Source organism: Bufo gargarizans, chromosome 6 (assembly GCF_014858855.1).
Source record: "Bufo gargarizans isolate SCDJY-AF-19 chromosome 6, ASM1485885v1, whole genome shotgun sequence".
NCBI classification, from domain to species: Eukaryota; Metazoa; Chordata; class Amphibia; order Anura; family Bufonidae; genus Bufo; species Bufo gargarizans.
The window spans coordinates 235,116,377-235,188,465 of record NC_058085.1 but is presented as its reverse complement, the minus strand read 5'-3'; the positions used below and the strand labels follow the sequence as shown (position 1 = coordinate 235,188,465).

The 72,089-nt window shown below is 42.8% G+C and overlaps 1 protein-coding gene across 4 annotated transcripts; it reads left to right on the top strand.

Moving 5' to 3' along the window:
* Positions 1-13,346: 13,346 nt before the first annotated feature.
* LOC122939795 (gastrula zinc finger protein XlCGF26.1-like) lies at positions 13,347-43,530 on the top strand. 4 transcript variants are annotated; one of them, XM_044295935.1, is made up of 10 exons: positions 13,347-13,629; positions 13,714-13,828; positions 15,588-15,764; positions 24,765-24,893; positions 25,353-25,520; positions 25,947-26,070; positions 26,190-26,317; positions 32,312-32,405; positions 34,553-34,942; positions 41,207-41,262. In XM_044295935.1, exons 3-10 carry the CDS (start codon positions 15,726-15,728, stop codon positions 41,251-41,253), a joined length of 1,119 nt encoding a protein of 372 aa, XP_044151870.1. In that variant the 5' UTR covers positions 13,347-13,629; positions 13,714-13,828; positions 15,588-15,725; the 3' UTR covers positions 41,254-41,262. The 4 variants fall into 4 exon arrangements, with proteins under 4 accessions (XP_044151870.1, XP_044151867.1, XP_044151868.1 ...); XM_044295932.1 differs by lacking the exon at positions 41,207-41,262 and adding an exon at positions 42,395-43,530 and having other exon boundaries at positions 13,357-13,629; XM_044295933.1 differs by lacking the exons at positions 15,588-15,764; positions 41,207-41,262 and adding an exon at positions 42,395-43,528 and having other exon boundaries at positions 13,359-13,629.
* Positions 43,531-72,089: the final 28,559 nt, after the last annotated feature.

Sequence of the window (72,089 nt, the reverse complement as noted above, 5' to 3'; positions counted from 1 at the left end):
GACCTACCTGAGTCCTCTGGTGGTCGATCCTAACAAAAGGGACCACCAGAGGACCAGGTAGGAGGTATATTAGACGCTGTTATGAAAACAGCGTCTAATATACCTGTTAGGGGTTAAAAAATTCGGATCTCCAGCCTGCCAGCGAGCGATCGCCGCTGGCAGGCTGGAGATCCACTCGCTTACCTTCTGTTCCTGTGAGCGCGCGCGCCTGTGCGCGCGCGTTCACAGGAAATCTCGCGTCTCGCGAGAAGACGCGTATATGCGTCCAGGAGGAATAAAGCAACCACCTCCCGGACGCATATACGCGTACGGCGGTCGGGAGGTGGTTAAAAAGCGATACAGCCTTCCATTGGACAACTGACCATATCACTTTTCTAGGAATTAAGTTGACTCCTAATTTCTCCCGGTTATTTCACGAGAACTTCCATAGTCTTTCGAAACGTATAGAGGATCTTATAAGTTCCTGGGATATTCCATTTGTGTCATGGTTTGGCCGTAGAACTTTGATTAAAACCATTCTTATGCCAACGGTTTTATACTATATTCAGGCGTTGCCTATTCCAATTCCCAGAGCCTTCTTTAAGAAAATCCAATGCATCCTTATGAAATTTTTATGGAGTGGGAAAAAAGCTAGGATTCCTTTTAAACAAGTCAAGCAACGGGCAGCTAAAGGGGGCATGGGAGTACCAGATGTATTTCTTTACCACAGAGCAGTGTTATGCATGCGCTGTTTGGAATGGCTGAGAAAGTATACAAACCGCTTAGATCTTTCGATTGAAGCCAATATGGCTAACGTCCCTTTGCATAAGAAGTTTTTTTCCTACATATTAGGCCTCATGCACACGATCGTTGTGTTTTTTGCAGTCCGCAAATTGCGGATCTGCAAAACACGGAGGGCGTCCGTATGTGTTCCGCAATTTGCGGAAGAGCACGGACAGCCATTGATATAATTGCCTATTCTTGTCCGCAAAACTCGGACAAAAATAGGACAGGTTATATTTTATTTGCGGACCATGGAACGGAGCAATGGATGCGGACAGCACACGGAGTGCTGTACGCATCTTTTGCGGCCCCATTGAAGTGAATGGGTCCTCATCCAAGCTGCAAAAGCTGCGGCTCGGAATGCGGACCAAAACAACGGCCATGTGCATGAGGCCTTAGTCCAATAATTTCATAGTTATAACAAGTGTTATCTTAGGCCTAGGGGAAAAAAACTATTTGCCACAAAACATTGTGTTGTTTCATCTGTGTTAGTGGATGCATCAGAGCTCCGACTGTGTGCTTCAAAGAAATGTTACTACAAAAATGTAATTGTTGACCCAATAATATTAAATTAATAGTTGAAAGACATTTCACTACAAAAATTGCATAATCCCATTGTAACACTGTCTATAAGGCTAAAAAAAAAGACGTTCAGCAAAGTTGATCCAGAGGAAGGCAAAAATTTCTCATGAGGTATAAGACAAATTTCCTCATTTTGGGGGAATAAAAAATTCCTTCCCAACTCAAATCAGACATTTAGAATAACTCCCTGTATCAACAACCAATCTCCAGAAATCTAATAACTACAGCCCGTAATATTATTACAATCCAGAAATACATCCAGGCCTCTCTTGAACTCTTTTAGTGAATTCACCATCACCACCTCCTCAGGCAGAGAGTTCCATAGTCTCACTACTCTTACCGTAAAGAATCCTCTTCTATGTTGATTTAGAAACCTTCTTCCCTCTAGACGTAGAGGATGTCCTATTGTTACAGTCATAATCCTGGGGATAAATAGATCATTGCAGAGACCTTTGACATATTTATACAGTTATTAGATCTTCCCTAAGTCATCTTTTATTCTAAACGAAATAGCCTATTCTATTATTAACTCTATTATTTTTTTTATCAGATTTTTTTTATTGGTTGCATTTATACAGAAACAAAAAATAACACAGATTCATGTGCATAAGCATACATAAACCCAAATTGGGTACATCCTCAATAGATTACAATAAACAAGCACATGTAACAGAGTAGGTTTCCTAATCCATACCCCCCTCCCACCCGTAATCCGCACCATACTGCACCTAGACCACAGGTCACACCCCTCCTGACCCACAGGCGAACATCACAGTCCCACATAAATACTATAGCTCCAATAGGACTAAACCATCCCATTTTGTCCATACAGACAAGTGCCACCCCCAACTGAAGAAATAGTAGTCGCCTGGAGGGCAGTCCTCACGTCATCATCCACAGTCCCCCAATAGATTCAAACTTTTTATCCGTACTTCTTTTATGATACACTCCCTTCTCTAACCTGATTACCACATTCATATGAGCAATAAACTCATCCTTGGTTGGTACATTGGGGCTATTAATTTCCTAGCCTTGTATAATAATCGTCATGTGCCTATGTTGGGGCCCTCTGTGGTAACACTGCAGTAAACAAAGTATACAGATCAGTGATTCAACAAGGAGTCTCACTCTATATATGTGCTGTAACAGCATTTATTTCTTCCATTTAGATATATGGGTGTTTGTGTTATTATATCATTACCATGTTATGTAATGCTGCCTCCCTGTGGTCACTCTTGTTATAGGTTTCCTGAAATGTATTATGTAAATTCCATTGCCTTTGCTCTCTGTTCTACTCCTCCCTTTCTGTGACATCACATCCTGTGCTCTGTTCCTGTGTCTTCCTTTCCTGCAGCAGACTCAGAGCTGGTGAGAGCATTTCGTTTTGACCTCTAATGTCCTCTAGTATCCTCTAATGTCTTCTATGTGCTTTGCTCAAGGTAAACTCCATAAATTACCAAAGCATCTCCATTGTATTCTCGTCACTGGATTTTCACATACAAATGGTACCATGACCTAGGGATATTAGTGAGATCAGCTATCTACCATTGCTTGTACAGAGATTACCACTCACAACCAGTCATCGACTTCTTTAACGTACATATGTGGCAGAATAGTGAAATTGAAGCTAAATCTACAGTCTTTGCATGTCTACATGCAGTCTGCAAGCAAGCAAGCTTAAAGCTGTCTGCCATCATACATGCACGTGGCTTCATAAGCACAGTGAGTAAGCTGAAATTCTTTCCTAAAGAGACAGTGCCACTTAAACAGGAATAACATGTCCACAAGATGACCAGAGACTGTGGATTTCTCAGTCACTGAACATACGGAAACTCACCCTGCTCCCAAAAACTTCAAAGAAAGCAACCAAAGAAGAGTTCAGTGACAATTTAAATAATTTATGGCAAAGAACTGAACACTATATAGCAGCTCTTTCACGCTATAACAATGATGCACCAAGGTTAACCACAGCGTTGAATCGTTTAACAAATGCCCATGTCCGCTATCGGCGACTGTCTGCAAAGTACCTCACTTTCCTGAGCGACTCAGATTTTGATGATGCCTCAGAAGAGTTAATAGAGAGAAAGAATCTCTTCCAAGAGAAGGATGCCTTAGTACAAGACACTAAGAGTAAGGCAGAACTCCGCATAGCACACTCGCAAGAAGTGAGATCCCATCGATCAATTTCAACCAAATATACGCTTTCATCTTCCAAAGCGTCTGCGTTGCATGACAAGCTTATAGAGATCCGAGGAAGCTATTGTAAGAAATTCCTTTGCTAAGAAGGAGGCTGAGATCATAAAGAAGAAAGTAGAAATGGAGGTGAGATCGCAAAGAAGGAGGCAGAAATGGCAATGAAGAAAGCAAAGAAGAAAGCAGAAAGGCGCAGTTGGAGGCAAAGAAAGAAGCCCAACAAAAAATGATCTAAACAGAAAGGGAAGAAGCAGCTACCTTAGCTAAACTGAAGGTCTTCAAGCAAGCATTATGGCAAGGTACCGACCTAGACTGTTTCATCCCAGGAGAAGTAGAAGACCCAGCCGACCGCACTGACAGATATGTGTTAAGGCAATCTTATTTTTATAAATAACAGGTTAGTAATAGCGTATTTTTAGCAAAATTAGCCTACAGATTACATTTATAAGACCACATTAGGAATGGTTAAAGCTCCCTGAACATAACCATATTATCTGGAGGGGGTGAAACCTGGTGACAGAATCCCTTTAAGTTTATGGGCTGGATTTTATTGGACTGGGAGAAGGTAGGATTGGTAGAGGGACCTCCCAGTCCACGGGACAGGTTTTCCCCTAGCCTGAGGGATCCCCAGCTGAAGCCAGCTGGGATCATCAAGGGGAAATAAAGCACAGTCCAGGCTGTCAGTCTGGGGGAGTGATGCCTGGAGAAAGTCTGGGAAGCTGGCTGCCCTGCTGGCTGAATTCTCTGTGTGAACTGTGTTCAAGAGGTGAGTTAGGAACTTCACTGTATTAGCCAGGGCCCAGACGGGCAGGTGTTTATTTTAGTTTGGTTTATGTTTTGTGGTGCTGGACCTTCACCTTACCCAGCGATTTATAACTGGGGTTGCCTGTATTGCCGGAGTGTGATAAATAAAGCAGCATTTGGACTTTAACCCTGTGGTCTGCAAGAGAATCTGTCATCGCCGCCCAACCTGAGAGTGTAACCCCTTACAGTATGCTTTCAAAATCTTGTCTGAGGTTACATAAAATTGCCTCTAACAGTGCTGCTGTAATGAAAGCCTTTTAGCCCAGTGATCGTGCCACAGAATTCAGAGACTTTAATCTAGGGATAGACAATCCATCAGTACAGAGAAGTCTGGGTTTTAGGTGGGACTTATCAAATGACCCCCTTGGTTTTCAAGTTAGCTGTGCAGATACAAAAAATAGTGGGGAATCACCCCACCCTCTCTTATAAGGCAAATGTAGTAATAGAGTAATGAGCGAGCACTCATACACATGGCAACCAGATTGACATGTGCAGAAAATATTTATTAAATCCCCATAAAATACAAGTAATAAAATTTATAAGAACAATGTAGCAATAATATACAACATTACAGTCACATATATTATGGTAGATATGATCGACACTATATTCATATGACTCAATAGTGTCAATAAATTCAATAATATATATCGCACCAAAAAACTTCAAGTATATGCTGTTATTTGGGAAGAGGGGGTGTTATCTTTTAGCACTCTATCCCAATTTGGAAAACTGAATGTCACTGAAAATGTTGTAGGTGTATTCACTGGGAGCGCAACATGTTCATAAAGTGTCCACAGGAATCCTGATAATGTGAAAAGTCTCTTATAGCATATCCTATTTGGCTTACCGTCTAGCATCTGTTGTCTCCCTATTGCTTCAATGGAGCTTTAAATATTTGCCGGCTTATTCAGTCGCTCCATACAGCAAGCTGGTTTAAATTTCGCGGGAGTTCCAAAGATCGCAGGAGTTGCCACTCTGTTCCGCAATTTCCTTTGGTGCAGCTTTCGACGATAAGAATAGTTAATCCTTTACTGTAGAAATTTTCTTCTGTATGGCCATACAGTATTATCGGAGGCTTTTCAATGCAGGTACATCACTTGTTTCACCATACGCGTTACGGGTAGATTCACTCTCCCTTCCTCAGTGGTCAAGTGTCTGCCTGCTCTGCCTCCATTTTTATCCATTCCTTTAATTGCTTCCCAAATCTCGAACACCTGTTGTTCATGCTACTCCCAGTTGGCGAGGGAATCCTCCCACATAATCGGGGAATAATTCCATACAGCCTTAAAAAAATAAAAATAATCCCTCCCCCCCTTTTTTTCCTTCTTGCAGTTTCCATGCGTTTTTTCTGCGTTTTTTTGGGGAACACATGCGTTTTTTGGCCCAGATGTCCCAATTGGTGTGATATATTATTGTGTGAAATATAAACTTGATATCTGATTGCTAACACTTATAAAATGACTTTTTATAATAAAATATTATTAAACAGATTTTCAAGATTAAAATATCAATACAAAAATGTAAAACAATAAATAATAAATGTGAGGAATCGTGAAAGTTTCATAGGAATCCTAGAGTTTGATACAATTATTCGGATTTGATAGAGAAAGAAGGGTGGGTATCTCTGAACCAAGGACACGTCGCAGCGCCGATAGACGGCCTAGCATGCGACGTGCCGTCGACCACGAGACACCCAACCTACATAAATCCAAAAATTTCCAACTCCGAATTAAGGCCTTTCGGTTGTAGAGATCCAAATTCAGAAATGCGTCTGGATTCTATCCTAGACATTTGTCTGATAAAATCACCTCCTCTCCAGTGTTTCTCCACCTTCTCCAGTGCCGTAAACACCAGGCTCGATGGATCCTGATTATGCATCTCTTTAGAATGTTTAGCTAGGGAATGTTTATCATAACCCTTCCTGATGTTGGCAATATGTTCGGCCACTCTTTTTTTGAATGGCCTCTTAGTGCGTCCTATATATTGTCTGTTACAGGGGCACTGGAGAAGGTAGATAACTCCACTGGAGTCACATGTAAGACAATCTTCTAACTCCCAATTAAAATTGTTCTGAGTCGAGGGGACATTAGTCGTCAGGCAGGGTTTTTTATTCATTCTACAACCCTCACACCTTCCACATTTATAAAAACCCTTCAAACTCAGCCAAGTTCCTGAAAAACTCAACTTATTCTGTTTCCACGGTTTTACGGTAGGGGCCACCTTGATACCTAGATTGGGTGCCCTAGTGAAGGTAATCGTTGGAACAGTCGGGAGTAAGTGTCCCACAATTTTGTCATTCAACACATGGTGCCAATGGGTTCTAATAATTTTCTGAATCTTCCTATAATTCTCATTAAATGGAAGAACAACTCTCATGGCTTCTTTATTTTGTGTTTTATCTTTCTCATTATCCATCTCATTTTTATCTTTATTGTCCTCCTTATTAAAGAACTCTCTTCTATCTAATTTCCTAATTTGGTTGAGTGACTCCTCCACTAAGTTTTCAGGATATTCCTTCTCAATAAATTGTCTTTTCATCTCAATGGCTTCCATCTCAAAAGTATGTCCCTCTGTGCAGTTCCGCTTAATCCTACGGAACTGACCAGAGGGAACATTTGTCAGCCATTTTGGCAGGTGACAGCTAGAAAAATCAATATAACTATTTCTAGCTGTGGATTTACAAAATGTCTCACATATATATTTATTACCAGATTGTGTGATTAATAAATCCAATAATTCGGTGCTCTTCTGTATGTTTGAGGTAAAGACCAGATTTAAATTATTAATATTAATTGTTTCTAGATGAAGATCACATCATCTATGTAACGGCGCCACAGGGCCAGATCCGTCCCCAGCTTTGGCTTGATGAGGTTGTACTCCCACTCAGCCAAGAACAAATTAGCATAGCTGGGGGCGAATCTGGTCCCCATGGCGGTACCCCGCTTCTGCAGGAAGAATTCCCCCTCAAAAAAGAAGTAGTTGTGGCTCAGGATATACTCTATTCCTTTCGTTATAAATTAATTTTTTTTATTGCTCCATACAAGCCGTCTCTTATTAATTGCATTTTTACAGCATCAATTCCTTGCTGATGTTCAATCACAGTATAAAGTGACTGAACATCAAGTGTGCCCATAATCCATCCAGACTGGACATCTAAGTTTTCCAGAATCTGTATGATTTGGGTGGTATCTTTAATATAAGAATTGGTTTTCTTGACTATTGGCTGTAACTGTACGTCTATATATTTGGACAGATTGGATGTGATAGATCCAATCCCTGAGACGATAGGGCGTCCTGGAGGATCATTCAGATTTTTATGCACCTTGGGCAGGCAGTAGAAGAATGGTAGCCTCCTCTGCATGCCCAAAATGAAATCCAGTTCCTGCTGTGATATTGTACCATTATCCAATCCGTCCATACTGTATCTCCTGAGCTCCAACTCAAATCTCTCAAGGGGGTCTCCCCCCAATTTTTGATAGGTCTCCCCATCTGAGAGTTGTCGGAGACATTCCCTATTATAATTAATTGTGTCCATCACCACTACCGCACCTCCCTTATCCGCGGGGCGTATAGTGATGAAGTGTTTTTTTTTGTAGTTGTTTCAATGCCTCAAACTCTCCTCTGGTAAGATTGTTTGTGGCTCTTGGTCTAGCCTTTAGTTTGCAGATATCTTCCTCTACACACTTCTGAAAGGCTCCTATTTCTTTGCTGATTTCACTCCTTGGAAACATATTTGATTTATTTTTTAGGAGGTTTTTGTTAGGGTTTTTTATCTTTTTTACGTTTTTTTCAACTATCACTTTCTCATTCCTCACAATTGGATTTTTGATAAAATATTTTTTAAGGCAGATATTCCTTATTAGTTTTTGTACTCCTATATATGTAGAGAATTTATCCATCTTATTGGTGGGGGCAAACTTCAGACCTTTCTCTAACAGTTTATTTTGGGTTTTAGTCAGGGTGGTTGAACTTTTAATTATTGCGCTGAGATCCGTTGTTAGTGATGTCTTTTGTGATATGTGTCTCTTCCTCTTACTTCGTCTTGTCTTTCTGACCCTCCTCTGTGTCTTGAGTGTTGGTATCTTACTTGTTCTATGTGGTTCATCTTTTGGGGTGCATGGTGATACTGTCTCTGTGATATGTGATGTTGTCCCTTCCCTGTGTTCTGATATTGATAAGTGCTGTTGGGTCTTAAATTGTAGTGATGTGTCGGTGATTCTAAACTGTGATTGGGAGGTGCCCTTTCTCTGTGCCGTATTCGTGCTCTGTAATGTGCTGGGGTATGATCTAAAAAATGCAGATCAGACAGCTCCTCATATCTGTTTGTCACAGAGATTGAGTAGCTGTCTGATAAGCCCTGCCGATCCCTATCCCCTTCCTTTTTCTTCCCTTTTGAAATCGTATTCTGTAATAAGGGAATTTGATCCCCAAATCTTTCACCCTGGTGATTTCTCTGTGTATTCTGGTGTTTTTTAGTTTTTTTTATTAATGATCTCACTCTCAATTTTATCTAATCCACTACAGAGTCTTTGTTGCCACATTTCAAATTAGGGTTTTTATGCACAGTCAAAAAGCAATCAGCATCATGAATGCAATTTTGATGGTATTGGTTTGCTGAATGTTTTTCAAAATATTCAACTGCTTTTTTCCAATTGTCAATTTTTTCTTACACAGAGAGGCAAGAGGTTGTGAGTTTATTCCAGCTCCTGACTTGGAAAATGCTACACAGTATTTACAGAAAGCACCATCCTCTGCAGCAGAATAAGCTAACCACTTCCATCTAGTCAGCCACTGGTACTGGAATCTTAGATTTCGGCCCTTTTCCTGATAGTGTTTTGACACTGGAAATGAATAGGTTTCATCTGGGACCCACAGATTCCTTAGAATGTCAAATCTTTCAGCATCCCTTATGTTGCCCTTTTTTTTACAAATCTATATACGTCATTCTTCAATGGAAGTGGTAAACATAAAGCAGTACTAGTTGACGCATTACATTCCTCTGTGCTTACTAAATCCGACTCAGTGGCAGACATAGAACTAGAGCTAGTTTGCTGGGAAGGTAAGATATTTTGATTTTCATGTAGTGATTCCTGTCTTGGAACTTTTTGGCGAAAAAATGAATTAATCTGAGCCTGCTTTGATCTTTTTCCTGCTGCTGGCTTCATTCTGGTTCCTAACAGAACAAAAAAATGGTCTACTTGTATTTTTAAACACAATTTGGGCGCAATAAATTGGCAATCCTAACAAAGTGCTAGCAACATAGGTGATGGATGCATGTGTGGTGACAGTCTATGGCATGATGACATCACATGTTTGCTCTCTTGCATATTGGTTTCTGAAGCGCTGCGTTCATAAAGAGGAATCAGGCCTCATGGACTTAGTGAGCGGTGTGCAAATGCCTCATTGCCCATGACCTGCCCCATCACAGCAGCTTACTAATGGGTTAAAGTGAATGCACACCTCACTGAGTAGTCATGAGGCCTGATGATAAACCGGCGCTTTATGAATGTATGCTTAAAAAACCGATATGCAAAAATTCCAAGAGCAGGCAGGCATGTGATGTGTCATGCCATAGACTGTCACTCCACGGTCATACATGCATCCACGACATCACTTATTGTGTAGCATGGTGGCCAGTTCCCTCATAGAAGTTAATTCATAAGGGTCTGGGGCCTGGAGCTGGACTAAAAATATGAATTTACACTGTAGCCTTTGGGAGGGGGTGGAGGGGGTTTGATTTAATTTCTCTAGTCTCTTACACTCTCTCCTCAACAATAAAGAAACAAACACAATTTCTTATGGAAATTAATTACAAGTTAGAGTAAGCTACATGATGTGGAATGGATGCTGCAGCATGTGTGACTGTGGACTCAGTCTGGAGTGTAAGTGACTAAGTGAGCTACTTGTGCAAACAAAGTATATGTACTGTACTACTACTATCTAATAATCTATCACTAACTTAGGGCTCTTTCACACCTGCGTTGTTCTTTTCCGGCATAGAGTTCCGTCGTCGGGGCTCTATGCCGTAAGAATCCTGATCAGGATTATCCCCATGCATTCTGAATGGAGAGAAATCCGTTAAGGATGCATCAGGATGTCTTCAGTTCAGGACTGGAAAGTTTTTTGGCCGGAGAAAATACCGCAGCATGCTGCGCTTTTTGCTCTGGCCAAAAATCCTGAACACTTGCCGCAAGGCCGGATCCGGAATGAGAGCCCATTGAAAGGCATTAATCCGGAAAGGATTAAGCTAAACGTCGTTTCGGCGCATTACCGGATCCGACGTTTAGCTTTTTCTGAATGGTTACCATGGCTGCCAGGACGCTAAAGTCCTGTTTGCCATGGTAAAGTGTAGTGGGGAGCAGTATACTTACCGTCCGTGCGGCTCCCGGGGCGCTTCAGAGTGACGTCAGGGCGCCCCACGCACATGGATGACGTGATCGCATGGATCATGTCATCCATGCGCATGGGTGCTCTGACGTCATTCTGGAGCGCCCTGGGAGCCGCACGGGCGGTAAGTATACTGCTCCCCCGCTCCCTACTACTACTATGGCAACCAGGACTTTAATAGGGTCCTGGCTGCCATAGTAACACTGAACGCATTTTGAAGACGGATCAGTCTTCAAATGCTTTCAATTCACTTGCGGTGTTACGGATCCGGCGGGCACTTCCGGCAAATGGAGTACACGACGGATCCGGACAACGCAAGTGTGAAATAGCCCTTACTGGGACTGTCAGGACTCCTGAGTCCTGACAGTGCCAGTTAAAGGGAACCTGTCACCTAAAAAACGCATATAGAACCGCCAGCAGTACCTCATAGTAGCCCCCAGTCTGTTAATAATCATATGTTTGATCGGTTAGTTTGATGCTCCGTAGGTTCAAAAAAATATGTTTTAAGCGCCATCAGCGCTATCTTGCCGGTCAGCTTGAAGTCAAGGGGGCAGCGGCTTCCTTGCTTCAAGTCAAGATAAGCACACCCCCTAACAGTCCCCTCTCTTGTTGGATTGACACTCAGCCTGCAGCACGGCCGGGATCGCATAAGTGCTCCGCTGGAACCCGGCTAACAGCGACAGCCGTAGACTAGATCGCACCTCACCAAGGAGCACATTGTGCGGTGCGCTCCTTGGTAAGGTGCGATCTAGTCTACGGCTGTCGCTGTTAGCCGTAGACTAGATTGCAGGGTGGAGCACAGACAGGTCGGAGCACTGCAGTGGGGGTGGACTCGACTGAATACAGTCACTGTCAGTCTATTATGTGGAGTGGCACTGTCGTCGTCTCTTAATTGTATCATATAGTTCTAAGTTATTAGTGCGGGGCTGGCAGGCGGCTCTGGGGGGGTTTGAACCCCCCTATCCCCCCCCCCCTTATCTACGCCCCTGGGTACAAACGAGGCGTGAAGGAGGTCATCTACGTAAAAATGGAGAAGCCAAGCTTGAATAGAGGTGGTGGTGGGGGGGGGGGGTTAGACATCTATTGTCTGCCACGTATAATGCTGTCTTGACACCTTTATCTGGGAAGTCTTTATCACCTACTGACTCCAATTAGGATAATGGAATCAACACCTTTGACCCAATGCTGGGTATAATTACCAGATGTGGATTCAGTTACATATTTATTCCCAGAATTTTTGTACAATCACTCAGAATTGAGAAAGCTCGTTGGAAGAACGAGTGAAAAGTTTTCAAGAAATCTACAGTACGTCCAGTTGCCTTGATTTATTCTTTACAGATATACCTTATAACATGGTTATAAGGGAAAATAATAGCATTCTGAATACAGAATACTTAGTAAAATGTTCATTGAGGGGTTAAAAATAATAAACAAATTTAACTCACCCCATCCACTTGATCGCATAGCGAATCTCCTTTCTGCTTTCTTCAGGACCTGGCTAAAGGACCTTTGATGACGTCACTGCACTCATCACATGGTCCATCCATCAATTTGTTTATTATTTTTAACGCCTCAATGGACATTTTACTATGCATTCTGTATTAAGAATGCTATTATTTTCCCTTATAACCATCCCGATAGTCTCCTAGCAACGAAGCGTGAAAATCGCACTTGCTTGCGATTTTTAGGCAGCCCCATTTTTGTGAAAAACGCACAATATAGAGCTTGCTGCGATTTTCACGCACCACACAAGTGATGCGTGAAAATCACTGCTCATTTGCACAGCCCCATTGAAGTGAATGGATCCAGATTCAGTGCGGGTGCAATGCGTTCACCTCACGCATTGCACCCGCACGGTATTCTCGCCCGTGTGAAAGGGGTCTTATACCATATGGTACCTCCGAAATTTTTGTAAGCTTCCAATTTGCTATCTAAATGCTGAATCAATCCACAACAAAGGTCTGGGTGTTTCTCACCCAGAACCGCTGAGTATATGCAGAAGGCTTGTAACCAAAGAAAGCTTTTGGTCACATTTTTTTTTCTCCCATCCTCATCTTTATTGACTGATTTTAACGTTTCTTTTGCCGATGGGAGGAGAGAAAAAAATATCAATGAATTCTTTATTCAAAATGTATTCTTTTATCTGGCTTGAAAGATGAAAGCCCAAAGGAGATATTTGGCAGGGTATAATTTATTTTACTGAACTTTCTTTTATGCCGCTGCTCGTTTCTAATGATGGGACAAAACATCTGTCTTTATTTGTGATTTGGGCTGTTTTAGCTGAAGGATATGTCATAGAAGTGAAATATTCATTCTCTTTATGGCTATCAATATCCGATTATCTGCCTGCGGAAGACCAGACAGGAATAGGACTTTTGATAGTATCTTTGTTGGACATGAATGAAATGAATTCTTTAAATAAATGTACTTTTTCAGCAGATAAGGTATCTGTATTAAAAGAAGTGTCATTAATAAAAGTGTCAGTGCAGTCACTATGATCTGTGGGTGTAGTGTATGTAATCTCGCCCTCCTGTGGATTAACTGCGGCCCCGTCATGGTTGGAAGCACGTGCTTTCCTGGCAGTTGAAGCTGGGGTCCTTTGATGAAAAGAAGATCAATTCCTGAAACTGTTCCTCATGAGGCAAGATCATTTTTTATTCAGCGTTTTGCTGAATCTAGAGGAGGTGAGTAGCTCCTTTTTTCTTTCCTAGCTCTTTTTGCTGGCAGGGGAGAGAGAGGTGCGTCGCTGTGCTAAAGCACAGCAATGATGTCATCCTCTGTGTCTAGCTCTGTGCTCCTGCATAAGGCTGGTGCACAGACCAGATTAGTTGACTGAAGAGCAGGCTCAGCAATGGATCGTTCCTGCTGAAGACAGCTGCGGAGCCACTGTTCCCCACCGTAAGTTTCTGCCTTTGTAATTACGTAATTGTTTCAGTTAATCTTCCATATTCTTTGAAGTGCAGGTTATGTTTCTTCCTCCAGGTTTCTTCACTGCCTATTACCTGAGTGCGCAGTGGTCTTTATTATCCGTTGCTGTCTCCTCCAATCAAGCTACTTCAGTGGTGTCTTCTGCCAGTACCACCCCATCTGAATCCAGGTGAGTAAAAAAAATTAACTGTAATACTTGCGCATGTAAATAGTGGGTTCGCCCACATGGAAGAAAAATATATTTTAAATATATGTCACATATATAAATTAGTTTGCTAAATATATTTGAAATATATTTCTCTTCCATATGGGTTATGACACTATGTTCCCCTATTTGCATCCCCAAATATGGATTAGTCAGACTGTCATTAGGGTTTAGATGCCATCTGTCCACATCTTCTCCTTGGTGCAATGTAATGCAATATATGCAAGCGCATTGGATTGTATGGGCACATAATCACAGCACAAATACTATAATACACTATTATACTAGTACGGGGTATTCAGCTACTTTATACTGGGGTCCATATACTGTAACTGGATCTGCTGATGCCCAGGCAGAACGCCAACAGATGACCAGATTACCAGTAATTGGGGACCACTAAATGAATAATCTTATCTTCTCCACTGATTCAGAGTTGGACCGAGGCCCGCCAGTTGAGTACCCCTGTTGATAATATATGTCTTATTAAGGCTTGATAGGGGTTTTGCTACCATCATGGCAATTGATCCTTACATCTCGTGTTTAGGCAGGGATCATAAGTCTTTCATGTCCCTATTATTGGACCAGTAGATTTGCACCAGCCAATTTACCAGATCAGCACCCAGCCTTTATATCATTTGATATTTCAATGTTTATGGATAAGTTTAAATCTCCATGAAATTAAAAATAGGTGCTATGTTTATTGAACCGTAAACAATCATGAATAATTATTGGTCATATATTGGTCATCATCCTTATAATGTTTAATTTTGACATTAGGCCAGTTTTCTTTGGTCTCAGGATATGCCCTTGTGGTTTCTCTGGAATTAGGACCTCTAGCACTTTGGCTAACAGAAGTTTCAGAAGCTTGGCTACTACAAGCAAAGACTCTGTTGTGAAGTGGGTCATTTTGATATCTGGGTCTGTGGATCCTTCAGTGGAGTTTATTATGAACCCTCCTTATCCATTTGGATACCATAACACATAGGGCAGGACCTCTTTCATATATATTTTTGTTTAGTACATTAGTTAAGGTAATGTGTCTAGAAATTTGTTTCTGGCTTTTAATTTGAGGGCTTTCAATTGTCTTTGATACTGTCTATTGTCAATAAACTCACAAAGTCAATTTTGCTTGTAGATTATCACTGCGCAACAATGATTTTTGCTACTGAGAGAAAAACATGTGATTTATACTAAAATGCGCGCGCTGATTCCAAATATGAACTCGGAATTTGCCTGACACGTCTAGATTTTAAGTTATACATGCAAAGCCTATTCAGTTATAATATTAATGCATTATACTGGATATATTCCAATGGACATGTCCAGACCTGTGCGGACGCACTCAGGCTCATGTCAGCAGTAAGTATATAAGGCAAGCTGGACAGATTTTGATAAAGTGATCTGTTATAGTGCTATCAGTTTTGAAACTTAAGATGGATAAACGCAAATGTATTAACGATCCAGACAAGTTCTGCTACATATGTGGCAAATACACTACTTATGATCAGTGCAAGAATCTGACAAAGCGAGTGTGTCTTGGAGCTTGGGATGCATTTGTGCTAGTAGTGCAGAACTTCCTTGGGAACAGACGAGCTACAAACTATGCTGAATTAGTAGACAACATGCTTACAGCATATGAACAACTTGGCTGCCGAGTGTTATTGAAAGTGCATTTCTTATATTCCCATCTTGACTTTTTCTCACCAAATTTGGGACATTTAAGTGATGAACATGGAGAGCAGTTCAATAAAGATATTTCTACAATGGAGAACAGGTATCAAGGCCACTTGAATCCCAACACTGGGGACTACTGCTGGTTTTTGCAACGGGAAAATATGACCGCTCACAAACGCAAAAGCAGATGCCTGAAGCACTTTTGGCAGTACTGGGCCTTGCTCAAGTAAGACTTTTAAACTGAAAAACTTGACTTTTTGAAATTTTGTTATTCCATTACATCTTCATACACTGTTTACTACGCAAACTTTGATGTAGATCAGGTAATTGTTGGAGTAAAACTCATTCAGTTCAAAATTATTCAATGCTTTCCAAATTCATTTAGGCATACTTATGCATAGCAAACTGTCGTGACGTGTTACAACAACTCTGACTTCGGATTAGTAATCCGCACACTCGATTTAGTATAGGACAAATGGTTTTTGCCCAGTAGTAGACGAAAAGTTTTTTTTTTGTTGCGTGGTGTTATAGATAGTTCTAACTACTGTACTTTGTCCTAAAGTCTACAATTATTTCATTCAGCATAGATTTTTTTTCTAGTCCACTCTGGATTTAGAAACCACATTTTGAATGATAGATCTCCTCATATTAGCAGATCATATTTAGTAGGGACAGAAGTAACCAGTCACCTGACAAAACCACAAGACATCTACACAGTACATTCAAAGTCTGCCAATGATGACAGCTTCTTGGCTTAACCCTTAGGATACTGGAGGTTCTTTCGTTTTTGCATTTTCATTTTTCTTCCCTATCTTCCTTGAGCCATAACTTTCTTATATTTCCGTTCCCATAGCTGTATGAGGGCTTATTTTTTTGTGGGACAAATTGTACTTTCTATTGCCACCATTTATTATGGCATGCAATGTAGTGAGAAGCGGTACAAAAAAATCCAAATGGGGTGGAATTGGGAAAAAACGCAATTTCTCCAACGTATTACGCATTCCGTTTGTGGCAAAACTGAACTGTGCCTTTCATTCTCTGGGTCAGTACTATGAGATGAGTGAATCGAAGCTGATGAAGTGGAATGTGATCCGATTTCAGGAAAAATTCAATTCACACTGAAGCCGAATTCCCTCACGCTTCGTGGTAACGAATCGTATTTTTCCCTAAAATGGCTGCTACACATGTGAGGACATGGAGCAAAGAACACTAAGAAGGCGGGATCACCCATAATGCCATTCATGCAGCCAATCAGCAGCCAGCCAGCTCTGTGATGTCACAGACCTATAAATAGCATCAGCCATCTTAGATTCTGCCATTCACCAGCGTACTTAGTGCAGGTAGAGACGTCAGCAGGCGCTAGGGACAGTGATAGGAAAGACTTGATTGTGGTGAAAAAAATATTTATAAGTGCAGGGAAAGGAGGAATCATTCCACAGCATTTATGTAGAACAGGTTTCAGTAGGAGAAGTTAAAGACTGGGTAATAGGAACAATTCTATTACCACTTGCTGCACTGACTGGGGATCCAAATTGCCATTATACAGCTCTGTCATTCTAGCAAACCTTTCTTGTTATTGGGGTGCAAGTGCTGTTTGATACAGCCATTAACAGGGTTTATTACAAGGGAATATTTCTACGATACGTCTTATTTGCCCTTGTGCGGTGCAGTTATACCGTATGTTGTAAAGCCCTTTTTGCCGTGTATTAGTGGCAAAAGATAAATATATTTGCCCTTGTGCCCTTCTAAAGCCCAGTTTGCCGTGTATTAGTGGCAAAATAAAAATATATTCGCCATTCAGCGTTGCACTTATCTTTTGGAAAGCCTTTTGTGTTGTGTAAAAGTAGAAAAAAATTAGGTCCTAATTGCCATTCAGCGGTGCAGTGATATATTCTAAAGCTCAGTTTGCCGTGTATTAGTGGCACAATAAAAATATATTCACCGTTCAGCGTTGCACTTATCTGTTGAAAAGCCTTTTGTGTTGTCTAAAAGTTGAAAAAAAATTAGGGCCTAATTGCCGTTCAGCGGTGCAGTGATATATTCTAAAGCCCTGTTTGCCATGTATTAGTGGCAAAAGAAAAAATATTTGATCTAACATTTGATTAATTGATCTAACAGCCATTGTGTGGTGAAGTGAAAAAATTACAGCCCTTTTTGGTATGTATTAGTGAAAAAAAATAAAGGGCTTATTAGCCGCTGTGTGGTGAAGTAAGAAAATTATAGACTTTTTTGGAGTGTTTTAATTTCCTTTTTATTTATTTATCTGATCTAACAGTATGTCAGACAGAGAAGTGCCAGGCCCCGCACGGGGGAGTGGCAGAGGCCTAAATGTTTCTGGCACAGACAGAGGTCACAGCCAAGATCTGGAAGAGAAATCCGCCTCTTCCTCCACTACGCGGGAAGTAGTGATGAGGAGAGTGGCATGGGAGCTGGTGTTATGAGTGGTCAGGCTCCTGACCCAGAGACCGTTGAAGAGGACATCAGTGAGGTGCAGACAGTACTCTATGATGATGATGTAGCTGATTGCACTTAGGAGCCGGGTGACGAAGGGGCTTCATCATCATTGGGAGAATAGGGTGGCAGCTTGCCCGCGAGCCAGCAAGTCGCTAGCATGGCCGGGAGTCAGCAGGGTGGGTGAGGTCGGGAGTCAAATGTGCCCGGGTAGACCACCTGCTTCGCAGGAGCCTATCTTTCCGGAAAATAGTGGTGCAGGGGTTCTCAGAAGCAGCGTTGGTGGCAGTTAGTCAGCTCGGAGTGTTGGGGGTAAAATCACGTACTCGGCTGTGTGGCAGTTTTTTGTTAAGCCGTCCGAGCAGATGAACATGGCCATATGTAGAATCTGTGGGCAGATGGTGAAGAGTGGCCAGGGTGCCAATGTTGGCACTACGGCCCTGCGTCAACATATGCAGCGTCACCATAAAGTGGCATGGGAGAACATTGGCTCCGATCTGGTGGTCCAGCCTGCTGCAGCAACTGCTGCATCACCCAGTGGCACGCCCCACCTGGTTTCAGGCAGTCAAGGCTTCACCACCTCAGCTGAAGGGAGCTGTCTGTCTTTCCCTTCATCTGCTGGTCCTGATGCTCCTGCTCCTCACCCTCCTACTCCTTGTCAGTCATTCTGTCAGCAATTGATCACTGAAGCGAGAGACAACAGTATGCGTGCACGCATCCAATGGTGCAGAAGCTGAACGTGCTCCTGTCCAAGTTGCTGGTACTGCAGTCCCTCCCTTTCCAAGTGGTGGACTCTGCACCTTTCAGAGAACTTATGGCTTGTTCTGAACCGAGGTGGAAAGTCCCAAGCAGTCATTACTTTGCCAAAAAGGCAGTACCAGCCCTGCACACACATGTAGAACAGAAGCTGGGCCAGTCTTTGAGCCTGTCAGTTTCTGCCAGAGTGCATGGCAGCGCCGGTGTGTGGAGCTGTAACTACAGTCAGGGACAATATATGTCCTTTACGGGCCACTGGATGAATGTGGTTCCTGCACAGCCACACCAGCAACTTGAACAGGTGACGCTGCTTCCGCCTCCACGTTGCCACGCTGTTGATCCTGCGACAACGTCCGCCTCTGCCTCCTCATTCTCCACAGTGTTCTCAGCCTGCACTGCAGGGACAATTCACAGGGGCCCTCCAGCTTACCACATGTGCAGGGCACGTCAGTGTTACGCTGTTCTGCACCTTGTTTGCCTGGGCGAACGGAGTCATACAGGGAAGGAACTGCTCCGTGTCCTTCACCAAGAAATGGAATCCTGGCTTTCTCCACAACTCAAAATCGTAACCATGGTGACCGACAATGGTCAGAACATGGTGTCGGCGCTGCGTCAAGGAGGGCCGAGCCATGCGCCCTGCATGGCACACGTGTCCAATCTGGTTGTCAAGCGGTTCCTGAAGTCTTCCACCAATCTGCAATACATCCTAAAAATGTCCAGGAAACTTTGCATGCACTTCAGCCACTCATACACAGCAAAGCACACTCTCCTTGAGCTGCAGCGGCAGAACGGCACCCCCCAACATAGGCTGATATGCGACGTTTCCACCCATTGGAATTCCACCCTCCATATGTTGGAGCAGAGAAACAGAGAAAGGCCATAAACAATTTCTTAATGATCCAAGCAGACAGGAGTACTCCCCTGTGTAACTTCGATGTCAGCCAGTGGCAGTTCATGCATGACACCTGCTAAGGGGCCACATTATTTGTGAGTCGCCAGGACCATGGGCTGAACAATGTAATTCCACTGCTTCATGTCCTGGAACAGATGCTGGTAAATATGGCTGGTCAGGGGACCGGAGACGTGGCGCCTAGATCTCACGGCCACATTAGAACTGTGGGGGCTGAACTGCAGGAGTAGGACATTGGAGCACAAGCAATGTGTAGCGAAATGGTTGGCTTTTCTATACAGGTGACAGGAGAGAAGGAGCAGGAGCAGCCATAGGAACTACAGGGCGATGAGGAAGATTAAGCAGAGGACCCAGACACACCGTGGCAGTATGCAGTGGAGTCACTTGCGCAAATGGCCCGCTGCATGCTCACTTGCTTGGGTAGTGACAGACAAATTGTCATCATTCGGTGACTTCTGGCTCTCCACCTTGTTGGAACCTCACTACTGGTCCAAAATAGGGGCCTTTTTCCACCCGCTAAGAGGGAGGACAAACTGAACTACTATAGAGATATCCTATGTAGCCAGTTGTCCGCTGCCTATCTGCGCCATCGTCTATCCTCTCGCAGCTCTGACCGGGGGGGGCCCTCTGCACTCACGTTCCACTGCCATGGCTGCTGGGATGGGGTGGGGTGGCAGGAGCAGTACCAGCTCCATCAGCAGCAGCCTGAGTCTAGAATCGCTGATGAGTAGCTTTCTTTACCCACCTAGTGAAGAAACTACTGACCAGCAGCTAGACATAGAGCAGAACCTGAACCAGCAGGTGGTGGCATACTTGGAGTGCACCCTGCCAGCCGTCATTGAAGATCCGCCGGATTTGTGGCCGCAACTGGTCAAGTTTGCCCTGGAAAAGCTGTCCTGCCCAGCCAGTAATGTGGCATCAGAACTGGTGTTTAGTGCGGCGGGGGGCCATAGTTACTCCAACGAGAACTCACATGTCCACCCAAAGTGTGGAGAAACTGACCTTTGTTAAGATGAATCAGGCATGGATCAGCCAGGATTTCCACCCACCAATGCCTGATGCATCAGATTAGATCATCCACGCTGCCTCACCCAAACCTTGACAAAAGACACCGGTTTCTTCTGGCTACCTGCCTCAGCTTCTATTCTGATGCTGTAACCCGCCTGATGCCACACATCTGATCACCAAGCGCTGCTTCTTACACCCACCATTGTCAGCGGGTACTGTTATTGCCACCCACCTCCACACTCTGTCACTGGGTCACTCTGTGGTCTCCTGATTCTGCTGCTACCTCCACAATATGTCACCTTGCCACTCTGTGACCTCCTCATACTGCTGCTGCCACCTCAACACTGTCACCTTGCCACTCTGTGGTCTCCTGATGCTGCTGCTACCTCCACAATATGTCACCTTGCTACTCTGTGGCCTCCTCATTCTGCTGCAAACTCCACACTGTTATTGTGTCACTTTGTGGCCTCCTCCTGATGCTGCTGCCACCTCCACACTCTGTAATTGTGCAGCTCTGTGGCCTCCTGATGCTGCCGCCTCCTCCACACTGGCATTGTGCAACTCTGTGGCCTCCTCCTGTGCCGCCTCCTCCACACTGGCATTGTGCAACTCTGTGGCCTCCTCCTGATTCTGCCGCCACCTCCAGACTCTGTCATTGGGCCACTCTGTGGTCTTCTCATGCTGCTTCCACCTCACCACTATGTCATTGTGCCACTCTGTGGCCTCCTGATGCTGCCGCCACCTTCACACTCTGTCATTGTGCCACTATGTGTCCTCCTCATGCTATTGCCACCTCCATACTGTCATCTTGCCACTCTGTGGTCTCCTGATGCTGCTGCTGCCACCTCCACACTGTCATTGTGCAGCTCTGTGGCCTCCTGATGCTGCCTCCACCTCCAGACTCCGTCATTTGGCCACTCTGTGGTCTCCTCATGCTGCTTCCACCTCAACTCTATGTCATAGGGACACTCTGTGGACTTCTCATGCTGTTCCCACCCTCCTCACTTCATGACTGGGCCACTATTTTGCCTTTTGGCCTGGCTGACATCACCATTTATTTGACCCTTCTTCTCATCAGTCAGAAGGAAATAAAAATGAGACACAACGGATCCTGTCTGTGTAGCAGCTGTAAGGCCTGTATGGTCCCATCAGAATTGGCTTGTGATTTGGTAGCCAAAAGCAGTAGTCGGTACAAAACACAGAAGACATGCAAATATTCCATTCACGTGTCATCTCTGTTTTGGATCCACTCCAGTTTTTTGGGGGGCATTATCAATACTGATGGATTACTGACCAAATGCTGAGCGAGTGAATGTGGATGCTCCACAGACAGGATCAGTTTTTTTGTGGGTTATTGTTCTGACCGATCAAAGGAAGGGCAAAATAATCAGTGACGTCAACACAAACTTACTGCTGAGTGCTGACACCCTCTCCACATTAATTTTGAATGGCCCCCATTTCTCAGTTCTATTGTTTGCATGTGAAATGTTGTGCAGCCATGCTTTTATTAGTACCCTCTCCACTCTGTCGGGAGGCTGTACTTGTATAAGCGTTTAATAGAACAGGTTCTGTAGACATCTATGTGGAATCAGCTGACAACGGTGTAAAAGGAGTACGGTTTTTCTTGGCGCTAACATCGACCTGTAAGGCTCAGTTCATACTTTGGCCCCGTGACTACCCAAATAAGTGAAGTGTGCAGTGATTCTAAGAGCGACGCCTGTCATCTGCATGTCATACGGACTCACAGTATTATTTCACTACCAAATCAGACTCCCTATGCGTGTTACTGCAAGGCACAGTGTTTTATACCACTATAAAGGCTCTCTGCAGCTAGAAATAGCCTTTTATAACTAAATTTGCCACTAATATATTCGGATCAAACCAAATTCTTCCCCCAAAATTTGGTGAACCGGCGAATCGATTTATTTATTTTTAAATTCGCTCATCTCTACGATTACAATATCCCACATATATAGGTTTTTTACCTATGACCCCCATAACTTTTTTATGGTTATATCTACTGAGCTGTGTGAGGGCTTATTTTTTGCAGGACAATCTGTAGTTTTTATTGATACCATTTTGGAGTGTGTGTGACTTTTTGATCACATTTACTTACATTTTTTTGGGGTAAGAGAAGCAATAACAAAATGGCAAATTGGCTATTTTGACCCTTTTTTCCGTTACGCCATTCGCTGTTTTGGAAAATATTTTTATATTTAATAGTACGGGCGTTTTTGGTCTCAGTGATACCCATGGTATTTTTTATTATATTGAATAGGGGGATGAGTTAAACTTTTTTATTTTATATATTTTTAACAGTCTTCTTTACTTTTTTTAATGATTTTGAATAGGGAGACGAGTTAAACTTTATATATTTTTAACAGTCTTTTTTTTAATGATTTTGAAGCTCGTATTTGATCCAAATTATTTTTTTATTCTGAACAATCATAGATTTTTTTAAATCAAGTTATTGCTCAAGATTGCCCATTTCTTATGTTGGCCTGCCACCTGGTGGCCAAAATAAGAATTGCAGCTTCAATTCCCTCAGCCTCTTTCGCAAGGCTGGGTGTATTGAAATCAATTACCGGCATCCTCACTGGACGCAGGGGATGCCGATAAGAAGCGTGAGCTTCTGGGGTTTTCACCCTTTAAATGACGTGATCTCACTTGATTACGGCATCTAAAGGCTTTAATTACTGTGATTGGCATTATTGCCAGTCGCAGTAATTAGCCACAGATCTCTGCTGTTTGTAACAGTGGAGACCTGCAGGCCATGCCGCCTACTGCACGTGCGAGCGGGCGCTATGTTTGCCTATCACCCCAGCGCCGTAGATGTACGGTGCGGGTAGTACATGAATGCCAGCAACCTGTCTTAGAATGTGAGCAGGACTAGTTGTCTAGATTTGCAGAGCTGCCTAGGGACGTGAGGGAGCGGAGCTTCATTGCGTTTTTTTTTTTGTTTTTTTTTTATTATAGATGGTAATGAAGTGATTCTACCTATAACAAAGTTAATACAATAGTGCCATACTCACTATAGACAATATACTGGTGCTACTGCTACGCTCATTGTAAATGTGAAATTCTTGGCAAATGTGCCTGTTCACCAATGACAAGGTAATTTCTTTAGGACAGGAGCCTACACTAAATGCTACCTTATCTGGTGCCATACTGGTCTCCATTAAATTCAGGGAATGCAGGTCCAACATGTATGCTGAGCCCACACAGTGTTATACCCCTTTCGGTATAATACGGTGTGGCCTCAGCATACAATCGTGCCACTACATCATATGCAATATTAAATGGTGTCATTAGAAAATACAACTAGTCCTGCAAAAAAAAATAATTTTTTTTTAAAAAAGCCCTATGGCTATGTGAATGGAAAAACTAAAAACTTATGGCTCCGGGAAGGCAAAAAAATGGAAAATCATAGGGTCTTGAAGGGGTTATTGTTCTCTTAGTTGGCACTTTTATTAGACTTACTTTTTTGCAAACATATTAGTTTGGATTCATAACAAAACGTTTTTTTACTTGGTTTGGGACTTTGGGTCCTTGCAGGACTATTTATTGCCCAAATCAAGGGGCTTTTCTGAGAACAGTCATTTTCTTCATTGTTTGTGAGATTATAATTAGGGATGAGCAAATGGACTTCGGATGAAACATCTGAAGTTGAATTGCATAAAACTTTGTTTCAATACTGTACAGAGCGAATGTATTGGCTCAGATGAGCCGAAATTATTACTTTGCAAAATGTCGCGAGACTTCGCATAATAACGTCAGAAATTGATTTATACTGTAAAAACACAGTTCCCAAACTCTGGTTCGGTTCCAAGGTACCACAACCTTAGTTCAGAAAATGTTTTTTTACAGTATAAATCAATTTCTGAAGTTATTATGCAAAGTCTTGCGAGAATTAGCCAAGTAATAACTTCAGCTCATAGGAGCCAATAGATTCTAATACTGTACGGAGCGCTCACTCAGTACAGTATCGAAACAAAGTTTTATGCAAATCGACTTTGGATGTTTCATCCGAAATCGATTTGCTCATCCCTAATTATAATTGTAAAATCAGGACTGTTTTTGGTATTTTATATTTATCTGCAGAAGCCACCTCGTTTAATTTTTCCATCAAGATTAGACCCCTCAGTCTTCAGGATGGACAAGGACAGGAGTCATGTGACTGACACAATATTAAATCTCACTCTTGAAATCGTCTACCTATTGACTGGAGAGGTGAGGTTTTAGGGGAATTACTATGTGTCACATTATGTCCTCTCTCTTATCTCTATCACTTGGGGGAATGATGGGGTTGTGGAACGCCTTACTGATTAGACATTGATGGCAAATGTGATTGGTATAGTGTCATTTTATGTGAAGGGTTCTGTTAATTATATTACATGACTCCATAAAAATGCGATTCTCTAAAGTTTTAAACAAACAATTATGGGAAGGTCACCATGCTGACATTAATCTAATCAGTAATGTTTAGATAAGGTGAGCTCTTTGTAGAGTTTCTCACGACTCCTTTTGTATGATGTCCATATTTTCTCTTGTTTATGTTGCCCATCATTTCAAAGTGAGATTAATAACGTACAGTAGCATAGTTAAGTCCGATAGGTTCCAAAGAAGACACATTCATAACTACTTACAAACTAGCAATAATTTAAGTTTTGTGTTGTTAACAATCTATAGGATTATACATTTGTAAAGGAATTATCCACTAGCCTTATTAAAAGGAATTGTGGTGGCTCCCATGTATTGGGAGGAATGGAACAGAAACAGAACCCCACCACACGAAGAAAAAATGAGCAGAAGATCCTGGACCTCACTAAAAAGATCATTGAGCTGCTGACTGGAGAGGTGAGCGCTGCTGGGACATTATATAGTAACACAAGGGATAATGAGGCACATTTATTAAGACTGGAGATCGACTGAAATTATGAAGAGGCGCCGGCCTCTACATAACTTTGACGCATCCAGCGCCACTTCTAGATGTAAGACGGCTTCATTGCTGTCTTACATTTAGACCATTTTGTACGCCTAAGCCAGGCGTAGAAAATGATGTATGAAACGGGCCTGCTGGCCCGTCCCTGTCCACGCCACACACCCTTTTTTAGAACTGGTGTGAGCGAGGAAGAAGTCGCAGACTCTGACGCACCATGGCGTGCGACAGAATCTTCGCCAGATATACACCACAAAAGTGCCAAATATCTGGTATATGTCCATAGTATATGTCATAAATGACGCCTAACATGTCTGGATGATGACTATTATTGTGTGCGTCAGGTTTCCATAAGGTGTCAAGATGTCACTGTCTATTTCTCCTTGGAGGAGTGGGAGTACATAGAAGAACACAAGGATCTGTACAAGGACATCATGATGGAGAATTACCAGTCTCTTACATTATCAGGTAAGAGTGAACTTTCATTTATTGCAAAGAAAGTCATTCTGAGGGTCTCCCAAGGTACTCCCATCATCTAATCATCACATGCAGACAATATATTCACTCGCTATGTGTGGTTCCTACAGATGGAGCCAATAAGAAAAAAATACCAGAGAGATGTCCTAGTCCTCTTCATTCAGAAGAGTCTAGAAATGAAGATCACGACATGCCCCAAATTGGAGTTACAGAAATTGCTGAAAACCAGTATGACAAAGTAAGTCTTCATCTTGTGATCTGGAATGATGTTGTTCTGTCTAGTGTCAGAGAAGATAAACAGTTCTAGCACATTCTTTTTATAGTTACTTTTTTTGGAGTCGTGTTCTTATTGAACATAGTTACATAATTACTTAGGCTGAGAAAATTTTCTTCAAGAAAGATGAAACGGTTACTAATTTTAAAGGTCATCTATGAAACTGGGTGATGTGTTGCATGTGCACTTTGTGTTTATCCCATGTTCATATGTGCCACATGTTCATATTTTAACATATGCAAATGAGCCTCGAGGAGCAATGGGGGTATTGCGATTACACCTAGCGGTTCTGCTCTCTCTGCAACTACCCTCCACTTTAATTGACAGGGCCCTATGTGATAATCGTAAATTTGTCAGAAATCTGGGGAGTAGTGATTTTTTTTTTTTTACAATGTCTGGCAGTGTTTGATGCACACATACTGGGTGGGGGAAGGGGGCCATACTATGTTTTTGTTATGGGCAGTATGAGATCTATTTGCGCCTCTGACCTAAAACAACAACACCACATAAAGGGAAATTTACATGGATGGCCGTAAAATGCAAATACATTATTAGAAGTGTGGCAATGTAAACATTGAGGTGTGCAGTAAAGTCCCGGGAAAGCATGATGAAAGGGGTGTTGTTTGCACCGGGAACGTGTACCAAGTGGCCCGGCCTTGGTGGAGTAAAAGCCCCTAGATAGGTGGCCACTAAGTTAGCTGGTGGACACCAATATAGTTAGAATAGCTGGTTCAAGCCAGTCCGGAGTGGGCTTTTACTGGGAACAGGCATTGTGCTGGGTGGGTGACTGTTCACCATGCTCCAGTCCGGGACTTAGGGCATGCTCATGTCCAGGGATTCAATTTAATATGGTTGCTGGAATTGGGTGTGTCTCACTCTGGAGAGTGTGCAGACAGCGGCCTGGTGAGGCTCTGTTAGTGTGGTCTCAGCTAGGCAAGGCTGAGGGGCCAGGAGGCTATGCAATAGCCTGGACTTTGGGGGACTCAGCAACGCTGGGGAACAAGCGTTTAAAGGTCAGAGTTGGGAGGACTGCTAGGCCACAACCCCCTCCAAAGGTACTGCACTTGTTACAGCCTGAGGGCTAGTGTACTGTATGTCTGGGGTAAGCCACACCTGGTTCTTGTGTGAATGCTATCGTATAGCCGAGTTAGGGATACAAAGTTTATTATGTTTAGGTAGAGCCCAGATGGGCAGGCTTTTGTTTTATGCCATGCTGTGTATGAAGAGTGTCAAATAAATCACACTGTTTGGACCTGAAACCCATTGGTTATGAAGATAATTCTGTGAGAATGACCCCCAAATAAGAGACAATCCCTACAGAAGATATAACATGAAAGTCACGTAGCTAGTGGTACAATAGGAGGTAACCCAAAAAATGTGAGAATATGTGCCCTGGAGTGACTGCAACAAACATAAAGTGCTGGTTGTAAATATATGTAGGCATGATTTCACACCCATTGCTGATTCCAAAAATCAGGATGGCACTACCCCCCAGAAAAGGCTCCACCGAAATGTAAGTTGGGGTCGGTGTCATGCCGGTGTTTGGCAGAAACAGTAGGTGTGAATCGTGTGCGTTTATTTATAGTCAGTGCTTTTGGTAAGACGTAATGGTCTAGCAGGCCAAACCAGCCCGCGTCAACCAACCGTGGGTGGCCGTGACCTGCTGCAGCCATCCTCACCGTTTGGCCTTACTATTTACGTTTATTGCAGTCACGCCAGGTTACATATTATAAATTGTTTTGGGATGCGGTTTAAATGGATTATCCAATGTCAAAAACAAAATACTTTTTATTGCATTTTATCGTTTACTGTATCCATATGATTCAATATTAACTAATAAAGTTTACAAACGTCCTAACCACATGGTCACTGTGTCTTGAGTGCCCTGTTCACTATATTTAATGTCTAAAACATGCCCCCAAATGCCTGGCCCCCTTATATAGAATATAGTTAACCCGCTCACACATCGCTCCTGATCCCTGCACGGCCGCCGCTGCATCTCCCCATCATGTGGATCAAAACATCTGGCGGGGGTGGGGTGGAGGGATGGAGCAGCCAATATCAGGCCACAACGAAGACAGGCCTCCCCAGCAGTGGTGCCAATGCGGGGATCAGGAGCGATGCGGTGCCGGGGATCGGGGTAAGTATGATCTATATGAGGGGCCTGGGCATTGGGGGGAATGTGTTAGACTTTGGAAAACTCCTTTAATGACTTATGACCATATACAGGTCCTTCTCCAAAAATTTGCATATTGTGATAAAGTTCATTATTTTCTGTAATGTACTGATAAACATTAGACTTTCATATATTTTAGATTCATTACACACCAACTGAAGTAGTTTAAGCCTTTTATTGTTTTAATATTGATGATTTTGGCATACAGCTCATGAAAACCCAAAATTCCTATCTAAAAAAATTAGCATATCATGAAAAGGTTCTCTAAACGAGCTATTAACCTAATCATCTGAATCAACTAATTAACTCTAAACACCTGCAAAAGATTCCTGAGGCTTTTAAAAACTCCCAGCCTGGTTCATTACTCAAAACCACAATCATGGGTAAGACTGCCGACCTGACTGCTGTCCAGAAGGCCATCATTGACACCCTCAAGCAAGAGGGTAAGACACAGAAAGACATTTCTGAACGAATAGGCTGTTCCCAGAGTGCTGTATCAAGGCACCTCAATGGGAAGTCTGTGGAAAGGAAAAAGTGTGTCAGAAAACGCTGCACAACGAGAAGAGGTGACCGGACCCTGAGGAAGATTGTGGAGAAGGACCGATTCCAGACCTTGGGGGACCTGCGGAAGCAGTGGACTGAGTCTGGAGTAGAAACATCCAGAGCCACCGTGTACAGACGTGTGCCGGAAATGGGCTACAGGTGCCGCATTCCCCAGGTCAAGCCACTTTTGAACCAGAAACAGCGGCAGAAGCACCTGACCTGGGCTGCAGAGAAGCAGCACTGGACTGTTGCATGTCATTCGGAAATCAAGGTGCCAGAGTCTGGAGGAAGACTGGGGAGAGGGAAATGCCAAAATGCCTGAAGTCCAGTGTCAAGTACCCACAGTCAGTGATGGTCTGGGGTGCCATGTCAGCTGCTGGTGTTGGTCCACTGTGTTTTATCAAGGGCAGGGTCAATGCAGCTAGCTATCAGGAGATTTTGGAGCACTTCATGCTTCCATCTGCTGAAAAGCTTTATGGAGATGAAGATTTTATTTTTCAGCACGACCTGGCACCTGCTCACAGTGCCAAAACCACTGGTAAATGGTTTACTGACCATGGTATTACTGTGCTCAATTGGCCTGCCAACTCTCCTGACCTGAACCCCATAGAGAATCTGTGGGATATTGGGAAGAGAAAGTTGAGAGACGCAAGACCCAACACTCTGGGTGAGCTTAAGGCCGCTATCGAAGCATCCTGGGCCTCCATAACACCTCAGCAGTGCCACAGGCTGATTGCCTCCATGCCACGCCGCATTGAAGCAGTAATTTCTGCAAGAGGATTCCCGACCAAGTATTGAGTGCATAACTGAACATAATTATTTGAAGGTTGACTTTTTTGGTATTAAAAACACTATTCTTTTATTGGTCGGATGAAATATGCTAATTTTTTTAGATAGGAATTTTGGGTTTTCATGAGCTGTATGCCAAAATCATCAATATTAAAACAATAAAAGGCTTGAACTACTTCAGTTGTGTGTAATGAATCTAAAATATATGAAAGTCTAATGTTTATCAGTACATTACAGAAAATAATGAACTTTATCACAATATGCTAATTTTTTGAGAAGGACCTGTATTATCTATCCTTTACCTTTTTATTTGCTTAGCCATGAGGGGAAAAAATTCTTCTCAACTCCTTCTTGCTCTCAGTAGTAGAACATTTAGCATTCTCCATGCATTGATTTATTTTAACATCATTATAACGCTCTTGGTATGTTTATAAGTAGGTAGAAGGCATGGGAAAGAGAAAAAGTGAACACTAATTTTGAGGACTCCTTTTTCTTTTTTACTGCAATTTGATTAGGACAAAAAAAATCACATATTAAATAATTCAAGGTGACTAACCTTTACACCATTGCATATATTTAAACCCTACTAAAGGTGGGGTATACCATACCCCACCTTTATTACTGCAATTTGACTTTTATTTTGAGATCCTGGTTTCAGTGTACATCTTCCGTGTCTCTTGCATTTCTTATTCTCCTTATTTTTCTATGCTCTGTTTGGGAATTGTAAGGGAAAAGAGAAATTCCCCTAATTAAAGAGGTTTTCTGAGACTTATATACTAATTACGTACCTATCCTCTGGATAGGTCATTAGTATCTAATCCGTGGTGATCCGACACCTGGGACCCCCGTCGATCAGCTGTTAGAGAAGGTGCTTGCAGTAGCACCGCGGTCTTCTCTCAGCTTTCCCTAGGACAAGTGACGTTGCGTTCATTGGTCACATGGCCTAGGCACAGCTCAGGAGAGAGGGGCTGATATGGAGAGAGTGAAATGGAGTGGTAACAGTGCAGCCCCATTGGAGTGAATGGAGCTGAGCTGTGATACCAAGCACAGCTGCTATACATTGTATGGTGTTGCTTGGTGACCAGGGAGAAGACCGTGGCACTAACAGGAGCGCTGGAGCCTTCTCAAACAGCTGATCGGTAAGGGTCCCGGGTGTCAAACTCCTACCTATCAGCATACAAGTCACGGAAAACCCCTTTAATAACCAGACATTTTTTTTGTGATTTTGCATACGTGGTGCTTTAATAACCCCAAGTTTCCTTGTCTGTTGGGCTACCAGAATTATTTTTGCAGTGCTTTTTATATGACTCATAGGGCTGTTTATTTATAGAAATATTATTTTTTATAGAAATGTTATTTTTTTTCTTTTTTAGTTTTAACCCTTTATTGTTTACATTTGCAAGTAGACACTAAAATACTTTTTAAAATGAGTTTCCTAATTTGTGTAGGTTGTTTCGATATAAAACATGTAGTGGCAATGGTTTCGGGTTGGCATGGGCATTTTTATTTTATTTTTCTCTTTATCTGCATTTTTTATTTTTATTTTACATATATTTTTGACACAAATTATGCCCTCCAAGACTGCATAAAATAATTCTGGAGGGCATTTTCTAATTTTTTTCCTTTTACACTTTAACTGTAACTGAAGCATCAAAAGAAGCCCCAGTTACAGGGAAAAACAGCCCCTCTCCTGTCACCAGCAGTGCTAATATTGGTCTGCTAACTTTGCCATGCCCGGAGACACCCAGTGATTATGTAATTGCTGGGTCCAAGCAGAAGCAGTTATAAACTGGTTGTATCTGACATCCAGGAACTTAGATTCAAGGAGTTTATGCTGTACATTTACAATGGTTTATAAAGCCCAGCACCATGTGTACATATAGGACACACAGTCATTATAAAGTTAACCAGAGCTGAGAAATGCTGGAAAAAGACTTTCATTCTGGACTATCATGGCCATCCTTTGAATACATTGGACTACCACTGATTTGAGAGTTTATTGTGTGATTTAGGGTAAATAAGGTCTGGACTTCCACACAGGAAAAGTAGACTGCCTCTAGACATAATCAAAAAGTCACTGTAGAGCGCTACTAGTTCAGAGCTGAGAAGATTACAAGGAAGTGGAGTTTACTGGTGATATTAGTAAGAAAGGAAGTAGCTAGCTTTTTGTCATGTTTAGATTTAGCAGGAATAAATATAGCCGCACGCGATGACAGAAATGGCAAAATAGAAAGGTAAGACAAAAAATTTCTATTTTTTTTTTAGCTGTTTTATTGTATTCACTGAGACAAAGACCTGGAGCAAATTTCTAGGGAAACCTTTTTGATGTAATCCACCAATGGAAATATATGTTGTCTTGCAGTTTTATCCATGTATGAACAAATGGTTGTAAGTTCTCACAATTGCTCTTTAAATCTGTTGTATTATTTTCAATGTTTTTGGTTATTTAGAGTGAAAACCACATCCGTTTTAAAGTTGTAGCTGGAGGACAAGAGAAGTGCATTACGAACTCTAATCAGTGTAAAAAGGTGGCAGTTGATCCCGGTGAGTAATCTGCTCCAAGTATGGGAGAAATTCCCATAGTCTACCCCAGGCATGCTCAACCTGCGGCCCTCCAGCTGTTGTAAAACTACAACTCTCACAATGCCCTGCTGTAGGCTGATAGCTGTAGGCTGTTCGGGCATGCTGGGAGTTGTAGTTTTGCAACAGCTGGAGGGCTGCAGGTTGAGCATGCCTGGTCTACCCAATACAACAAAAGAAAGGTATCCAGGAAACTAATCTTCAAGGACCCTAGAAACCTCAAATAAGTTGGGCACCTATATCCAATAAATGGAATGACTTGTAATTCCCTGGGTCAGTGATCCTTATCCCGATATCTAGTAACTATAACCCGTAATCACACTCCAGAAAAACATCCAGGCCCCTCTTGGACTAATTTAGTGAATTCACCATCACCACCTCCTCAGACAGAGAGTTCCATGGTCTCTCTGCTCTTACCATAAAGAATCCTCTTCTATGTTTGTGTACAAACCTTCTTTCCTGCAGATGTAGAGGAGGTTCTCAATGTTATAGTCACAGTCCTGGGTATAAATAGATAATGGGACATATTTAAGTATTGACTGGTATATTTATACATACAGTCAGTTCCATAAATATTGGGACATGGACACAATTCTAAAATTTTTGGCTCTATACACCACCACACTGGATTTGAAATAAAACAAACAAGGTGTGCTTTAACTGCAGACTGTCAGCTTTAATTTGAGGGTATTTACATCCAAATCAGGTGAAGGAATTACAACAGTTTTCATATGTACCTCCCACTTGTTAGGGGACCAAAAGTAATGGGACAATTGTCTTCTCATCTGTTCCATGGCCAGGTGTGTGTTATTCCCTCGTTATCCCAATTACACTGAGCAGATAAAAGGTCCAGAGTTCATTCCAAGTGTGCTATTTGCATTTGGAATCTGTTGCTGTCAACTCTCAAGAAGATGAGATCCAAAGAGCTGTCACTATCAGTGAAGCAAGCCATCATTAGGCTAAAAAAAACACAACAAACCCATCAGAGAGATAGCAAAAACATTAGGCGTGGCCAAAACAACTTTTTGGAACATTCTTAAATAGAAGGAACGTACCGGTGAGCTCAGCAACACCAAAAGACCCGGAAGACCACGCAAAACAACTGTGGTGGATCACCGAAGAATTCTTTCCCTAGTGAAAAAAACACCCTTCACAACAGTTGGCCAGATCAAGAACACTCTCCAGGAGGTATGTGTATGTGTGTCAAAGTCAACAATCAAGAGAAAACTTCACCAGAGTGAATATAGAGGGTTCACTACAAGATAAAATAGGAAGGCCAGATTAGAGTTTGCCAAACGACATCTAAAAAAGCCTTCACAGTTCTGGAACAACATCCTATGGACAGATGGGACCAAGAGCAACTTGTACCCGAGTGATGGGAAGAGAAGAGTATGGAGAAGGAAAGGAACTGCTCATGATCCTAAGCATACCACCTCATCAGTGAAGCATGGTGGTGCTAGTGTCATGGCGTGGGCATGTATGGCTGCTAATGGAACTGCTTCTCTTGTATTTATTGATGATGTGACTGCTGCCAAAAGCAGGATGAATTCTGAAGTGTTTCGGGCAATATTATCTGCTCATATTCAGCCAAATGCTTCAGAACTCATTGGATGGCGCTTCACAGCGGTAGAAACCCCCAGCTAATGGCGGCTGTTGTTGGAGGAGATGTAACAGGTTGGAGGGTATGAGACAGGGTATGTTAATTGATGGCGAAAGACTATAAATCTGTTACCCCATCTTTGAAGTGTGAGCAACCAAGATATATGCCCATAAGATGTATATCAAAGAGCCTTTACATTTTTGTAAATCTTGTTATTTAGTTTTATTAGGCCCAAGTCTGTGAAAAGAATGTCCCTACTTTTGTCTCAAATAACACCCTTCCTGGCTCTTTGCTCAGACAGCTCAGTGTTATTAAAGGACCAGTACATAGTAGCTATTTTTCTTTTTTTTAAATTATACGAGACCTCATTTGTTGCATTGAGGCCTACTATCCCCATGACAACGTTGAACTAACAGAGGAGGCACTTGTTTGATCTTAAATTGTGATGTTACTTCTGGTATGGACAAGAAAAGTCATTCCTTGCTATTGTTTGTCATTCTTTGTTTATCAGATGGACACTCGGGCATGAACAGCTCAGAGGAGCAGATCATCCTTTCTTCAGATTATGAGACAGAAGACAATGATTTCAAAGATTTTTCGGCAGGAGAAAACCCTATTATACCGAATGTCTATCCAATATTTCCTAATTATGACCTGTCCTCCAATCCCTTTGAGCAAAGGGTACGATTCCCTAATTTCCCAGACTTTATCTCTCACCATCCACCATTCGAACACTTTAAAACATTTCCTTGTCCTGAATGTGATAAATGTTTTAATTGGAAAGCTAAGTTGATCAGACATTTACGTAGTCATACTGGTGAGAAGCCTTATTCTTGTCCGGAGTGTGGGAAGTGTTTTACGCGCAAATCTACTCTGTTTAGACATCAGAAGAATCACTCAGGTGAGATTCAATCTTTTCTTATTCTTTATTTTCACCTGCTAATCTTATATTACATCATTAAAAAAAATATATTAGATTTCTATGCCACTCATACCCACCTATCCTGCTCGTTTCTGTTTAGCTTACTTTTGTGGTGGCATCACATTCGTGCAACGTCACATGACAGCCAAACATTTCAGCATCGACTTTACGTTATAGCAACTGAAACCGAAAAAAGATACAGTGCTTTATCGTTCAGACAGCCCTGAACAGAAAGGGAATTAGTAGGAAGTGCTAAGGTTATGCTTAAAGGGAATGAGTCATCAGAAACTGACCTATTGTTTAAATCAAATTTTTATGTTAAAGGGGTATTCCCATCTTCAGTTTTCATACTTACCTTCGTCCAGCGCGACGTTCACTTCCTGGATTCGTCGGTGCTTGATTGACGTCTTCTCCCGGCCAGGCTGCACTTGCGTAAAAGACAGTTTTTCTCCCGGCCGAGCCGCGCAATGTCCTGAACGTGCACGCCACGCATGCGCCATGGTGACTTATTCCTGGCCTGTATAGTACAGAGGCGGCGTGTGCGTTCACGGCTTTGTACTATACTGGCCAGGAAGAAGTCATCATGGCGCATGAGCGGCGGCGTGCACGTTCAGGCCATTGGGTGGCCCGGCCGGGAGAGAATCTTTAGTTTTCTGAGCAAGCGCGTCCTGACGGGATTCGACAGGAGAGGTGGCCGTAACCAGGGGAGACGAAAGACAACAATCGGGTAAGAGGGGACTTATTTTCTCAAAAAAGGTGGGAATCACTGTCAAATCGTTAACAGATTTAACAGTGATCATTGTGATGGGAATACCCCTTTAAACATATTTTCACAGAATTTTTGATGATTTTAATTTTCCATGTCAATATCTTTAAACAAAAACCACAAAATCCTGCATTTTTCACACTGGCCACTAAACCTAATAATGGGCGCCACTTCTTGGTCTGTACAGATCACATTACTGCAGTTACTTGCTTATCTGTCATTCTAATCCTGCCTATAATGATATCACATCTATGTATAGCTAAGACAGGATCTACCATTCACAATAGCTGATTGTCAGATTTTATCTGTTCTTTCCTTGTACATTGACTTCTACACAGGTCACCGAGCATGCCTAGAAAATTCTCCCATAGAAGTCAGTAGGGTCAGCTCCGCACCATTGTGTCTATGGCCCATGTGGCTGCTGTAAAGCAATTTTCTAAATGCCGTTAAGAACAGCTCAGGCAAGATGGCCACCCCATAATCCTGTTCAGGAAACAGAATAAATAAATCTGCAGTTAGAAAATAAAAACAGATTAGATTCTTGTAGAAGCATATGAAGATGTGTAAAGAAAGGTCAGCTGCAGTTTTTCCGGGCCGGTTGATGCAGTGGATCACCACCACATGTATAACACCCTATAGACATAAACATAGAGTAAACAGTGATGCTGACATTTAAACTCATAGGTAGCAACAGTTAAACATTATTGTAAGTAAAATGACTACTTGTTTCGGCACTGCCCTGATGAAGGCACTGGTCTAGTGCCGAAACACGTAATCAATTTCTATACATAAACTTTTCTATTACTATGATTCTGGATGCTGATAGCACGGTTTACTCATATTTTTCTGTCCATTGGGTGTTATTCACAGCATAGTGGCAGGCTTCAATTGGTTGTCTCATGGACATAAGGTCATTGCTTAAGGAACTAGGGAAAGGCATGTACCCATGGATTGGATGAAGCTACATATATTATGATTTATTATATAAGTTTTATATTGCAGAGTTTACAGTTTTGCAGCAGTTTTCACCCTTACTATTACAAAGGCACAAAACTACAGTGAGCTGTGTCAAAATCTGTACAAGGAAGGTGCATTTTTTTTTGTCGATAGTGCTCCAGATGTGATGGTAGGTTAAAAACTGTTATAGCGCCCCTTAAAATCCATTCTGACCTTAAAGGATAACTGTCACATTTAGACCCTAATTTCAATTTTAATATATGTAGTTACTAATAACATGATATTCCAGAATCAGTTACTATTAGACTGACTTACCCCATATTTAATAAGATGCAGCCCTTAGCAACCAGTCTGCATAAAACTGCAATTTCACTATTCAGTTAAGATGGCCGCCACTGCCCTCACCCTGAGGCTAATCCCGTCTGCCCTCACTAGCCAGTAACAATAGCACCCCAAAAGTGTCAGTAACCAGAGCCCCCCCCCCCCAAAGGGTTTATCTCCTGCAGCACAGAGGGGTCCTCTTACCACATGTTGCTTTCATTTATGCACTGAAGCCCCCCAAAAGTGTCAGTAACCAGAGCCCCCCCCCCTAAAGGGTTTATCTCCTGCAGCACAAAGGGGTCCTCTTACCACATGTTGCTTTCATTTATACACTGAGCAGATGGCAGATCTCCCTTCCCTGGTCTGCGCTGCCCCAACTCTGCATTCTCTAGCTCTGCTGAGTGAGGGAGCGTCTGCCAAGCGCAGGGACAGGGAGAAGTGCACACAGCCCAGGCACTGTTATCAGCTGCTGGGGAGGACCTGGCTTTAATCATTTACTTACAGTCCCTGGCTGTCAGTAATCTGACCTTGCACGCAGCCTACTTCTGCGTGCTCCGTCTATCTGTTGACCATGCCTAGCAACCCTATTTTAAGCACAGGTAAAAGTAGGGAACAAAAATGTGGAATTAAGGGGTAATTGAATACATAGTGAAAAGTTGAAATAGGGCCACCCAGGTGATGATAATCACCACAATCCAATACTCCAAAAAAAAAAAAAAATAATGCGAAAGTTATAACTTATGCATAATACACTATACTTTATATAGGAAAGGGTAATAAAAAAATAAAATTAATGGTAAAAATAATTTGTGGAATTTCCTTGAAATCTCCTAAAGTACACAAATTTAGGGATATTCCTGAAACTTTCTAAAAGAAAACTGTATATGTTGTTCATAGCGCACTCTTAAAAAATGAAAGCTGCACTGTGTTTCTATAGACAGTATTTGTTTTAGACGGTTTCATGAATCTGAACTATTGTATATTTCAATAAAGTTATTGACAAATGTAAAAACAATTTAAATTATTAAAGTAACAGTTTTCTTTAATCCTTAGGATACCGGAGATTTTTTTCGTTTTCACATTTTCATTTTTCTTCCCTATCTTCCTTTAGTCATAACTTTTTTTTTATTTTTCCGTTCACAAAGCTGTATGAGGGCTTATTTTTTTGTGGGATATGTTGTACTTTCTAATGTCACCATTTAATATGGCATACAATGTAGTGGGAAGCAGGAAAATGACGCTCGCAGTTATTAACCGCGAGTCTCTGCTGTTTCAAACAGCAGAGACTCTCTGGCCATGACACCTGTTGCACACGTGAATGGGCGCCATGTTTGTGCATCGCTCGAGGTGTTAAATATTTTTTTTTATGTTAAAAAAATTCTTTAAATTGTACAGATTACAATTATGTGACTTACTAATTGAGCTTTATATAAAGGACCCTGGCATCAGTTTCTTCTTCCCTAACTAAATTTACAAGGAGCTATATGTATGTCTGAAATACTGCGGCATTTGGGTACCTGCACACATTGAGATTTACGCATGATTTTTCAGTGCGGTTTATTTGTGCAGAAAAACTGCAGCATAATACAGTACTAGCAAAGCCTATGAGATTATACAAAATTAATGTACACTTTGCTTTTCGATTCTGTGTGGACATTATCCTGTCGTGCAAATTTTGAAATCTGCAGCATGTCAATTATTATGCCATTTTTGGTGCAGATTTCATGTCATTTTTCCCTAACTGTGTATGCCAGAAAAATAAAACCTATAAAGCAGTAATTGAACTGCCGTTTTTTTCTTCAGTAAAAAGCGAACAAAAAGTTGTATGTACCCAAAAATAGTACCAACGATAATGGCAACTCGTTCTGCAAAAAATAACCCTCACACAGCTACTACATATTAAGGTTCTCAGAAAATGGCTGTACTGGTACTCCAGAGGCTGTGTGAGGGCAACATGGCACCTGTAGACCAATCCATCAAAATCTGTGCTGCAAAAGCCAAAACGTGGTCTTTCCCTTCTGAATCTTGCAGCAGACCCAAACAGCAGTTAGCCTCCACATTTATGGTATTTCTTTACCCAAAAGAACCTGCCTACCAATTTAAGTGTTGTGAGTCTCAAATGGCAGCAGCTGGGCACAACATATTGGGGACTGAAATGCCATCTGTGGAAAACTTGCATTTTTTATTTTTCACAGTCCCCTGTCTATTAATTTCTGCAAAACACCTGTGGGGTAAAAATGCTCAATCCACCCCTTACTAAAAACCTTGAGGGGTGTAGTTTCCAAAATGGGGACATTTATTGGGGTTTCCACTGTACAGGGTAATTTAAGAAGTGTGGTGTGAGTCTCAGATGGCACCAGCTGGGCACAGCATATTGGGCACCGAAATGTCATATCTGTATAAAAATTGCAATTTGCACTTTGCACAGTCCACTGAGCATACATTTCTGCAAAATACCTGTGGTGTCAAAATGCTCACTATACCCCATAATAAATACCTTGAGGGGGTGTAGTTTACAAAATGGGGACACTTCTCGGGGGTTCCATTTAGTATTTCACCCTGGAGCCTCTACAGTTGTCCAGGGGTGTTGCTAGGTTAAAACATTCGGGGCCTGGGCCTCTGATGTTTTGTCCCAGGCCCCGAATGTACTGCCTGCCTGCTAGATACAACTGTATTGCCATCCTCAGGACAGCAATACAATTAAATCTAATGCCCAGCAAGAGCTGAAGGACCTGTGATGACATCACAGGTCATGTGATCAGTGCTAAATGCAGTAGCTGAAAAGGACCTGCGATTATGTCACCGTCATGTGACCAGTGCAGGAGATGACAGCTCAGCAGTGAAGAGAAGTCCACGGAAGAAGCTGTGGTGAGGTCTGCTACATGAGGAGAGGTAAATGAAGGGGTAGATTGCTCAGTGTAAGAGGCAGAGCAATGTTCGGAGTTGTAGTTATTTAACTGGAACTGTATGTTAGGGCTGAAGGGAGGGATGTTATTTACATGGGACAGTGGGGTGGAGTGATGGTTTTTACATGGAACTGAAAGTTGAGGGAGTGATGTTATTTACATGGGAATGCATGTTGGAGGTGACTGGGGCAGAGTGATGTTATTTACATGGGACTTTGTGTTGAAGGTGGCTGTGGGAGGGAGTGATATTATTTACATGGGACTGAATGTTGAGGGGTAATGTAATTTTCATGGGGCTGCATGTTTGAGGTGGCTGGGGAGGGGGTGATTTTATTTACATGGGACTGTATGTTGAAAGTGACTGGGGGAGGAAGTGATGTTATTTACATGGGACTGAATATTGAGGGGGTGATATTTACATGGGACTGTAAGTTGAAGGCGGCTGGGGAGGGGGTTATGTTCTTTACATGAGACTGTATGTTGAAGGCGGCTGGGGAGAGGGTAATGTTATTTACGTGGGAGTGTATACTGAGGGGGCAGGAGAGATGGTGTGATGTTATTTACATGGGTCTGTATTTTAGAGGGGGCTGTAGAGAGAAAGGGATGTTATTTACATGGGACTGTATATTGGAGGGGGCTGGAGAGATGGTGTGATGGTATTTACATGGCACTCTATGGCAGAGAAAGGAAATAATGTTATTTATATGGGACTGTATCGTGGAGGGGCTGAGGAATTATAATTTTTGAGGACAGTAAACGGAGGAATATAACTACAGTGGGCACTGCAGGGGGCATTATAAATACTGGGGCACTTCAGGGTGAGCATTATAACAGTATGGGGCATTGTAAATACAGGGTGCACTGTTGGGGCATTTAAAATACAGGAGACATTAGGCGTTCTTATTACTACTGATGGCTCTATAGGAGGGACTTACAGATCCGCATTATTTCTACTAAGAGCACTGTGGGGGCCTTATTACTACTGAGGGGTCTGTAGATAGCTTTATTACCACTGGGAGAACAATAGGGAAGCCTTATTTCTACTAGGGGCTCTGTAAGGGCATTATTAATACTGGACGGCTCTACAACTAATGGGGGCACTCTTGGGAAACATTATCACAGGGGGTATTGTAGGGGGCAGTATTACTAATGAGGGCATTCTAGAAAGAAATTACTATTGGTGGGACTATGAGGAGCACTATTACTATGGAGGGCACTCATTTTTCTTCAGCATAGTATTTGGGGGTATAGAAAAATGAGGAAGCTAAGATGTCTGTGTGTCACACTCTGCAGAGACGAGGCGGCTGAGAGAAGTTGTCCAGACCGAATGGAGAAGATGATCACAGGGAAGATCTACATCAGAGGAGACGTCACCTGGGAGGAACTGGATGTGAGAGGTACGTGCTGCTGTATAACTATAGTGGGCTTAGGGGTTGGTTGGTCAACTTAGAGAATTGGGCCATATGTATTGGGGCTTTGGCCCCGGATCTTTTGAGACCCTAGCAACGCCCCTGCAGTTGTCAGCTCGAGCAGTGTAAATTACCACAATGCGCTTCAGATGTGCATGATGCTCTTCTGCTCCTGAGCCCTGTTGTATGTCCAAGCAAAAGATTAAGGCCTCATGTAGGGTGTTTATAAAACCAGGAAGCACATCACAATAATAAGAGGGCTGACTTCTCACACTAGCACACAATAGGTACGAGGTATTGGGTACTTAAATGGTACATCTGTGGAAAAATAGCAATTTTTACTTTGCTGTGCATACATTTTTGCAAAACGTCTGTGGGGTCAAAATGCTCACAACACCACTTGGTACATTCTACGAGGGATGTGGTTTCTAAAATGGGGTCATTTCTGAGTTGTTGTTTTTTTTTTAACTTCACCTCAGAGCCTGTGCTGTTTTCTTCCAGAGCTGCATAAATCCCGCTCCACTTTGCTAAAGCCTGGCATAGCACATAACTGATGTGCAATGTCAGACTTTAGTGGAAAGGGTGCAGGCAGAAACATTGATCTGCTGTGCACAGTTCATGCTCACTTTGCCCTTCTAAAAGCTGCACCAATGTGACATGCAAGGCTATTAGCAATGCTGAGCGAGTTCAGGCAGAAGCTCTGTATAGCACAACTCTGCTCCTGCCTGTGCCCGTTCCTGACATAGAACGTCGGTGATGTGCTATGTTAGGCTTTAACAGAGCGGAGTTAGAACAGGCACGAGCAGTGATGTGTACATTGCTCACTGCAGCCACACTGTGGAATTCTTATACCATACACCACTGTCATGTCAGTGTATAAATTCCAAAGCACTAAGTATATTACAAATATTCATTTTATGACATTTGCAATAGGTTTTAATAAAGTATATTAGAATGTTTAGGTATACTTTTATTAATAATATACATCTGTATGCCAGAATTGTATCATTTATTCATTTATTATGCAATAGAAACATTTATATTTTCATATATTTCATATTTTCATCTTTAGCAGAGGCAAATGACAGCAAGAGTACCTCAGACGAACATCCGGCATTGTCTCCTCCTTGTGACATAGATGTCATCAACATCAAAGAAGATCTCCAAGATGAAATCCCCATTACCCCAGATATGTATCCCATATTTCACAGTCCTGAAATGTCATCCACTTCCCCTGAACAACATGTCCGCTTTCCTAATACCTCCGATAGTATTCCACACCATAGGCCATTTAGACACTATAAGATATTTCCTTGTTCTGAATGTGGCAAGTGTTTTAACTGGAATGCCGAACTTGTCAGACATCAACGAATTCACACAGGGGAGAAACCATATCCATGTCCTGAGTGTGGCAAGTGTTTTGCTCGTAAATCAACTCTTTTTAGACACCAGAAGAGTCACACTGGTGAGAAACCATATCTCTGCTGTGAATGTGGCAAATATTTCACCCGAAACGCGAACCTTCTTTTACATCAGAGAATCCACACAGGCGAGAAACCATTTTCATGTACTGAGTGCGGGAAACGGTTTTCTCAAAAATCCTATCTCATTGCTCATCAGAAAACTCACACTGATGAGAAGCCTTATTTATGTGCTGAATGTGGAAAGAGGTTTTCACAAAAGTCCTGTCTTCTCCTGCATCGAAGAATACACACCGGGGAGAAACCATATTCATGTTCAGTATGTGGGAAAAGTTTTGCACGGAAAGGAATCATGCTGAGCCATGAAAGAACGCACTCACAAAGAAAAAGCCAGTTTCATTATTTGAATATAGACCATTATCCTAGTTGAAAGTAACTTTCACAGAGATTGAGATGTTCTTACAATGCTGTCTTCCAGAGTGCTGATTGTTGTGACACTGTTGGTTAAATATTAAATTATTACTTATAAGAATAAATATTAAATGAATCCAATATTACATTACATGGTCAAAAAATAAAGTACAGTAGAAAAAATTCAAATACAGCAATATTATTTTATTCCCTTCACGACTACCCCTGAACATGTGCGGCAGTGTATAGGAGCAACACCGCCTGGGCTTATTAGTGACTGTGGCATTTGAGTGAAAGGACAAACCCTTCGATGTTGTGGCAAGAATGCTGAGCAGTAGTTATGGCCGCAGAGAGCCTAGTGGAGGAGAGCTGTAAAAGCAAAAAAAACTGCAAAGCACCACCTTATTGTAGAAGACCTAAAACAACTCCATTGACAGAAAAAGAAAAAAGTGTTATATTTTTAAATAATAAAATATAACCAAACGTATATATATTTGACATCTCCATAATTTTACTCACCTGCAGAATAAAAGCTAAGGTGTCTTTTAGTGCATAGTGAAAGCTGTAAAAACTAAACCCCAAAAATATAGTGAAATTATGTGTATTTTATCGTGTGTTTTTTTTTTCCATTCCACCCCACAAATATTTTTTTTTATCCATTTATCAATACATTATGTGGTACAGTCGGTGGTGCCGTTAAAAAGCACAACTCGCCCCTGAAAATACAAGCCCCTATTTGTATGTCATGTTACTGATAGTTTCTGAAGACTTAAAATGTAACAAAGGGTTAATCGTAAAATTCCTTAGATCGATTATCATTATGCTGCACTTGCCCCCTTTATTGCCTATGGACTAATTCTGTTCCTGATTGCCCAGCAATAATGAGCATTGATTACACTGAGCTAGCCATTACTAGTCTGCTGTATTCTTCTTTCTTCATTGAAGCTGTTCAGATTCAATAGGCCTGAATACCATTAATAAAGAAATAAGGATACGGCAGATCAGGAATCGTTAGCTCAGTCTAATCCATGGACTGCTATGCTGTGAAACAAGATTAGACCATAGATGGTGAATACGTTAAGTATAGCTGAATCAAAATCAATGTGAAGAATTAACAGTTTGTTGTGTTTGATCTTTTAGACCAGGGATGCTCAACCTGCGGCCCTCCAGCTGTTGCAAAACTACAACTCCCAGCATTCCCTAATAGCTGTAGGCTCTCCAGGCATGCTGGGAATTGTAGTTTGGCAACAGCTGGAGATCCACAGGTTGAGCATCCCTGTTTTAGACGTATGAATAAAAGTAAAGTTTTAAGTCTTTAGAAAGTATCAGTGACATATCAAAGGGAGTGGAGAAAAGTGTCAGAATATCAGTAATTCTCATACATCTATGTCGACTGAATGTTAAAAAAAAAACTCTGGGAAGGTGATAAGGCTTATGGATCCCTTTGGGGTATTTTTTTAGTACTGTATTCTACTTATCAGATGCAATTCAAATGATCACAGCACACATCTATTAACTGTCTTTCTCTGGGTGCTCGCCAGATTCGTTCCCAGCTCCACCTCAGGAACACTTGCATCAATATAGGTATACAATTAGACAGCACTCCAAAACTGGAGGTGAGATAATCAGTGATTTCATCCGGACATAATGGTGTATAATAAATTCAGGCAATGTTTTGGGCTAAATGTAGCCCTTCATCAGGCCTGGTGTATAGGCACAATCGTGTGGATCCCAGCGCCGGTGTCCACACGATTGTGCCTATACACCAGGCCTGATAAATGGGCTACATTTAGCCCGAAATATTGCCTGAATTTATTATAAACCATTATGTCCAGCTGAATAAAAATCACCGATTATCTCACCTTCAGTTTTGGAGTGCTGTCTAATTGTATACCTGTATTCTACTTATCTAGGGGAAAAAATTGGTCTTTATTAAAAGTTTTTAAGGTTTGTTTTCTACAGCTTTCAATTTTACTGCAGCTTCAGGCTTTTGCTTCTCCTGCTCATTGAATTCCATTACAGAACTCTTCTGACAACTCAAAACTGTAAGGGCCCATTCATGCGACTGTATATTTCTGTCCGCATCTGTTCCACAATTTTGAACGGATGCAGACCCATTTATTTCAATGGGGCCGCAAAAGGTGCGGACAGCTCACTGTGTGTTGTCCACATCCGTACTTCTGGTTCTGTGGCCCTACAAAAAATGTAGAACATGTCATATTAGGCATTTCTAGAAGGAGAAAGGCAAACTGATCTGCAAAATGTGGACAGCAAAAACTCATATGGTCATGTGAATGAGCCCTTATCCCTACCTCTAGTTCCCTGACAGGTCATACACACTCATTTAAGCTACTTTTTTTTATCAGTTTAATAAGAATTTAGCTTAATATTCACAGAGGAGAAGGAACAGTGTGCTGATACACTGAAACAAATCTAAACTAAATGTCTGTATTTGTTTTATAAACAGCCTACATGTAATAAAAACGAGCCATAAGTGGCCCAATTTTAGAAACTAGACCCCTCAAGGTATTCAAAACTGATTTGACAAACTTTCCATTTTTTCCAGTAACAAAGCAAGGGTTAACAGCTAAACAAAACTTAATATTTATTACCCTGATCCTGTAGTTTACAGAAACACCCTATATGTGGTCGTAAACTGCTGTCCGGGCACACTGCTGTCACGGCTGAGGATGGGGAAAACCCTCAGCCGTGTGATGGTGGAAGATGGTCGCTGCTTGACCAGGACAACAGGATTAGGGAGCAGGTCACCTACTATCGCGTCCCTAACCTGACCCTAACTCCTAGCTGCATGGGCCGACCTTTAAGGTAGGAGGACCCATGCTCAGGAACCTCGGAGCCCTAACTCACCCTCCGACCGGTCCCTGGACTAGGAGTCAGGGTAAGACAACCTGTTCCTTCAGGATACGGAGGAACAGGAGTCTCACTGACCAAGCTGCAAGGAAGGGAGCACAAATACAACCTATGGCAATGGCAGGTACTTGCCACAAGCATAACACTCACCTGCCACAGACACAAAGTCTGGAACCCATGTGGAAGTACTGACCACAGACAACAGGACTCAGCACACAGCACACAACACACAACACACGGGAACCCAGGACCATAGGTGCAATAAACAAGCATAAAACCAAACACATCTTCAAGACACCAAACGAGATATTATTTTGCTATGACCAGAAGGATGGCCCCACTGGCAGTTGGTAAGTAACCAGGAGGATGTCTCCAGCCAGCATGGCTGAAGCACCCTCTCTGGCTACTGCTTACAACTGAGGCTTTATAGGGCCAAGAGGCCACACCCAACAATCAGACACACCCCGTGACTCACACACACAGAAAGGGAGTTAACCCTTCCAAAACCACAGAAGGGAAAACACAACTTAAAGGGGAAGTGTCCAAACAACGAACACACTGTGGCTGTTGCCGCAAGCAACGACATGGATGGCAACCGTGTCCTGGGAGTCAGCCCAAAGGCCGGGACACTGCCACCACATGTACACAACGACCAAACGTTGCCACGGGCAACCACAGTGAGGGGAAGATGTGAGTGCACACCACACATAACACAGAGTGCACACAGACATACCAAAAGTGCTTACAAACACGCACACAACTCCAAGGGAACCGCACACATAACTGTTGTCCGCGGCAACCGCACTTGAGGCCTACAACATTATGCCTCCCACTGCGGTTGACACTACAACCCAAACCGCGGGCAACTGTATGCGGCTCCCAAGGTGTCACGGCCATAACATGGTTGTGACAACTGCAGGGCGCAGAAGGAAAGGAACACCATATGGTTTTTGGAAGGCAGATTTCACTGGGATAATTTTAAGTTGCCATGTCACATTTGAAGCCCCCCTGATGCACCCCTAGAGTAGAAACTCCCAAAAAGTTACCTCATTTTGGAAACTACACCCCTCATGGTATTCAAAACAGATTTTTACAAACTTTGTTAACTCTTTAGGTGTTCCACAAGAATTAATGGAAAATGGAGATGAAATTTCCGAATTTCACTTTTTGGGCAGATTTTCCATTTTAATCCATTTTTTTCCGCTAACAAAGCAAGGGTTAACAGCCAAACAAAACTCAATATTTATGGCCCTGATTCTGTAGTTTACAGAAACACCCCATGTGTAGTTGTAAACTGCTGTATGGGCACACAGCAGGACGCAGAAGGAAAGGAACGCCATATGGTTTTTGGAAGGCAGATTTCACTAGGATCATTTTAAGTTGCTATGCCACATTTGAAGACTCCTTGATGCACCCCTAGAGTAGAAACTCCACAAAAGTTACCCCATTTTGGAAACTACTGGATAAGGTGCCAGTTTTGTTAGTACAAACCGGATTCCCAAAAAGTTGGGACACTAAACAAATTGTGAATAAAAACTGAATGCAATGATGTGGAGATGGCAAATGTCAATATTTTATTTGTAATAGAACGTAGATGACAGATCAAACGTTTAATCTGAGTAAATGTATCATTTTAAAGGAAAAATAAGTTGATTCAAATTTTCACGGTGTCAACAAATCCCCAAAAAGTTGGGACAAGTAGCAATAAGAGGTTGGAAAAAGTACATTTGAGCATAATGAAGAGCTGGAAGACCAATTAACACTAATTAGGTCAATTGGCAACATGATTGGGTATAAAAAAGAGTTTCTCAGAGTGGCAGTGTCTCTCAGAAGCCAAGATGGGTAGAGGATCACCAATTCCCACAATGTTGCGCAGAAAGATAGTGGAGCAATATCAGAAAGGTGTTACCCAGCGAAAAATTGCAAAGACTTTGCAGCTATCATCATCAACTGTGCATAACATCATCCGAAGACTCAGAGAATCTGGAACAATCTCTGTGCGTAAGGGTCAAGGCCGTAAAACCATACTGGATGCCCGTGATCTCTGGGCCCTTAAACGACACTGCACCACAAACAGGAATGCTACTGTAAAGGAAATCACAGAATGGTCTCAGGAATACTTCCAGAAACCATTGTCAGTGAACACAATCCACCGTTGCCAGCTGAAACTCTACAGTGCAAAGAAGAAGCCATTTCTAAGTAAGATCCACAAGCTCAGGCGGGGCCAGGGATCATTTAAAATGGAGTGTGGCAAAATGGAAGACTGTTCTTTGGTCAGACGAGTCACGATTGGAAGTTCTTTTTGAAAATCTGGGACGCCATGTCATCCGGACCAAAGAGGACAAGGACAACCCAAGTTGTTATCAACGCTCAGTTCAGAAGCCTGCATCTCTGATGGTATGGGGTTGCATGAGTGTGTGTGGCATGGGCAGCTTGCATGTCTGGAAAGGCACCATCAATGCAGAAAAATATATTCAGGTTCTAGAACAACATATGCTCCCATCCAGACATCATCTCTTTCAGGGAAGACCCTGCATTTTTCAACAAGATAATGCCAGACCACATTCTGCATCAATCACAACATCATGGCTGCGTAGGAGAAGGATCCGGGTACTGAAATGGCCAGTCTGCAGTCCAGATCTTTCACCTATAGAGAACATTTGGCGCATCATAAAGAGGAAGGTGCAACAAAGAAGGCCCAAGACAGTTAGAGGCCTGTATTAGACAAGAATGGGAGAGCATTCCTATTTCTAAACTTGAGAAACTGGTCTCCTCGGTCCCCAGACGTCTGTTGAGTGTTGTAAGAAGAACGGGAGATCCCACACAGTGGTGAAAATGGCCTTGTCCCAACTTTTTCGGGATTTGTTGACACCATGAAATTCTGATTCAACATATTTTTCCCTTAAAATTGTAAATTTTCTCAGTTTAAACTTTTGTTCCGTGATTTATGTTCTATTCTGAATAAAATATTAGAAGTTGGCACCTCCACATCATTGCATTCAGTTTTTATTCACGATTTGTATAGTGTCCCAGCTTTTTGGGAATCCAGTTTGTACTATTTTAGGGTACATATGATTTTTGGTTGCTCTATAATATACTTTTTGTGAGGCAAGGTAACAAAAAATAGCTGTTTTGGCACTGCTTTAATTATTAGTTTTTTACAATATTCATATGACAGGTTTGATCATGTGCTGTTTTTATAGAGCAGGTTGTTACAGACGCGACAATACCAAATATGACTTTTTTTGGTTGTTTGTTTCAGTTTTACATAAAGCATTTTTGAAAAAAAATGTTTTTTTTGTGTCTCCATTTTCTGAAAGCAAGTTTTTTGTCACGAGGGTGTCAAGAGCCACGCCTGACTCCGCTGTACCCGGGGTCAGAAGGTCGCAGCGGTTGGCTGCACGCTCTATGTAAGATAGGGATGTTTCCTTATTGTAGCTTTCTGGGTTTGCTTTGCAAACCCTTTTGGCTCACTCAGGGATCCGTAGCTCCTTCTCTCAGCTGTTCCTTGTCCAGCACTCCCAATCCTCCTTATATTCCCCTCTCACACTTCTCTGGTTGCCAGATATAGAGCTTCCTGCCTGGACATCTATTCTGACCCACTGGAGCTGTGTTGCTGCATTCTCTGGTAGTTGATCCAGAACGCTACCCTCCGGATCCCTGTTGGACCTTTGTGGACAATTGTTGTCGTCCACCTGGGTGTTTGTGTTTGTCTGTCCTCTCCCTGGTGTTTCCCTCTTAGTGTCAGTGGTGAGGACTAGCGATCCCACCGGCCCGTTCATTATCTAGGGTTCATTTCAGGGAAAGCCAGGGTTTAGGCACGTGATCGCCGCACGGGTGAGGAACCCGTCTAGGGACGTCAGGGCAGTCAGGTGCCAGCCGCAAGGAGAGTTAGGGGTCACCACCTTTCCCTCTCCCTTGGGCAGGGCTTTCCCTGTTTTCCTCCCTGTTCGTGTTGCCGGTCATTACATTATATCTGGCCCTTATTTTTGTGTAGGTAAAAAAAAAAAAAAAATTTTTTTTTACCTACTTAGAATCCAGTATGGATCAAATTGCTGCTCTGTCCGAACAATTTCATGGCCTGTCTTTGGAGGTGGCAGGATTGAAGGCGTCGGTTCTCCAGCAACAGCAGCAATTACAACAGACCGCAAGTCCAGCGGTTGCTACTGGTAACCAGGTTGTTGCGGAACCCAAGGTCCCTCTCCCTGACAGATTTTCTGGGGGAAGGGACAAGTTTTTGATTTTCCGTGAGGCCTGTAAATTATACTTTAAGCTGCGCCCTTACTCCTCCGGTAATGAAGAACAGCGGGTGGGGGTTGTTATTTCCCTGCTGCAGGGGGACCCGCAGTCCTGGGCGTTCTCTTTACCTACTGATTCTCAGGCGTTTCGGTCAGTGGATGAGTTTTTCGGGGCCTTGGGTCTCATATATGACGACCCTGACCGAGTCGCACTGGCTGAATCAAAATTACGGAGACTCCTACAAGGAGAGCGGCCGGTAGAGGAGTAGTGCTCTGACTTCCGTAGATGGGCTACGGATACCCAATGGAACGACCCGGCTCTCAGGAGTCAGTTCTGCTCTGGGTTATCCGAAAGGGTTAAGGATGCGCTTGCATTGTATGAGACCCCCTTTTCCCTTGATGCAGTTATGTCCCTTTCTATCCGTATAGATAGACGTCTTAGGGACAGGTTGAAAAAACCGGAGCCATTGGTAACCCCTCCCAAGCAGCAGTTAGTCTGTACGGACTTAGACGACCCAATGCAGCTAGGAGGAACTACTCGTCAGGTCCGTCCTCCTGAGGTTCGCCGTAGGCGTGGGGTTTGTTTTTTTTGTGGGGAGAGGGGTCATTTCATTAATGTCTGTCCTTCTTTCCTCAGAAACAAAAAAAACGTCGGAAAACTACTAACCCCAGGCTGTGTGGAGGATGTCAGCCGGGGGGTAATAGTTTCCTCCATACGTACATCACAATTTGTGTTGCCAGCGGTTATTGTTTTTGGTGATAAGACAGAGACTATCTCTTTCTTTCTAGACAGTGGAGCAGGGGTAAATTTGATAGATGCCCATTTTGCCCGCACTATGGGTTTGTCTCTCTGTACACTACAGAGACCTATTCCCATATTTGCTATAGATTCTGCTCCTCTGTCTCAGAGAAATCTCACCCACATTGTTCATAACTTACACCTTCGGGTAGGGGACCACCATAACGAGATGCTCTCATGTTATGTTCTGGAGGGGCTTCCCGCTCCGGTAGTGCTGGGTCTTCCCTGGTTGGTAGCGCACAATCCAGTGGTGGATTGGCAGGCCAGGGAGATATTGGAGTGGAGTGAGCCGTGCAGAGAAAATTGCTTAAATAGCAATTGCTTAGTCGCCTCCATAGCTACCCTACCTACTTTTGTTTCGGACTTTGAGGACGTTTTTTCTGAAAAGGGTTGTCAGAGGTTACCACCTCATCGTCCTTATGATTGCCCGGTTAACCTTATTCCTGGCGCAAAATTACCCAAGACCAGGTTATATAATCTTTCAGGTCCAGAGAGACAAGCCATGAAGGATTATATCTCCGAGAGTTTGGCTAAGGGACACATCAGACCCTCTTCTTCACCCGTGGCTGCAGGGTTTTTCTTCATTAAAAAGAAAGATGGGGGCCTGCGTCCTTGCCTAGATTTTCGTGAATTAAATCGGATAACCATCCGAGACCCATACCCTCTTCCTCTCATTCCTGACCTGTTTAACCAGGTGGTTAAACAGGTCAGGAATGGTTCTCCAAACTCGATCTTAGGGGGGCCTACAATCTGATTCGTATTAAAGAGGGGGATGAGTGGAAAACAGCTTTTAACACACCTGAGGGGCATTATGAAAATCTAGTTATGCCTTTTGGCCTGACCAATGCTCCTGCCGTCTTCCAACATTTCGTTAATGACATTTTTAGTCATCTAATCGGCAGGTTTGTGGTAATATACCTAGATGATATCTTAATTTATTCGTCTGATCTGAGAACACATGAGGAGCATGTCAGACAAGTACTACAGGTCCTACGGACGAATGAATTATATGCTAAAATTGAAAAATGTGTTTTTGCCGTTCAGGAGATACAATTCCTAGGTTATTATTTATCTGCGTCAGGTTTCCGTATGGATCCTAGGAAGGTCCAGGCAGTTTTAGATTGGGATCTTCCTGAGAACCTCAAAGCATTACAACGGTTCTTGGGCTTCGCAAATTTCTATAGGAAATTCATTAAAAATTATTCGGTGATCGTAAAACCCCTTACTGACATGACTAGGAAGGGGACTGATTTTTCTAAATGGTCTGACGCCGCTAAAGTTGCTTTTTCCTCTCTAAAAGAGAGGTTTACCTCAGCACCTGTACTAGTCCAACCTGATGTCTCTCAGCCTTTTATTGTTGAAGTCGATCCATCAGAGGTGGGAGTGGGGGCTGTACTGTCTCAGGGTCCGTCTCCTGGCAAATGGCGTCCTTGTGCTTTCTTTTCTAAAAAACTATCTGCAGCAGAACAGAACTACGATATTGGCAATAGGGAACTGTTAGCTATTAAACTTGCGTTTGAGGAGTGGCGTCACTTCTTAGAGGGGGCAGTCCACCCCGTCACTGTGTTTACAGACCACAAAAATCTGCTGTACCTCGAATCAGCTAAGCGTCTCACCCCTAGACAGGCTAGGTGGTCGCTATTTTTTACCAGGTTTAACTTTGTGATTACCTATCGTCCTGGGGCAAAGAATACCATGGCTGATGCACTATCTTGTTGTTTCCCTGGAGGGGGTAATGTGAGTGATCCGGTGCCCATTCTTCAAAGAGGAGTGGTTGTCTCTGCGGTACACTCTGCTTTGGAGGGGAAGGTGTTAGAGGCCCAGGGGGACGCCCCGGTCTCTTGCCCCTCAGAGAAATTGTTTGTACCGTTGAACCTACGTCTCAAATTATTAAAGGAACATCATAATTCGGCACTTGCTGGGCACCCGGGTGGTAAAGCAACCTTGGAGCTATTGTCTCGTCGTTTTTGGTGGCCAAGGTTGCGTCAGGATGTATTGGATTTTGTGTCTTCTTGTTCTACCTGTGCGCGCACAAAAGTTTCACATGCACGTCCTGCAGGGTCTCTATTACCACTCGTCATTCCCAATAGACCATGGACACATCTGTCTATGGATTTTATCACTGACTTACCTTTGTCTGCAGGTAAAACAGTTATTTTGGTAGTAGTGGACAGGTTTAGCAAAATGGCACACTTCATTGCGTTACCCGCACTACCTAATGCTAAAACTCTTGCTCAGGTATTCGTCAGTGAGATCGTGAAGCTTCACGGGGTCCCCTCCGATATTGTTTCGGATCGGGGAACCCAGTTTATTTCTAAATTTTGGAAAGCTTTTTGTTCCCGTTTGGGGGTTCACTTGTCCTTTTCCTCAGCTTTCCATCCTCAGTCGAATGGACAGACTGAGCATACCAACCAAAACCTGGAGACATATCTAAGATGTTTTGTGTCTGAAAACCAAGAGTTGTGGTCGTCATATTTACCCTTAGCTGAGTTTGCCATAAATAATCGCCGTCAGGAATCCACTGGCAAGTCACCATTTCTTGGTGCATATGGTTTTCATCCCCAATTTTGTACTTTCAAAGAGGGGGGGTCTTCTGGGGTTCCCGAAGAGGAACGGTTTTCGTCATCTCTTTCATCGGTATGGCAGAAGGTGCAAGCTAACTTGAAAAATATGGGAGGTAAATACAAATGCATGGCTGATAAGAGACGGTCGCCAGGTCCGGACCTAGGAGTGAATGACTATGTGTGGTTATCTACTAGGAATATCAAATTGAAGGTTCCCTCTTGGAAACTGGGTCCTAGGTTTATTGGTCCGTACAAGATTGTAGCCATCATCAACCCCGTGGCTTTTCGCCTGGAGTTGCCTCAGACTTTTAAAATCCATAATGTCTTTCATAAGTCGTTACTCAAAAAATATGTTCCACCTCTAGAACCGTCACCGCTGCCACCCCCTCCTGTTGTCGTGGATGGTAATTTAGAATTTCAGATATCCAAAATTATTAATTCTCGTCGGGTCCGCCGCTCTCTCCAATATCTGGTGCACTGGAGAGTCTACGGTCCCGAGGAAAGAATGTGGGTTCCTGCGTCTGAGGTAAACGCCGACAGGCTAGTTCGGATTTTTCATGCCTCTCATCCTGAGAGACCTGGTCCTGAGTGTCCAGAGGCCCCTCGTAGAGAGGGGGGTACTGTCACGAGGGTGTCAAGAGCCACGCCTGACTCCGTTGTACCCGGGGTCAGAAGGTCGCAGCGGTTGGCTGCACGCTCTATGTAAGATAGGGATGTTTCCTTATTGTAGCTTTCTGGGTTTGCTTTGCAAACCCTTTTGGCTCACTCAGGGATCCGTAGCTCCTTCTCTCAGCTGTTCCTTGTCCAGCACTCCCAATCCTCCTTATATTCCCCTCTCACACTTCTCTGGTTGCCAGATATAGAGCTTCCTGCCTGGACATCTATTCTGACCCACTGGAGCTGTGTTGCTGCACTCTCTGGTAGTTGATCCAGAACGCTACCCTCCGGATCCCTGTTGGACCTTTGTGGACAATTGTTGTCGTCCACCTGGGTGTTTGTGTTTGTCTGTGTTTGTCTGTCCTCTCCCTGGTGTTTCCCTCTTAGTGTCAGTGGTGAGGACTAGCGATCCCACCGGCCCGTTCATTATCTAGGGTTCATTTCAGGGAAAGCCAGGGTTTAGGCACGTGATCGCCGCACGGGTGAGGAACCCGTCTAGGGACGTCAGGGCAGTCAGGTGCCAGCCGCAAGGAGAGTTAGGGGTCACCACCTTTCCCTCTCCCTTGGGCAGGGCTTTCCCTGTTTTCCTCCCTGTGCGTGTTGCCGGTCATTACATTTTTTTTGTTTTTTGGGCAACTGTCTTTTATTTTTTATTCTCTTTATTGAATTGAGAATCTTTCATATAGTCGGTATATTATAAGCATATTGGGGCTCATTGGGGCTATTATAAGCATGTAGGGGCTCATTTTTTTGGTATGAGATGACGGTTTGATTGGTAATATTTTAGGGTGCATATGACTTTTTGATCGCTTGGTATTATACTTTTTGTGATGTAAGGTGACAAAAATGTTTTTTTTTTTACACCGTCTTTATTTTTTACGGTGTTCATCTGAGGGATTAGGCCATGTGATATGTTTATAAAACCAGTCGATACGGACGCGGCGATACCTAATATGTCAAACTTTTACAATTTTTTTTACTTAATTTGGGAAAAAAGACGTTTTTGTTTATTTTTACTTAAAACTTTTAATTTTTGGGGGGAAACTTTATTTTTTCAACTTTTTTTTCACTTTATTTTTTGTCCCCAACTTTTGGGGGTCTAATCCCCTTTACAATGCATTCCAATACTTCTGTATTGGAATGCATTGGCTGTATGAGTAATACAGTGTGTATTACTCATACAGCTTCCTGCCTGTGAGATCCAGGGGGCTGGATCTCACAGGCTCGTCACCGGAAGGCAGCGCTGATGCCTAAGGAAGGCATTGCGCTGCCTTCCATGCCATCGGGTCCCCCCTACAGCCGCACGGGGACCTGATGGCAGGACCGCCTGCCACAGAAACTTGTAAAAGCTGCAAACCGCAGGTCTGAATTGAGGGGTTAGATCATGTGATATTTTTATACAGAAGGTTGTTACGGACATGGCAATACCTAATATGTATACTTTATTTATTTAAGTTTTATACAATAAATGCATTTTTGAAACAAAAAAAATCATGTTTTAGTGTCTCCATATTCTGAGAGCCATATTTTTTATTTTTTTTTGGGCGATTGTCTTAGGTAGAGTCTAATTTTTTGCGGGATGATTTGACTGTGTGATTGGTATGATTTGGGGGTACGTATGACTTTTTGATTGCTTGGTATTACACTTTTTGTGATGTAAGGTGCCAAAAAATAGCTTTTTTACACCCTTCTTTTTTATAAATTTTTTTTATACGGTGTTCACCTGAGGAGTTCATGTGGTATTTTTATACAGCAGGTTGTTACGGATGCGCGATGCCTAATATGTATCCTTTTTTAATTTGTTTTACACATTAACAGCATTTTTTAGACAAAAAAATCATGTTTTAGTGTCTTCATATTCTGAGAGCCAAAGTTTTTTATTTTTTTCCGACTGTTTTATTTAGGGAACACACCAAAAATTAGCACCAAACACATGTATATATATATAAACATGAAAGAGTCTTTATTTAACATACATTAATTTAACATGTATAAAAAATGTTTTATGTAAAAGCTAATTTTTTGCGGGATGAGGTGACAGTTTGATTGGTACTATTTTGGGGGGCATACGCCTTTTTGATTGCTTGGTGTTGCACTTTTTGTCATGTAATGTGACAAAAATGGCTTTTTTTTACCCATTTTTTTTTTAAGCTGTTCATCTGAGTGGTTAGGTCATGTGATATTTTGGTTGTTACGGACATGCCGATACCTAATATGTATACTTTATATTTTTTTTTCACTTCAGCACAATAATAGCAGTTTTGAAGCAAAAAATCATATTTTAGTGTCTCCATAGTCTGAGAGCCATAGCTTTTTTATTTTTTGACCGATTCTCTTAGGTTGGGTCTCATTTTCTGCGGGATGAGTTGACAATTTGATTGGTACTATTTTGGTGGGCATACTCCTTTTTGATCGCTTGGTGTTGCATTTTTTGTGATGTAAGGTGACGAAAAAATTATAGTTTTAGCGCAGCTTTTATTCTTTTTTTTTCCAGTCTTCAGGTGAGGGGGTGGGTCGTTACGGAGGCGGCAATACCCAATATGTCTGTTTTTCTTTTTTTTTTTACAATTTTATGTGTTTTATTTAGGGATTTTTTTTTTTTACTTGAAACTTATTTTTTTTATTATGAAAAACAATTTTTTTACTTTTTATTTTTGGCCCACTCTGGGAATTCAACTTCTGGGGTCTGATCCCCTCTGCAATGCATTACAATACAAACTGTATTATAATGCATTGTCTGATAGCTTTTATGCTGACAGCCTGCCTGTGAGACCCAGCTTAAGGGCTGGATCTCACAGGCTTCTGTAAAAGGCAAGCTCCGATGCCTATGGAAGGCATCGGGCATGCCTTCTCTGGTATTGGGTCCCACCACTGCAATGCAGTGCGGGGACCTGATGGGGAAGCAGAGGGCACCCATACCCTCCGCAAACCCTCTGTATGCCGAAGCTTTAACCGTGGCATACAAGTGGTTAACACGCCAGCATTGGTGCTGGCGTATGCAGCAGGGTCCGGCTGTCAGTGACTGCCAGGTCAGTACCACTGATTGGGCAGGCGCAGCTCCTGCAACCGCCCGATCAGCCCCACGTACATGTACGGCGTTGGTCCTTAACCCCTTAAGGACTTATGACGTACCGGTATGGCATGTTTCCCGAGTCCTTAAGGACCCATGACGTACAGGTACGTCATAACTTTAAAACTAGATTGCAGCGCGGCGGAGGTTACTAGGAACAGGATGTCCGCTGAAATCATTCAGCGAGCATCCTGTCACAACGCCGGGGGGGTCATGTGACCCCCCCCGTATCGGCGATCGCGGCAAACCGCAGGTCAATTCAGACCTGTGGTTTGCGGCGGCGATGCCATCGGGTCCCCATGCTGCTGTAGGGGGGACCCGATGGTATGGAAGGCAGCGCGATGCCTAAGGAAGAGGCATCGCGCTGCCTTCCGGTGACGAGCCTGTGAGATCGAGCCCCCTGGATCTCACAGGCCGGAAGCTGTATGAGTAATATACACAGTATTACTCATACAACTAATGCATTCAAATACAGAAGTATTGGAATGCATTGTAAAGGATTAGACCCCCAAAAGTTCAAGTCCCAAAGTGGGAAAAAAAAATAAAGTGAAAAAAAATAAAACAAAAATGTAATTTTCCCCAAATAAAGTTAAAAAAAATTGGGGAAAAATTAATAGGGGGGGAAAAAAGTATGCATATTAGGTATCGCCGCGTCCGGCTCTATAAACATATCACATGACCTAACCCCTCAGATGAACACCGTAAAAAATAAAAACTATGCTAAATAAACCATTTTTTTGTCACCTTACATCACAAAAACTACAACAGTAAGCGATCAAAAAAGGCATTTGCCCACCAAAATAGTACCAATCTAACTGTCACCTTATCCCGCAAAAAATTAGCCCCTACCTGAGACAATCGCCCAAAAAATTAAAAAAATATGGCTCAGAATATGGAGACACTAAAACTAATCATTTTTTTTATTTTAAAAAAGCTGTTATTGTGTAAAACGTACATAAATAAAAAAAAGTATACATACTAGGTATCTCCGCGTCCGTTTCGACCGGCTCTACGGCTCTTATAAATATATCACATGACCTAACCCCTCAGATAAACACAGTAAAAAAATATTAAATTAAAACTGTGCTAAATAAACCATTTTTGGGCACCTTACATCACAAAAAGTGTAATGGCAAGCGATCAAAAAGTCGCACACACCCCAAAATAGTGCCAATAAAACCGTCATTTCATCCCGCAAAAATCATACCCTACCCAAGGTAATCGCCCCAAAACTGAAAATATTATAGCTCTCAGACTATGGAAACACTAAAACATGATTTTTTTTTGCTTAAAAAAATGAAACCATTGTGTAAAACATACATAAATAAAAAATAAGTATACATATTAGGTATAGAAGCGTCTGTAATAACTTGCTCTATAAAAATATCACATGACCTAACCCCTCAGGTGAATACCGTAAAAAAATAAAAACGGTTTAAAAAAAGCTATTTTTTGTCACCTTACATCACAAAAAGTGTAATAGCAAGAGATTAAAAAGTCACACGCACCCCAAAATAGTGCCAATAAAACCATTATCTCATCCCACAAAAATCATACCCTACCCAAGGTAATCGCCTAAAAACTGAAAAAATTATGGCTCTCAAACTATGGAAACACTAAAACATAATTTTTTTGGGTTCAAAAATGAAATTATTGCGTAAAACTTACATAAATAAAAAAAGTATACATATTAGGTATCGCCGCGTTCGTATCGACCGGCTCTATAAAAATATCACATGACCTAACCCCTCAGGTGAACATCGTAAAAAATAAAAAAAACTGTGCTAAATAAATGATTTTTTGTCACCTTAAATCACAAAAAGTGTAATGGCAAGCGATCAAAAAGTCACACACACCCCAAAATAGTGCCAATAAAACCGTCATTTCATCCCGCAAAAATCATACCCTACCCAAGGTAATCGCCCAAAAACTGAAAAAATTATGGCTCTCAGACTATGGAAACACTAAAACATGATTTTTTTTTGCTTCAAAACTTACATAAATCAAAAGTAAACATATTAGGTATCGCCACATCCGTGACAACCTGGTCTATAAAAATATCACATGATCTAACCTGCCAGATGAATGTTGTAAATAACAAAAGATAAAAACGGTGCCAAAACAGCTATTTCTTGTTACCTTGCCTCACAAAACGTGTAATATAGAGCAACCAAAAATCATATGTACCCTAAACTAGTACCAACAATACTGCCACCCTATCCCGTAGTTTCTAAAATGGGGTCACTTTTTGGGAGTTTCTACTTTAGGGGTGCATCGGGGGGCTTCAAATGGGACATGGTGTAAAAAAAAAAACTGTCCAGCAAAATCTGCCTTCCAAAAACCGTATGGCATTACTTTCCTTCTGCGCCCCCTGCCGTGTGCCCGTACAGCAGTTTGCAACCACATATGGGGTGTTTCTGTAAACTACAGAATCAGGGTCATAAATGTTGAGTTTTTTTGGGCTGTTAACCCTTGTTTTGTTACTGGGGAAAATGGATTAAAATGGAAAATTTGCCCAAAAATTGAAATTCTGAAATTTCATCTCCATTTGCCAATAACTTTTGTGGAACACCTAAAGGGTTAACAACGTTTGTAAAATCAGTTTTGAATACCTTGAGGGGTGTAGTTTCTTAGATGGGGTCACTTTTATGGAGTTTCTACTCTAGGGGTGCATCAGGGGGGGCTTCAAATAGGACATGGTGTCCCAAAAAACTGCCCAGCAAAACCTGCCTTCCAAAAACCGTATGGCATTCCTTTCTTTCTGCGCCCTGCCCATGCCCGTACAGCGGTTTACGACCACATATGTGGTGTTTCTGTAAACTACAGAATCAGGGCCATAAATATTGAGTTTGGTTTGGCTGTTAACCCTTGCTTTATTACTGGGAAAAATTGATTAAAATGGAAAATTTGCCCCAAAATTTAAATTCTGAAATTGTATCTCCAAGGGTTAACAAAGTTTGTAACTCAAGGGGTAACAACGTTTGTAAAATCAGTTTTGAATACCTTAGGGGTGTAGTTTATAGAATGGGGTCATTTTTGGGTGGTTTCTATTATGTAAGCCTCGCAAAGTGACTTCAGACCTGAACTGGTCCCTAAAAATTGGGTTTTTGAAAATTTCAAGATTTGCTTCTATACCTCTAAGCCTTGTAACATCCCCAAAAAATAAAATATCATTCCCAAAATTATCCAAACATGAAGTAGACGTATGGGGAATGTAAAGTAATAACTATTTTGGAAGTATTACTATGTATTATAGGAGTAGAGAAATTGAAACTTGGACATTTGCAATTTTTACACATTTTGGGTAAATTTTGTATTTTTTCATAAATAAAAATGATTTTTTTTTAACTTCATTTTACCAGTTTCATGAAGTACAATATGTGACGAAAAAACAATATCAGAATGGCCTGGATAAGTCAAAGCGTTTTAAAGTTATCAGCACTTAAAGTGACACTGGTCAGATTTGCACAAAAAAAGGCCAAGTCCTTAAGGTGAAATAGGGATGAGTCCTTAAGGGGTTAAGTCACGTGCACCAGTGCCATACATGTACGACAAGGGTCCTTAAGGGGTTAAAGTAAACATGAAGCAGGGAAATCTGTTTCAATAAGACCTTATAAAATTCCTCTGTGAAACCAACAGGGCCAGGGGTCTTGAAATTAAGTAAACTCTTAGAATTAATATTATCCTCCAACAGGGTGTGTAGAGAAATTCTGTTAAAGGGAATGTACAGGGAGTGTAGAATTATTAGGCAAGTTGTATTTTTGAGGATTACTTTTATTATTGAACAACAACCATGTTCTCAATGAACCCAAAAAACTCATTAATATCAAAGCTGAATATTTTTGGAAGTAGTTTTTAGTTTGTTTTTAGTTTTAGCTATTTTAGGGGGATATCTGTGTGTGCAGGTGACTATTACTGTGCATAATTATTAGGCAACTTAACAAAAAACAAATATATACCCATTTCAATTATTTATTTTTACCAGTGAAACCAATATAACATCTCAACATTCACAAATATACATTTCTGACATTCAAAAACAAATCAGTGACCAATATAGTCACCTTTCTTTGCAAGGACACTCTAAAGCCTGCCATCCATGGATTCTGTCAGTGTTTTGATCTGTTCACCATCAACATTGCGTGCAGCAGCAACCACAGCCTCCCAGACACTGTTCAGAGAGGTGTACTGTTTTCCCTCCTTGTAAATCTCACATTTGATGATGGACCACAGGTTCTCAATGGGGTTCAGATCAGGTGAACAAGGAGGCCATGTCATTAGATTTTCTTCTTTTATACCCTTTCTTGCCAGCCACGCTGTGGAGTACTTGGACGCGTGTGATGGAGCATTGTCCTGCATGAAAATCATGTTTTTCTTGAAGGATGCAGACTTCTTCCTGTACCACTGCTTGAAGAAGGTGTCTTCCAGAAACTGGCAGTAGGACTGGGAGTTGAGCTTGACTCCATCCTCAACCCGAAAAGGCCCCACAAGCTCATCTTTGATGATACCAGCCCAAACCAGTAGTCCACCTCCACCTTGCTGGCGTCTGAGTCGGACTGGAGCTCTCTGCCCTTTACCAATCCAGCTACGGGCCCATCCATCTGGCCCATCAAGACTCACTCTCATTTCATCAGTCCATAAAACCTTAGAAAAATCAGTCTTGAGATATTTCTTGGCCCAGTCTTGACGTTTCAGCTTGTGTGTCTTGTTCAGTGGTGGTCGTCTTTCAGCCTTTCTTACCTTGGCCATGTCTCTGAGTATTGCACACCTTGTGCTTTTGGGGACTTCAGTGATGTTGCAGCTCTGAAATATGGCCAAACTGGTGGCAAGTGGCATCTTGGCAGCTGCACGCTTGACTTTTCTCAGTTCATGGGCAGTTATTTTGCGCCTTGGTTTTTCCACACGCTTCTTGCGACCCTGTTGACTATTTTGAATGAAACGCTTGCTTGATTGTTCGATGATCACGCTTCAGAAGCTTTGCAATTTTAAGAGTGCTGCATCCCTCTGCAAGATATCTCACTGTTTTTGACTTTTCTGAGCCTGTCAAGTCCTTCTTTTGACCCATTTTGCCAAAGGAAAGGAAGTTGCCTAATAATTATGCACACCTGATATAGGGTGTTGATGTCATTAGACCACACCCCTTCTCATTACAGAGATGCACATCACCTAATATGCTTAATTGGTAGTAGGCTTTCGAGCCTATACAGCTTGGAGTAAGAGAACATGCATAAAGAGGATGATGTGGTCAAAATACTCATTTGCCTAATAATTCTGCACTCCCTGTATCTTTAGAAAATGACACTGTTTAAATCATGTTTTATGCTAAACATATTTGTAAAGAATTTTTGGTGGTTATTTTGATTTTCCATGTCAATATCTATTTAAAAAAATATATAAACTAAAATCCTGCAGTTTTTGCACTGGCCACTAAGCCTAAAAATAGGTGCCACTACTTGGTATGTACAGATCACTTTACTGCAGTTATCTGCTGATCATTATAGACAAAAAATTATTATTATTATTTTTTTAACTTTTTGAATGGTTTTGTAGCTTGGGTTTTAGGCTACAAGACTGAAAAAAAAAATTTCTTCAATATTACCACACTACATACAGGAGCATGGTAATATGTGAATTGCTCATTTCTTATGTTGGCCATAAAAAGAATTGCACCTACAATGCCCTGGGTGTCTTCAGAGAGACTGAGCGTATTAACCGCCTCTGGACCGCCTAACGCAGGATCGCGTTCCGGAGGCGGCTGACTCAGGGACCTTCACGCGCCGGCGCATCATCTTGCGAGACGCGAGATTACGATCATAGCCGGCCAGCGCATGCGCATCGCGGGGCGGCAAAAGTTAGAGGACAAGTTCGTCATCAGCCTGCCAGCCAATGATCGTCGCTGGCAGGCTGATGATTTTCAAAAAAATGAATCAGAAGCCATATAACACCTTATATTTATAAATATAAGGTGTTAAATGGCTTCTGTGCTCTTATGCTGGTCCTTTTCGTCGGTTTGTTCCAGCAGAGGAGCACAGTTCACAGTGAGTACACACCAACTGTACACTTCACCCCCATCACCCCAATTAACCCCTTGATCACCCCTTGATCGCCCCTGTCAATCACATAGTGAAAGGGAAAAAAGTGATCAGTGTAAACTGTCACTTTTTTTTTCCACTAGTATTGACGGTTAGGTTTAGGATAGTTTAGGCCCCTTTGTTAGGCAGTTAGCGTCAGTTAGCGCCCAGCCCACCGCACCGCAGTCACTGATTCGCTGATTAGCGTACTTTTATAGTATCTGTAAGTGATCAGAACTGATCACAGTCAGATCTATAATAGTATTAGTGTCACCTTAGCTCGCCCTCCACCCAAAACACAGTGTTTGCCCGATCAGGCCTGATTGGTCGCCCACACGTGCGTTCACCCACGCCCGCCCCGCTGCAGTGACAAAAAATATATATATTTTTGGATCACTGCACAATCACTTCACAAGCGCTGCGCCAATAAAAAAATGAGTTTTGATATTTTTTATCAATCGCAGCGGCTTCCAGTACTTCGCTAGCCTCCCATTTGTAAGACAGGCTTGCTTTATTTCTTGGGTAGTCTCAGGGAATACCCCCTAAATTTAGTTGACCAAATGGCAAATAAGGGGTATTCTTAAGAGGCCTACAGGCTTCTGACCCAGGAATGGGAACCCTCATCTGACGAATCCAGCAGGTCAGAATATGAACCTGTAGAAAGCAGTGGCAGTCTGACACAAAGTTCGGACGAGGAGGTTGAGGTCCCTGATACCACCAGGTGTACCTGGCCCCGTGTTGCTAGACCACAGGTTGCGCAAGATCCACTTCAAGGGCAGCAGAGTGGGGCTGGCGCTGTCGGATTACGTGGTGAGGCATACACCATCAGCGCTGCCAATCCTGGGCCTAGCACCAGCACTGCTGTACAACATAGTGAAGTGGCGAGCACCAGAAGGGCAGTTGAAGCTGGTACGGTGGCACGTGCAGTAGTTCCCCCGTCGCAGCCACCGCACAGACAGTCCCGTAGAGCCCCTAGAGTCCCTGAGGTGCTGGCAAACCCTGATTGGCAGCCCCCAACTTCAGCCGCACCAGTAGTTCCCCCTTTCACCCCCCAGTCTGGAGTTCGGGTTGAGACAGCTCAGATCGGTTCGGCACTGGGATTTTTTGAGCTGTTCTTGACTGCGGAGCTCTTGGACTTAGTCGTGGCAGAAACAAATCGGTATGCCACTCAATTTATAGCCGCCAACCCGGAAAGCTATTATGCCCAGTCTTTCCGGTGGAAACCCGTCCAAGTTTCTGAATTAAATTTTTTTCTGGGCCTTCTCCTCAACATGGGCCTAACATAAAAGCATGAATTGCGGTCATATTGGTCCACGAACCCAATTCATCACATGCCCATGTTCTCTGCTGCCATGTCCAGGGCACGATTTGAGGCCATCCTGCGTTTCCTGCACTTTAGTGACAACAGCACCTCTCGTCCCAGAGGCCACCCAGCTTTTTGACAGCTTCAAACAATACATCCCAAGCAAGCGCACCCGGTATGGCGTCAAATTGTATAAGCTCTGTGAAAGGACCACAGGCTATACGCACAAATTTCGTGTCTATGATGGTAAAGATCAGACCCTGGAGCCGGTCGGTTGCCCTGACTACCTGGGGAGCAGTGGGAAGACAGTCTGGGACTTGGTGTCACGCTTATTTGGCAAGGGGTACCATCTTTATGTGGACAATTTCTACACAAGTGTGCCCCTCTTCAGGCATTTGTTCCTAGAACAGATTGGCTGCTGTGGCACCGTGTGACCTACTCGTCGGGGCTTCCCCCAACGGCTCGTTACCACCCGTCTTGCAAGGGGGAAGAGGGCTGCCTTGTGTAACAAAGAACTGCTCGCGGTGAAATGGAGAGACAAGCGTGACGTTTACATGCTCTCCTCCATTCACGCAGACACGACAATACAAATTGAATGAGCAACCAGTGTCATTGAAAAGCCCCTCTCGGTCCACGACTATAATTTGCTCATGGGAGGGGTGGACTTCAATGACCAGATGTTGGCTCCTTATTTAGTGTCCCGCCGCACCAGACGCTGGTATAAGAAGGTGTCTGTATATTTAATTCAATTGGCTGTATATAATAGTTTTGTTCTCTACAGTAAGGCTAGGAGAACAGGATCCTTCCTCAAATTTCAGGAAGAGATCATCGAGAACCTCCTGTATCCAGGAGGTTCCGTGGCCACATCCACCAGTGTAGTGAGCCGTCTACACGAGCGACATTTCCCCAATGTCGTTGCTGGTACCTCAACCCAAGCACCACCCCGAAAAAGATGTCGTGTCTGTAGCAGGAGTGGAATAGGGCGTGACACCTGCTATTTCTGTCCTGACTGTCCGGACCACCCTGCCCTATGCTTAGGGGAGTGTTTCCAGAAGTACCACACACAGGTACACCTAGCATAGGGATTACGTTACACAGGACAGGCACACAGGGCTGTTAGGGCCCTTTCACTCACAGCCGCTGCAAACCTCTCCTTTCACCTGGGACAAAGTGCATAATGTACTTCGCCACATCTCTGGGCAATTTGCGCTTTGCACATTGTCCCATGGGGAAGGAGAGGGTTGTCCTATAAAAAAAAAAAAAAGGTAAAAAAAAATCACCGGTAAGCAAAAAAGGTAATGTTCCGTTCCAAAAGTTCAATAAAGTTAATGTTCTGTTCAAATGTTATTATAAAGTTCATGTTAATAAATTTATTGCGTTGCGGCCTTTTTTTTTTTACCATCTAGGTCATGGATGTCAAACTCATGGCCCTCCAGATGTTGCAAAACTACAACTCCCATCATTCCCTGATAGCTGTAGTATGCCCAGGCATGATGGGAGTTGTAGTTTTGCAACAGCTGGAGGCCCACGAGTTTGACATCCCTGTTCTAGGTGGACCAACCGATGAACCAGCTGCAGCACTGATGTGCATTCTGATAGAAGCATTGTGCTGCTGTCAGATATTACACAAAAGTCGGTGTATGCGGCGCTGCAAGACGAGATTTCTCCTCTGCAGTAAAAAAGATACGTTTGCCGAGGCTTAAGAGCTGAGGGGGCGGCGGTGTTCATATGCTTTGGCAAACACTTTGTATATATATATATATATATATACAAAGTGTATATAGAGAAAGAAATATATATATAGAGAAAGAAAGTCCAGCGGGAGCACCAGCCTGGAGAGTGGGTGCAAAATCCAAAGGGGATAACGGCAGTCCCCAATAGTATAATCGAAGAAACAGGACTGCACTCCAGATTGTGATGAAAAAATCACTTTGATTTTTTCATCACAATCTGGGGTGCAGTCCTGTTTCTTCGAATATATATATATATATATATATATATATATAAAAAAAAAAACGGCAATGATTTTTTCATTCACATCGATTGATGTGAATGGAGAAATTGGGTTTGCCAGGGCATACGAGCTAAGTGGGTATGGATGTTGGGCGGAGCTCCTATGTCCTGGCAGACGCCTTTCCCCTGGAGGGGTTAAAATTTTTTTTGATTTAACTCACCTTAGTCCACTTGTTCGCGTAGCTGGCATCTCCTTCTGTCTCCTTTGCTGAACAGGACCTGGGGTGAGCATTCATTACATGAACAGGACCTGTGATGACGTCACTCCGGTCATCACATGGTCCGTCACATGATCTTTTACCATGGTAATGGATCATGTGATGGAACATGTGATGACCGGAGTGACGTCATCACAGGTCCTGTTCATGTAATTAATGCTCACCCCCAGGTCCTGTTCAGCAAAGGAGACATAAGGTGATGCCGGCTATGCGAACAAGTGGACTAAGGTGAGTTAAATAATTTTTTATGTTTTTTGTAACCCCTCCAGCGCTATTTGACTATGCATTTTGTATTTAGAATGCTATTATTTTCCCTTATAACCTCATTATAAGGGAAAATAATAATGATCGGGTCTCCATCCCGATCGTCTCCTAGCAACCGTGTGTGAAAATCGCACCGCATACGCACTTGCTTGCGGATGTTTGCGATTTTCACGCAACCCCATTCACTTCTATGGGGCCTGTGTTGCGTGGATTATCACACCCCATCGCACAAAGAGGAGCATGCTGCGATTTTCACGCAACGCATAAGTGATGCGTGAAACTCACCGCTCATGTGAACAGCCCCATAGAAATGAATGGGTCGGTATTTAGTGCGGGTGCAATGCGTTCAATTCACGCATCGCATCCGTGCGGAATACTCGCCCGTGTGAAAGGGGCCTAAGGGTGTTTAAGCTAGGGGAGCTGAGCTGGTTAAAATCAATTACCGACATCCTCATTGGCCGCAGAGGATGCCAGTAAGGCAGTAAGGTTTTTGAGCTTTTAGATGCTGTGATCACACTTGATCACGGCATCTAAAGGCTTTAATGACCGTGATCAACATTTTTGCCAGTCATGGAAATTAGCCGCAGGTCTCTGCTGTTTGAAACAGAGAAGACCCACTGGCCATGGTGCCCGCTGCACGCTAAAGCAGGCGCAATGTCTACCCATCAGTCCGGTGCTGGTAGCGAAAGAGTTAATGCTGTTTTGATGCAGATTTTCCACATGAAAATCTGCAAAGTGTGCAGTTACTCTTACATTGCTAGATAGAGTGGAGACCACTCCCAAGCCACGTGAATATCCTACTATTAGCTTGGATGCAGAAAAGGTATTTCAAATTGCCATGGCTGGGGATGGTGTTAGATGGCGTGGGTATGAAAGGGGTTGTCCAAGAATACATAATTTATAACCGGTGCCGGCAGCCTGCCTCCCCTACTGAAAGGATCATGCTTACCTGCTCCCTGCTGCTCTTGTCCTCTGTGCTGGCTCCCATGACTCCATCTTCTAGTCTGGGGTTTGTTTTCTTCCTCCCTGGCATGTTTACCTGATCATCTTTATCCAACCGCTGGCATCAGCAGTGATGTGTCCATAAGAGACAAATTTTAAATTATGTATTCCCTGACAACCCCTTTAAGGTAAATATTGGGACTTTCATCAGTGGTTTATATGTTAACCCAAAGGCACGAGTTCATACCTAAGGTTTGTTGTGGTTCTTTTCCCGTTATGTAGGGGGACATGTCAAGGTTTTCCCCTTTCACCCCTTTTGTTCAATCTAGCCATATAATCTTTAGCCTGTTATTTGGAGGATTCTTTGCTATATCTGTGAATTCTTGTAGGGGGATGGGAAATTGAGGGGACAATGTTGGCCGACGATAGCCTACTTTTTCTTCAAAATCCCTGGATGGATCTCTTAGCAGCTTTGAACAGTATTGAGGACTTTAGCCTAAATACTTTTGGGCTGGAGTGGGTGGGAATCTGCAGTCTGCCTCTATCTATATTACGTATCTAGTTGTAAAGTTTGTTAGGAACCCCTTCTAATGTGTGCTAATTAAATTATCCACCTATATTTAAAGTGTAACTGTCATGTTGTCATTAAAAAAATTAATTTCAGCATATGTTATTGCTGCTGCAGCATTATGCATAAAGCAATCTTTAGTTTCTTCACATACCACTGTTGTCCTTGAGGTTTTTCCCTTAGTTACAGCTGTTTTAACATTTACAATATGAGGACCTTCTCAAGATGGCTCCTCTGCCAGCTCTCTGAGTCCAAAACTCCCTTCCCTCACTTCACATACACACTTGCTGTAGCTAGCAGCTCCCTGCCAGCCAATCAGATTGGATTACTGAGACACACGCCTCCTCACTGTGAATGCAGTGTGAAAGACCGCCCCTCTGTCTTCTGTTCACAATTAGCCAGAGACAGATGAGCCATAGCAATGTTTTTTTTAAAGGGAGCAGTGGAAAGGGACAGGGGACATGAATGAAAGCTGTTGTTATAAGGAATTGCAGATCTTTGGACAATCATTGTCAGACTATGGCTACTTTCACACTTGCGTTTCACGAATCCGTTTGAAATGCATTTCAAATGGATCCGTCAATAAAATGACTAAACGGAGACAAACAGAAGCCATTCAGGCGGATCCATTCAAACGGATCCGTCTGTATTGCGGATCCGTTTGGCGGATCTGTTTTGGAATGAGTAGCATCTCTAGGTTCCATCTTCATGTATTCAGATCCCCAGGGTTGTCATGCTCCTATATTTCTCCAGGGCTATCTTGTTGAAATTCAAAGTTGGTCACACCACACGACTACATGCACTTAAAGATATATAGTGTTCGTTAGCGGGCCATATGTCCCTGATCGTCATTGATCGTGCAGACGAGAGTACAGAGCATCATGATTCTGACCATGTTGTGCCGCTAACTGGGCTATTGTCCTGCACTCATATGATCTATGAGTGCAAGACTATATCCCCGCGGGCAGCTCAACTTGCACAGAATCATTGTACACTATGATGCTGTGTACTCTCGTGTGCACGATCAATGCCACTACGGGACATATGGCCCACTCACGAACCGTATGTCTCTTAGGCCATACAGTCGTGTGCAAGAGGCCTTAAAGGGGTTTTCTCATCTCATACAATGGGGGCATACCACTAAGATATGCCCACATTGTCTTATAGGTGCGGGTCCCACCGCTGGTACCCTCACATATATTGAGAACGGAGCCAAGAAGTGGATGAGGTCGCACTGCGCTGCCGCCCTCCATTCATTTCTATGGGAGAGACGGAGATAAGCGCTTGGTGGTGGACGTACCATGGGAAATTTCTTGTCCTCCAGAAACAGTGCTCCCCGCTCGGTTCTCGATATAGGTGCGGGTGCTACCAATGTTACCCACACCTATTAGACAATGGGGGCATATTCAAGCGAAATCCCCCGTCTATGTGAATACCCCTTTAAAAACTGTATGTCCCTTGCGTGTCCCTTGTGGTAATCACACTAGTTATATTAGAGCGTCATCGGGAAATCATTAAACGGTAAAAATCACAATTTATTAATGAATTCCTGATGATGCTGATGGACCGTGACTCCTACAAGGGCTCATATGAAAAGGCACAAGATTGAACAATGAACAAGCATTTGCTTGTTCATGTGCCAATCATAGGGTCTACGATCAATAAAGAGCCAAAAGATAGCTCATTATTGATGGTCATGTTAATGGTTCTTACGACATGGGCACTAATGCTGTTTTGATATAAATACTACCAAGGGTGTTATAATAAACGCACAGTAGTGAGACTAGGGTAGTTTTAATTTCAACACAGCTGTAGTGCCAAGGTTGCCCTGTACAGGACACAGTGCAGTAAACTAAAAAAAAATATTATTTTTGAAACAGTAAAAAAATATAAACATAAATCTTAGTTATAAATTTTCATACCGGTGAGGGGAGGTGGACTGTCGTGGACTTGATGGTCTGGGGCTGGCAATGGTAGCCCCCCTGTCCTGGCGAGCCACTGAGGTGAAACTACGGGTCACAGGAAAGGATGCAGGGCGTAATTGTGGGGTGTGGAGAAAGGAAGGGTCTGAGGAGGAGGGGACCCGAGCATGTGTAGAGGTGGAGGGAGTTTGAAAAGAAGTAGGAGGAAAATACTGGGCAGGAGAAGAAAAGAAGGGAAAGGTTGGCGGTACTGGCCACTGGTGTGGAATGGGGGATAGGTGTGGGATGGGGGAGGGGGTTGGGGGCGGTGCATAATTTCCCATGACCCGTTCTCTAGCATGATCTTAAACTCATGCAACTGCTCGGGCGTCATTGAGTCCATCAAACTGATTATGCTTAGCCCATAATGGTAGCTTGGGCTGCGTTGAATCGCCGACTCCACCCCCTCCTAGTGGCGAATCAAGTCAGCACCAAATTCTTTCTGATGTTCGGCAAAACCTTCTAGAGCATCGGAAACGACCTCTACAAGGTTCGCATAATCGGCTCGATTTGGCTTACCGGATCTCTGCCCGCTCACCAGAGCTCTCAAATTTTGGCGAAAACCTAAGAGCCTCTGTTGAGCGGAGGGATCCGGTAGGGGACACGGATTATCCTGAGCCGATACATGAGGGACAGGAGGGCTGGCGCTGGCGATCTGTTCCGGTTCTGCCTCAGGAGGTTGTTCAGGCTCCCGAGTGCTGCTGGCACTTCTGTAGAAAAAAAAAAAAGGAAAGTTATGAATTGTTCTTTAAATAAAACATCCATGTTCTATGCTATGTCTACCGTATACCATAGGGGGCTGGCCAAAACAGGGGAGCCAAACGCTCCGCTGTCTCAGACAGCCCCTTACACTCAGATGGAGAGAACAGTTGTCCCTCTGACTGTAGGGGCCTGGCCAAAACAGGGGAGCCAAACACTCCGCTGTCTCAGACAGCCCCTTACACTCAGATGGACTGTAGGGGGCTGGCCAAAACAGGGGAGCCCCTTTACAAAAAATTTTTTAACAGTTGTTCAAAATATTTACCTTCTTGGTGCCATTGCCTTTCGTAGGAACCCCATGGCCGCCGTATGGATATATGGGGTCCCTGAGATTCCTCCGGAGCCACTTGGGGTGTGAACCTCCGTGTTAAAATCCCTCCTGAAGCGGTCCCGGATGGATCGCCAACACGTTGTAACCAGTTTGACTATAGAAAAAAAAAACATAAAAAGTAAAATCAGCATGATGAAAGGAAAATAACAATATTTTAATACATTAAAATACATATTGTTTTACTTACCATATTTCTCCTGAGCCGCCGCATTTAGATCCCACCATGTCTCAAAAATTTCGGAACAGATGTCCCTCCAGAGCCGCTAGGTACGATGATGATCAGCGTGGTGGCGGTCGGAGTGGTCC

Excerpts from the sequence above, each read along its gene's own strand:
- LOC122939795 (XM_044295932.1), top strand. The coding sequence starts at position 15,726 with ATGCCTGAAGCACTTTTGGCAGTACTGGGCCTTGCTCAA. Across the intron at positions 25,521-25,946 it reads TTGAGCTGCTGACTGGAGAG|GTTTCCATAAGGTGTCAAGA; the intron begins GTGAGCGCTGCT and ends TGTGTGCGTCAG. Across the intron at positions 26,071-26,189 it reads CCAGTCTCTTACATTATCAG|ATGGAGCCAATAAGAAAAAA; the intron begins GTAAGAGTGAAC and ends TGGTTCCTACAG.